Below are 63,239 nucleotides of genomic sequence, written 5' to 3' on the forward strand. Positions count from 1 at the left end.
AGCACCCATATATGTAAAAGAAACATTACTAAAGCTTAATTAAATTGCACATCAAACCTTACACACTAATAGTAGGAGGTTTCAACACCCCACTCTACACTATGAACAGGTCAACCAGACAGAAACTTAACAGAGAAATAAGAGAATTAACAGACTTATTGAGTCATGACTCAAATGGACTTAACAGATACCTATAGAACATTCCACCAAACACAAGAGAATATACCTTCTTTTCAGCAGCTTTTAAAACCTTCTCTAAAATTGACACATACTTGGTAACAAAGAAAACCTCAACAGATACAAAAACTAGGAATAATCCACTGTATTTTATCGGATCACCATGTTTAAAAGTTAGAATTTAACAACAACACCAATTGCAGAAAGCCTACAAACTCATGGAAATTGGACAGCACTCAATGAAACCACCCCTGGGTCAAGGAAGAAATACATAAAGAAATTAAAAATTTCCTAGAATTCAATGAAAATGAAGGCACAACTTACCCAAACCTATGAGGCACTATGAAAGCACTGCTAAGAGGAAAGTTCATAGCACTAAGGGCCTACATTAAGAAAGGGGAGAGATCTCACACTAGCGACATAACAGCACACCTGAAAGCTCTAGAACAAAAAGAAGCAGACTCACCCAGGAGGAGTAGGCAGCAGGAAATTATCAAATTAAGAGCTGAAATCAATAAAATAGAAATAAAGAAACAATACAAAGAATCAATGAAACAAACAGCTGGTTCTTTGAGAAAATCAACAAGATAGAAAAACCCTTATCCAAACTAATCAAACGGCAGAGAAAGAACATCCAAATTAACAAAATCAGAAATGAAAAGGGAGACATAAAACAAACACTGAGGAAATCCCGAGAATCATTAGGTCATACTACAAAAACTGGTACTCCACAAAATTGGAAAATGCAAAAGAAATGGACAATTTTCTTGATAGGTATCACATACCAAAATTAAATTAAGACCAGGTGAACAATTTAAATAGACCTATAACCTGCAAGGAAATAGAAGCACTCATCAAAAGTGTCCCAACCAAAAAGAAACACCAGGGCTGATGGTTTCAGTGCAGAATTCTACCAGAACTTCAAAGAAGAGATACTATCTATACTCCTCAAAGTGTTCCACATAATAGAAACAGAACATTGCCAAACACTTTTTATGAGGCTACAGTTACCCTGATACTGAAACCACACAAAGACTCAACCAAGAAAAAGAATTACAGACCAATCTCACTCATGAACATAGATGCAAAAATACTCAATAAAATACTGGCAAACTAAATCCAAGAACACATAAAAAAAATCATCTACCATGATCAAGTCAGCTTCATCCCGGAGATGCAGGGATAGTTTGACATATGAAAATTTTATCAATATAATCCACCATATAAATAAACTGAAAGAAGAAAGCATATGATCACCTCATTAGATGTTGAAAAAGAATTCAACAAAATTCAACACCCCTTCATGATAAAGGCCTTGGAGAGATCAGGGATATAAGAAACATATCTAAACATAATAAAGGCAATATAAAGCAAGCCAGCAGCCAACATCAAATTAAATGAAGAGAAACTCAAAGTGATTCCACTGAAATTAGGAACAAGACAAGGCTGTGCACTCTCTCCATATCAATTCAACATAGTTCCTGAAGTTCTGGCTAAAGCATAAGACAGCAAAAGGAGACCAAGGGAAACCAAATTGGAAAGGAAGAAGTCAAACTTTCGCTATTTGCTGAAGATATGATGGTTTACGTAAGCGACCCCAAAAAACTATCAGGGAACTCCTACAGCTGATAAATACCTTCAGTAATTTGTCAGGATACGAGACCAACTCAAAAAAATGAGTAGTCCTCCTATATACAAATAATAAAGAAGCTGAGAAAGAAATCAGAGGAACATCACCCTTCACAATAGTCACAAATAATCTAATATCTTGGGGTAACACTAACCAAAGACGTGAAAGACTTGTTCAACAAGAACTTTAAGTCTTTGAAGAAAAAAAATTGAAGAAGATTTGGAAAGATCTCCCATGTTCTTGGATAGGGAGGATCAACATGATAAAAATGGCAATTCTACCAAAAGCAATCTACAGAGTCAACACAATCTACATCAAAATCCCAACACAATTCTTCACAGACCTTGAAAGAACAATAATCAGATTCATATGGAAAAATGAAAAAATCAGAATGGCCAAAACAATCCTGTATAATAAAGAAACTTTCAGAGGCATCACCATCCCTGACATCAAGCTCTATTATAGAGCTACAGTAACGAAAACATCTTGGTATTAGCATAAAACAGATAGGTTGACAAATGGAACCTAATCTAAGACCAAGATATTAATTCACACAACTATGAACACCTGATTTTTGACAAAGAAGCTAAAATTATACAATGAGAAAAAGAAATCATCTTCAAGAATTGGTGCTGGCATAACTGGATGTCAACATGTAGAAGCATACAAATAGATCCTTACTATCCCTATGCACAAAACTCAAGTCCAAATGGATTAAAAAATCTCAATATAAATCCAACCAGACTGAACCTGATACAAGAGAAAGTGTGAAGTAGCCTTCAATGCATGGACACAGGAGACCACTTCCTAAATATAACACCAGTAGCACAGACACTGAGAACAGAAATAAATAAATGGGACTTCTTGAAACTGAGAAGCTTCTGTAAAGCAAAAGACATAGTCAATAAGACAAAATGACAGCCTATAGAATGGGAAAATATCTTCACCAACCCCACATCAGACAGAGGACTGATCTCCAAAATACATAAAGAACTCAAGAAATTAGACATCAAAATTCCAAACAATCCAATTTAAAAATGGGGTACAGAACTAAACAGAGAATGCTCAATAAAAGAATCTCAAATGGCCAAAAGACACTTAAGGAAATGTTCAACATCCTTAACCATCAGGTAATTGCAAATCAAAATGACTCTGAGATACAATCAGATGGGCTAAGATCAAAAACATGAATAATAGCTTATGCTGAAGAGGATGCAGAGTAAGGGGAACACTCCTCAATTGCTGATGGGAATACAAACTTCTACAACCACTCTGCAAATCAGTATGGCGGTTTCTCAGAAAATTGGGAATCAACCTACCTCAGGATCCAGCAACACCACTCTTGGGCATATATCCAAAGGATGCTCAATCATATTACAATGACATTTGTACAACGATGTTCATAGCAGCATTATTTGTAATAGCCAGGAACTGGAAACAACCTACATGCCCCTCAACCAAAGAAAGGATAAAGAAAATGTGGGACATTTACATAATGGAATACTACTCAGCGGTAAAAATCAATGACATCGTCAAATTCATATACAAATGGATGGAACTAGGGAAAAAAAAACCATCCTGAGTGGGGTAACCAGACCCAGAAAGATGAACATGGTATGTACTTTACTAGCTGTAAAGAAAAGGATAACTAACCTGCAGTCCATGACCCTAGAGAAGCTAAGTAACTAGGTGAACCCTAAGAAAAATATATAGAGAGATGCACCTGGGATAACTCATACTCCCATGCCTTCAGACCTTTCTTCAGAATTTTTTTCCACTTGGATCCACAGACTGTGCCGCGAGCAGCAATCTTTTCATTCTCCTGATGCCATAGAACCTACCCGTGTATCTCACTTGGAAAATGCAGGTGCTGGGCCTGTGAGCCACTCCAACACCTTGGCTGCCAGGGTCGGTCTCTGCTCTCTCCCACAACTGCCTGATATGAAGTTTCCATGTGGGGTTCTCCTTCCCACCGTGATCCTGGGCCGTGGGGGAAACTGACGCTCCTGAAGGATTTGAACGCAGGCAGCCGGAGTCAAACAGTCAGATGATGTCACTTCCGTTGTTCAGAATCTTCCCTGCTTTTCATGGCTCTTCTCCATTTCCTTCCCTGTCACTTACTCTTCTGCCCTCCGCTGCTTCCAAGCCTTACCCACTTTGCTGTCCTTCCAGCTAGGTGAGGAACCCCAGCCCTCACCCTCCACAATGACTCTTCCCCTCAGCCACAGAACCTTCTTATCTTCTTCCCAGCCAGCCAGCCAAGGGCATGTTCTGGAGGGTGCAATGGGGACCTCTCTGCCCATATGTACCACCCTGCCATCTCTACATGACTAGGACCTACCACTGAAGGTCTGGGATTTCAAACAATATTCCTGGGCCACACCTGAGAGAACACGTCCTCTATACTCAGAGTCCCCAGATTTACCCAGGTGACTGTACCCAATCCAAGTGGGAAAGTGGGAACAGAAGCAGAGACCTTATTTCCTTCTCATCTGATTTTTTTACTCTCCCTTGACTGGTCATGGTTCTGAGACCATTGCTTAGACCCGCTTCATGGGTAGTGATGAGGCGTCCTGCCCAGCTAGCTCAGTCGATAGAGCATGAGGAGACTCTTAATCTCAGGGTCGTGGGTTGGAGCCCCACATTGGGCACCATTCTGTAGTAATGAGGCAAGCAGGCCTGCTTTTCGTCCCGCCCAGCTCCAATGATGTAGGGGGATCTTCTATCTATCTGTTGCTTTCATTGGTTAATTAATAAAGAAAATTGCTTGGCCTAATAGGTCAGAACATAGGTAGGTGGGGAAGAGAGAACAAAATTGTGGGAGGAAGAAAGCAGAGTCAGGCAGACACCATGCTTCTCCTACCCAAGATGGACGGTGGTTAGAATCTTCCCGGTAAGCCACCACTTCGTGATGGTACACAGATTATTAGAAATGGGTTAATCAAGATGTGAGAGTTAGCCAATAAGAGGCTAGAATGAATGGGCCAGGCAGTGTTTAAATGAATACAGTTTCCATGTAATTATTTCGGGTGTAAACTAGCCGGAGAGCCCAGCATCGGGAAGCGGCTCACCGCTCCTTTTACTACAACACACGATTGTAGTTTGAGTCAGGGTTTCATTCTGTAATCCAGTCTGGCCTAGAAATTACTACATAGACCAAGCTAGCTTTGAACTCAAGATGATCCTCCTGCCTCTAGGCCCCAACCTACTCCCCTTGGCCAAGAAATGTCTGTTTTGTTCTTTTTCTGTTTTGTTTGTTTTTTGGTTTTCCTAAACAGAGTTTCTCTGTGTAGCCCTGGCTATACTAAAACTCTCTCTCTCTCTCTCTCTCTCTCTCTCTCTCTCTCTCTCTCTCTCGTGCATGCGCGCATGCGTGTGTGTGTGTGTGTGTGTGTGTGTGTGTAGACCAGGCTGACTTTGAACTCACAGAAAGTCACCTGCCCCTACTGAGATTAAAGGCATGTGCCACCACCGCCCGGCTCATTTTTATGTAGCCCAGCCTGGATTGAATTTACTATGTAGCACGTCTAGAAGAGCAGATCCTGAGCCTCCAGGCAGGACTGGGCACTGTGAGGCTCCAGCCTTCTGACCCAGTACGTTGACAGTTGCAAGTGAACACCAGGATGAGACTGGAGACAGACTGAGAGACACACGTACTCATAATCTCTACGAAATTGCTGCTCCTTCCCGATCATCTACTTAGAGTGGTTTAGACAGTCTAAATCTTCACTTTTTTAATTAAATACTAAGCTGCATTTGCAGAGTCTCAGAAGGCCCTTCACAGAGTCCCAGTGCTCCTAAAAGTCCAAGGTGGAAGCACCAAACGCAGACAAGGTTCTGAGCAGCAAGGTTTATGTTCTGCATGCCATGCTTGTTTGTCTTCTGCCATCTCTGAAGTGAGCCCTTGTAAATCACCTCATTTTATGTAAGTCAGGGGAGAAAATCAATGTTTGGAGAGGACTTCTGACCCCCGGGTCTCACTGCTGTCTAACACCCACCCCCATGACCTCTGCTCCCGCCAGACCGTGAAGTACTCACTGAAATTTGCAAGAGGGTCAAAGCTCTTTGGAGTGAAGCTCTCCTCTGCCGAGACAGCCTCGTGAAAGGCACATGAGCACACACTTTGTACTCCCGGGCCTCCTGCCTCTGTCTCCCAAGTCCTGGGATTTCTGGCATACTGTCCTCAGCGTAGATGCGGGTATGGAAAGCTGTCTTGACTCCTCTCCAGTTGGGCACAGTGGTGCACACCTGTGTAAGCCTCAGCACTCAGGAGGTGATGAGAAAAAGGTCATCCTGAAGGCTAAATGGTGGAGGATCAGAGTGTGGCAGTAAGCCCTGGTGGGGCAATTCCAGAAAAACAGAAAGAACTTGCCCAGTGAACGTACTAATGCTTTCTTTCCAAAGAGACTGGAAACTTTTACAAAGGGATAAACTCCGTGAAAGAGCACGTGTTTGGTATGCCCAATGTCCTGGGTTCAAGTCTTGGCACTAATTAATTAACTAGGTAATTCAGCAATGGATGGATGGATGGACAGACGGACGGACGGATGGATGGATGGATGGATGGAATTAAAGAAAAGCCCATAGCCATGAGGAAGCCCCATGCATGGGAAAGAGGACACTGACTCATGGCACAGAGTACTAACGGGCACCAAAGGGCTCTCTTCCAGCTGGAAATCATCAAATCAGGCAACAGCTGGTGTCCCCATCCACCACCACCACCCAACCCCCTCTGCCTGCCACCCACCCCCTCTGTGCCTTGTCAGAATCCACTGGACTGTCAGCTTTCAGAGATTGGGCATGTCCTTGTGATTAATAGCACTGCCACTATCACCTGAACTGGCATTGGCCCAGCTTTCTGGATCTAGAGTCTGGCATTTGTATGTATATTTTGTGGAACAGAGTTCAGAAGTGCCTTGAGAGCGAAAGCAGTGTGTCCAACCATGGGAAACATGAAGACAAGCTAGCTGTCTTAGGACCGGGGCCAAGGTTTAGGGTGTAAGATATGCGAGGTCCTTGGTGCAATGCCCAGTAATGCCCGTCGAAATTCAAAGCCTCTCTTGTGACCACCGTTCGGTACACTATACAACTGCTTTAGGACGGGATCAGTTCTTGCTGAGTTCATGAAAGGTTCCTTCCCTGTCATCCTCGCCAACATGGCCTAGCCACACAGTAGAGGCCTGGGCTCCTTTTGACAGCCTAGAACTAAGAGATGGTGCTTAGAGTTACAGGAAGCCTTCCTTGTGTTCAGCCCTCTTCTCTGGCTGCCTTTTCCCAGCTAGTCACACTCTATCCCCCTCAGCCTGGAAGATGGCTCTGGAGTCTTCCTGTCCAGCTCCCCACTTGAAGTGTGAGGCCTGCAAAAATGGTCACCTCACTTTGACCCTCTCCCCCCACACACACCCCAGACCCAGAGATGGCCATTTCCACAGTGTTCTAGAGAGTTCTAGGCTAGGATTTTCCCCGTATGTGAAAATAAATAGGGCTGCCTTCCTGTTTTGCCTCAAGTCCTGAGTCGAAAGTGTTCTGAAACGAAACGTTTTCTGGTGACTTTTGAAGCCTCCATTCACCCCACAGCGTTCACAGCAAGGACAGTCCTGTCCAGGCATGGTGACACCTGGAGGGCATGGCAGCAGAAAGAACACACGCTCTGGGCCAGCCTGAGCTACACAGAAAAAAAAAATGCACCTAAATAATATACAGTGTGTTTACTATGTCACCTTCCTTGCCTTGGGGAACTGTGGGACCTGCAGAGATAACTTAGCTCCCAAAAATGTACACTTGCAGAGGACCCAGGTTCAGTTGCCATCACCCACACGACTGCTCATAACTGCTGCTAACTCCAGTTCCAGAGGATACAACACCCTCCTCTGACCTCCAAGGGTACCTGCACACATTAGTGCACACAAATCATGCAGACAGGCACTCAGTACTTGGTGTGGGACCATGGTCTGTATTCTGTCAATTATATTTTAAATAAACGCTGATTGATCAGTAGCCAGGCAGTAAGTATAGGTAGGACAACCAGACAGGAAGTAGAGGTGGGTCAATGAGAACAGGAGAATTCTGAGAAGAGGACGCAGTCCCGGCCCCGCCACAGAAGGAGCAAGATGTGACTGCCTCACTGAAAAAGGTACTGAGCCATGTGGCTAGCATAGACAAAAATAATGGGTTAATATAAGTTATAAGAGTTAATAAAAAGCCTGAGCTAGTGGGCAATCAGTTTATAACTAATGTAGACCTCTGTGTGATTTCTTTGGGACTTAACGATTGAAGGAACTGGGCAGGACAGAAACCACGACAACAAGTACTTAAATTTTAAAAATATATACTTCCTTTTAAAGCTGTTTTTTAACTATAGTACATTATTAACTTTTAAAAAGGGAAGGTTGTGAGGTTCTTTGGGAGAGAGACAAGGCTCTCTGTTTCTGCAAATATGTTCAGACCCTCTATGCCAGCTCATTTTCCCAGTGATCTCTCATTGATCAAAGAGTTCAACAAAAGTCACCTGCTATGTGTTTGCCTCCCTGCGTCTCCTATAATTCTGACTTTGTAAATTTTGCACTTTGTTATTTATGCACAGATGACCATTTATCCAATTATTGCTCACTGCTTTATAAATGGTCTTCCTTCATCTCTACTTTAGAGAATAATAAAATTGTGATCAGAGCTGGGTGTGTAGTTAAATAGCACAATACATGCTTAGCATATGAGAAATCCTGGCTTCAATTCCCAGCACCAAACAATTTTTTTGACCAAGCATGGTGACTCATGCCTTTAATCCCAACAAGTAAGAGGCAGAGGCAGGCAGTGAGTTCAAGGCTAACCTGCACTACACAGTGAGTTCTAGGCTATCTGGGGCTACATCACAAGACTCTTATCTCAAAAAAAAAACTGGACTTCACCACACACACATACACACACACACACACACACACACACTACACACACGCACGCACACATGCACTCATGCATGCACACAGGCACATACACACATGCATGCTTGCACTCACCCACAAGCAATTTTTTTGAAAACACCTTCTCCTACCTGGTCAATTGCTTGATCCCAGTATAAAGGGAAGTATTACTTAGATACAGTCTGTATATCTGTTTTCTCTTGACAGGTGAGTTAAACCTACATCAACATCTATTGACAGGACAGACACCTTCAACCTATTTTGTCACATTAATATGCTACTCCTTCTGTTTTTGTAACTTTAAAGAAGCTAACACTATGTGGTCTATTATCTTTGCTTCTGTAAGTAATTCTCCATTTTCAGAAGGGTTTTTCTGGTTGCTGTTTTTAGTGGGTTTTGATTGGTTGGTTGGCTGTTTGGTGGTACAAAGTGTCTTTAGTTAGGTTTACTATTACTGTGATGAAAAACCATGACCAAAAATCAAGTTGGAGAGGAAGGGGTTTATTTAACTTACACTTCTACATTGAAAGAAGCCAGGACAGGAACTCAAGCAGAAAAGGAACCCGGAGGAGGAGCTGATGCAAAGGCCATGGAGGACTACTACTTACTGGCTTGCTCCTCGTGGCTTGTTCAGCCTGCTTTCCTGTAGAACCTAGAACTGGGTCCTCCGTTGTCAATCACTAATTAAATGCTTTATGCTGGGTGGTGGTGGCACAAGCCTTTAATCCCAGCATTGGGGAGGCAGAGGAAGGCAATGCTTTAGAGCTAGATCTTATGTCTTATGGAGGCCATTTCCTTATTTAAGCATCCCTCCTTTCTCCTCACTCCAGCTTGTGTCGAGTCCAACACGCGAAGGACAGCACCGGGAGCCTCGTGAACACTGACCAGTATCCTGCTGTTGAACTATGCCCACTCCCAGCTCATGGAGTTCTATTTACTACTTTTGTAATTAAACTACTATCTCTATTTTTCTATGATTAAGCAGTTATCTGTTTACTCCTCACAATGAACAAGGAAAACTTCTGTCTTCTTCTTCTTCTTCTTCTTCTTCTTCTTCTTCTTCTTCTTCTTCTTCTTCTTCTTCTTCTTCTTCTTCTTTTCTTTGCTCTTTTACCCAGTGTTAGTCAATAACACTTCGCCCACAGTTAAAACATGTTTATTCTTGGGGTTGGAGGCATAGCCCAGTGGTGGGGCTCATGGACGAGGCCATGGGTCCAGTTTCCAGAGAATGAGACGTCCAAGACCTAGTATGTTTGGCATTTGGTAAGGGCTGCTCACATGGCGGGGGGTGGGGCCCAAGACAACCCTATAGGGTTCCAGGGTAAGACCACAAATCCTACCCATGAAGGGATGACTTTAAGGCCACCTTTCTGTAACACTGGCGGCTAGATTTCAGCATGCAAATTTTGGGAGGACAGAAACATTTAGAAACTAGCAGCACTAACACGAATACTTACATAACAAGAATTATACCCAAATCAGCTAATACACAATGCATTCATGTATCTGCAGCTACTCTGAAAATGGTTTTTAGATATTTTTTTTTCAATTCAATAACCACTCACAGATTACATCTGATTATGTCTTAATTCCTTTTATTTCAGAAAATGCCTTTCCTTAATTTTGTTATGTTACTTTTTATTTTCAAGAACACATGCTAAGGGCAGGTGAAGTCCGTAGGTAAATGCATTTAATGTGCAAGCTTTGTGGCCTGAGTTTGACCTTTGGAAACCACATAGAGGTGAAAGGAGAGGCCTGGCTCCCCAAAGCTGTCCTCTGGACTCCACACATGTGCCATGTGCACACATACAAATAATAAGTGAATTGATTTTACTTTTTAAAAAAGTACGTGACAACTTTTTGTTTGGTTGGTTGGTTAGTTTGGTTTGAGTTTTTGAGACAGAGCTTCTCTGTATAACTCTTGACTGTCCTGGAACTTGCTCTGTAGACCAGGCTGGCTTCAGACTCACAGAGATCCACCTCTTTCTACCTCCCAAGTATTGAGAATAAAAGCGTGTGTCACCACAGCCCAGCCTCCAATTGGTTTTATTAAATGTCCTAAAGTTGTCTCATAGTTTCTTTACATTTCATCTCTCTCCCTTTTCTAACATTTACCTTTCCAGCTAGGTCTAAAGACTGGTTAGGCTTGGATCCAACATTGTGCCTATAATGACATCTTATATTTTATGTGCTAGGAGTCATGTAACAAGAATCTATCTCAATAGCAGAAATTCCTAATTTGAACCGGTTACTGGTTATGGTAACTACTCAGTGTCTCAATACATGCCTTCCCACTGTAATTGATGACTAATCTGTAGGGTGAGACCCTGTCCCATGTGAACCTTCTAATCACCAACCACATTTCCCCACAGGGGTTTTAGCATCAATTGGCAATGCTCACTTTCATCAATTATTGCATTAAAAGGCTGCAATATGATGACTTTCTTTTCTATTCTTTGATTTGGGTCTAGATCAAAGTGTGATCATTGTTAAAATTCAGTTACATAGTGCTAGGCAGTTCCTCCACTGGCATTATCCTGATGCAGTCTTCAGTCATTAGCATTTGCTAGTCCTTTAACTTCTAAGGACATCAATTGGAAATTTTTTTTATGGCTGGATTTGTGGCTAGGTATTAGTGACATCTAGATTTGTCATGGACTATCTTGTTTTGTCCTTCTATGGTGACTGAAACATTTGCTGGGTATAGGAGTCTGGGCTGGCATACGTGGTTTCTTAATGTCTGCATAATGCTTGACCATGACCTTCTTGTTTTCATCGTCTCCAAAGAGAAGTCAGGTGTAATTCTGATAGGTTTATCTTTATATGCTACTTGGCCTTTTTCCTTTGCAGCTCTTAATATTCTTTCTTTACTCTGTATATTTAGTGTTTTTGATTATTAAAAAAGAAGACTTTTTTATCCAGTATATTTGGTGTTCTGTAAGCTTTTTGTATATTCATAGGCATATCTTTCTTTAGGTTGGGAAAGTTTTCTTCTATGATTTTGTTAAATAAATTTTCTGTGCCTCTGAGTTGAACTTCTTCTATTTCTTCTATACCTATTATTCTAAGATTTGACCTTTTAATGGTGTCCCATATTGCCTGGATATTTTGGTTTAAGCTTTTGTTAGATTTAATGTTTTCTTTAACTCATGAGTCTATTTCCTCTATTGTATCTTCAGCACTAGAGATTCTCTCTTCCAACTCTTGTATTCTGCTGTTCATGCTTACGTTTGTGGTTCCTGATCTTTTTCTCATGATTTCTGTTTCTATAATTCCTTCAACTTGTGTTTTCTTTATTGTTTCTATTTCAATTTTCAAGTCCTGAATAGTTTCTTTTACAGGTTTGATTTCTTTTTCTTGGTTTTGTTTAAGTAATTTGCTGATATCTTCCAATTTTGTGTTTGTCTTTTCCTCAATTTCTTTAAGAAAATTTCTCATTTCATCTTTAAAAATTTCAAACATTCTCTTGAAGGTATTGTTTAGGTCATTTTCTTCTGGTTCATCCATATTTGGTTGTTCATGTCTGGCTGTTGTAGGGTCTTTAGGTTTTACTGGTATTGTGTTGCTCTTTGTGGTGTAGCATGTGGTCTCACTTTTTCTACTTATCTTTTTATCTAATAGGTGTGTTTGGGGCTGTCTGAGATTCAGTAAAATCATCTTCTAGGTGCCAGTGAATCCAAAGCTCAGATGGTTGTTCCTCGTGGTACAGTCAGTGTCACAGTTCTAGTTACCCCATGGTTACTCAGTGTTCCTGGAGATAGCTCAGCGCTCCTATACTTTGCTCTTCTCCCTTGCAGTTTGCTGTCTCAGGCCTACTTTGGCCTAGGTTGCCAGCTTTGCTCTGTTTCTGTAAATCCTGGTCTGGATCCCCTCCTGCAGAAGTCCCTGGCTTGGAGTTGGACCTGTAAAGGTTTCTGACTCTGGTGTACTGCCTTGGAGGTCCCAGGTTCGGGTGTTCCCAGACCCGCAGAGGTCCTGCTTACTCCCTCAGAGGTCCCAGACTCATGCTTGGACCCATAGAGGTTCCAGATTCCTGCCTATCCCCTTTGATGTCCCAGACAAATGACCAGACCCACAGAGGTCCTGGCTCATGCCTACTCCCTCTGAGGACCCAAACTCATGCCTGGCCCTGCTGAGATGTGAGATGTCTTGTTCCTGCCTATTCCCTCGGAAATCCCAGGTTCACTCACGCCCAGACTGTACTGTTTGTATTTTAATAAATAAAGGTTGCCTGAAGATCAGAGTGCAAAGCAGCCACACTAGTCAACTATACAGACCAGGCATTGTTGGCACACACCTTTCATCCCAGCAGTCATACTGGTTAGACATAGGGGCTGGGCAATGGTGGTGCACACCTTTAATCCCAGCACTAGAGAGGAATATAAGATGGGAGGAAGGAAACAAGTCTCAGTCTCGGTCTGAGGATTCATGGAGACAGGATTGCTCATTTCGATCTGAGGTAGAGGTAAGAACCAGTGGCTGGTTGCTTTGCTTTTCTGATCTTCAGCTTGAGCCACAATATCTGTCTCTGGGTTTTTATTATTCGTGCTACACAACATATTTGAACAGCTCTACTTTCCATAATCCCCTTGTCTTTTCTCTGGCTCTACTGCTAATAAACTGGAAGTAGAAATTGAACCTTTACACATGAAGAAAGAGTTTTACAAGTGAATAGATAGTCCTCTTCTAACTAACCTTACAGGGTCCTCTGTGTGAAATGCTGAGTTTTTGCATGACTGCTTTTTTTTTTCAGGAGTGGGGGAGGCAACATCTCCCTGTATAGTCTAGGCTGTCCTCTTGAACTCAGAATCCTCCTGCTTCAGCCTCCTGATGGTAGAGTTATAGGAGTGCGGCCACCACACCTGATCACGTCTCATGCTCATCATATAGATCTTTGCTGGTTTATTTGGGGGGGGGTCCACAAACCTATCTTCCAATATTTAGCCAAGAACTCCTTTCACTAAGACTCTGCTGACCATTAACTGAAGCCTTTCCTAGCCCTGTTGTTAGCTTTCAGTTACTGTGACAAAGTCCTTGAGAAAAGCAACTTAAAAGGAGACAGTGGCTCACCATTCCAGCCCACAGTCATTTGAGCCTGTAGCAAGGAAGGGAAAACATGATGAAACAGAGCTCTTTTCTCCTGGGCATAGCCAGGAAAAAGAGACAGGTGTAAAGTGGAAGGGGAGGAAGGAGGTCATGCTGCTAACAGGCCAAGGAATTTAGACCCTAGGTTCTATTCATACTGTTATGTTCTTTCTTGTTACTTCTTTTCTGTAAATGTAGCTCAATAGGGCATTTACAGTACTACCTCAGCCCTGCTCCAGTGATTACTGAGACTTGGGCCTGGGACCTCTTTCTCTTCCTCTCCCCGACTGTCAGTTCCCAGGAGAGCTTCTCTCTGGCCATCTTCCTTCAAATTAAACACTTTTTTCAAGATTTATTTTTTATTTTATGTGTCTGAGTGTTCTGCCTGCTTGTAGTCTGTACATCACATGCATAAAATTATCTGTAGAGGCCAGAAGAAGGCATTGAATCCCTTGGAATTGGAGTTATAAAGGATTGTGAGATACCCCATGCGCTGCTAGGAAAGGAACCCTGATTTTCTGGAAGATCAGTCATTGCTCTTAACTGCTGAGCCATCTCTCCAGTCCTCTAAACACCTGTTTCTTTGTGCTCATTTGTATCCCAAATGCTAACACATTTTAGTGTGAAACTGTGTTACTTCAGACCTCCAGTGAACACTTAAACACAACGCCATGTGTTAAACCTGAGGCTCCTGTGTTTGATAGTGTAATATTTTCTTGGTAGCTGTTAGCCAGTGATGTGGGAGGGTCCTCTGTTTATGTGTTACTTTCATTGGTTAGTAAAGAAACTGCCTTGGCTTTCTGATAGGGTAGGATTTAGATAGGTGGAGTAGACAGAACAGAATGCTGGGAGTAAGAAGCAGAGACAGGCAGATGCCATAGCTCTCCTCTCCGAGATGGACGCAGGTTAGAATCTTCCCTGTAAGCCACCACCTCGTGGTGCTACACCATATTAATAGAAATGGGTTAATCAATGGGTGAGAATTAGCCAATAAGCAGTGTTTAAAATACAGTTTCTGTGTTATTATTTCCAGGGCTAAGCTAGCCGTGTGGGGGCCCAGTGGGACAAAAAGCAGTCCTGCTTGCCTTATCACTACAAATGGTGCCCCGACGTGGATAACTGAATCCACAGAAAGCCTGAGAAAGCTTGGGAGAGAATAGAGTAAAGCATGTTTTCTTAGTAACAGCAATTTCTCAGGTCTGCTCTGCTTGCTAGAGGCAAGCAAGCCCTCTCATCTAAGAGAGGCTTCCTGACTCAGCTTTAGCTGCAAAACTCTGCAGCTCTTTTAAGAGGTCCTGCCACGAAACACTTAAATGGTGTTGATAAAATGCTGAACGCATACTTTTTGGTTTTCGGCCATAGCAGGAAAAATGCTGTGCCATTTTAAAATGCTGGCTTTCTGGGCCGTCCTGCCTGGGCAAACTCTGTTTCTTTCAGGCAGGCAGTCCGACTGAGTGTGGTCTGTGAGCAGAATGTTGCAGCTTGCTGGCTGTCAGGGACCTTGAAACACCATAGAGTTGTGGCATTAAAAATCGCTCCAGCAGTATCTCCTCCCTGCGGCTGGAAAGCTAAGTAATGGGGATCTAGCCGGCAAAGCCACGGCTTTAATCCTTCAGGGTTCCTGATTCATGAAAGATTCTGCGAGACACTCTGAAGGACACAGCAGATAGTGACTGAACTGTCTTTGGAATTTCCTGCTTCATGGTAATGTTTGCTGAATACTATGGACCTGTAAGCCAAAGATGGATGCCCCAATGGTACAGAGGAACTTTGGGTGACTCTCCAGGCAGCAAGATGTCTCTGTCATTTCTAGAGTTTTAGAAGTTGCTTAGTTCTTGTTTACTTAGGTAATATTATATCCTTCTGGAATCTTTGAGGGAGTTGAAGAATGGTTAGTTATAGTTATAGTTTTCCTTTGTTATGGTAAGAGATAAAATAGATCTAGATATTGTAATTGTAATTCTTGCTTGATAGCTGTTTTGTTATATGTAATTTTACTATGTTAAAGTGAAAGCCTTTCTTTTTTGTTTAAACAGGAAAGGGGCAAATGATGTGGGAGGGTCATCTATCTATGTTACTTTCATTGGTTAATAAAGAAACTGCCTTGGCTTTCTGATAGGGCAGGATTTAGATAGGTGGAGTAGACAGAACAGAATGCTGGAAGAGAGAAGCAGAGACAGGCACATGCCATAGCTCTCCTCTCCGAGATGGACGCAGGTTAGATCTTCCCTGTAAGCCACCACCTCGTGGTGCTACACACATTAATAGAAATGGGTTAATCAAGATGTGAGAATTAGCCAATAAGAGGCTGAAGCTAATGGGCCAAGCAGTGTTTAAAATACAGTTTCCGTGTTATTATTTCCGGGGCTAAGCTAGCCGTGCTGGAGCCAAGCGGGACAAAAAAGCAGGCCTGTTAGCTTCATCACTACAAGCCAGAAACCTCTTTTGTTTAGTCTTTTGAAAACATGCTGGATATTTAAATGTTTGCCGGCCCTTCCCACCTCTAATCCCTTAGAGTCTGGGGGCTGGCTGCATACCCCTACTTTCTATAGCTTCCTACTTGTCTGAAAGGGTTCAAGTATTTGTTCTGTTTACCCCAACACCCTTCCTGGAGTTTTAATTTTGCTTGTTGAGCTGTTATAAAAAAAAAATTTCCTATAATTTATCTCTTTCCTGAAAGATTGGGCACCAGAACAATAAAAGCAGGACATTTAGAAGGGCTTTTGGGTTCTTGTTGGCTTTTGAGGCATGTGTGAGGCCAAGGTGAACCTGAAGCAGAAACTTCAGCTGGATCAGTTCTCTCTAACTTACGTTCCCAGTGCTGCCTGGCTAGAAGGTCACTGAATGCTCACAGTATGTTATGTTAGCTTCCCCTGGAGACACTGCCTTCTGATAGGTCAACCTTTTCCTCTGAGTGTTTACTTTGCTATGTGAAAGTAAACAAAGAATTATCAATATCTGTCATGTACTTGGCATGGGACAAGACAGTTTCAGATATTGCTTTACTCAAAATTTATGGAGCTGAGTGTTCCTGTTGAGAAAGTCTCAGAGGAGACAAGTCATTTAACACGAGGGCCCTACGTATCTGTGGGAGATGATAGAGTTCAGAGACAGCAGCTAGGAGAATGAACTTTTTTCCCCTATAAATCATCTGGCTTTCTGTCCCTCTTAAAAATTAAGTAATATTGCCAAATCAGATGAGTTCATTGTATTCCCAGGGTTAAGAACAAAGCTTGAAATTCCCTCTTTGTGTGAGGAATTTCACAAGAAAAACTGAAGGATAGAATGTCAGCCTCCTGGCCAGGACCATGGCTTCCCAAAGTTGCTGAGTATTTCATCTGCTTTGTGGACTTTGGTTTCCCTGGATGGTCTTCCCTTTCCTGTGAACTTCAGGTTTCACTGAAGGCCTATACTTTATCTTTCCTGTGACCACATTCCCTCTTTGGACTAAAGAACATTTTGCATGTGTACCATTGATACCTCAAAGTGGTTTTCTGACCCTTTATTCTAAAGCTTATTTATTTTCTTGAACCCGGGTCTGTTTTGATGCTGAAGCTGCTGTATTCCAGCTTGCTACCTTGAATGACTTTCATAGATAAACACAAAATAATTTTTAAACCAAGTTTATTTTTGTTATATTGCTGATATAATCTGGTCCATCTTAAATTAGACTGAACTGTTTTTGTTAAGAATCGTAAACATATAGTAAGCTTCTCTTATTGTGAGTCAAGGTCCTTGCTAAGGTTTCTGTTAATCAGTTTAGGTAATCTGGGATACTTTGAATTCTCTCGGTTTAACTTACATTCTCTAGTCTCATTGCATTTGTTTCAAATTGCCCCTCCTCTCCTGATGAATAGAAGCGCCACTTCTCCCAGAGTTGTTCTGAGCCCCCATACAAGCTGCTATTTTTGCTGCTCTATGCTCTCTCTCTTGAAGTAAGAATCCCATTCTTTGGGACATATTAGAATAAGTCTGCATGCGGAGATTTTCTTAGAAGCATAAGGGGAAACTACATGCTGAGTATCTTTGGAAGGAACTGATTGGCCGGAGCACAAGGGAATGTCTGGCTTTTTACTGTACACTTTATTTTTTTTAACTTTAAGCCACATATATGCTGAGATCCTGTCTATATATGGGATTTATAGAGGAAAAAATATGTAACAGAATAGGCATGGCCTTAGAATCCTAGCCTTTCCTCTGAGAGCCTTTTCCAAGCTTGCTGGCCTGTGGGTTCTGCCTGCTCTCAGGAACTGCCCTGAATGTTCAACATTTGGATATTTTGGGTTAAGCTTTTGTTAGATTTAATGTTTTCTTTAACTGATGAGTCTATTTCCTCTATTGTATCTTCAGCACTAGAGATTCTCTCTTCCAACTCTTGTATTCTGCTGTTCATGCTTACGTTTGTGGTTCCTGATCTTTTTCTCATGATTTCTGTTTCTATAATTCCTTCAACTTGTGTTTTCTTTATTGTTTCTATTTCAGTTTTCAAGTCCTGAATAGTTTCTTTTACAGGTTTGATTTTTCTTGGTTTTCTTTAAGAGATTTGCTGATATCTTCCAATTTTGTGTTTGTCTTTTCCTCAATTTCTTTAAGAGAATTTCTCATTTCATCTTTAAAAATTTCAAACATTCTCTTGAAGGTATTGTTTAGGTCATTTTCTTCTGGTTCATCCATATTTGGCTGTTCATGTCTGGCTGTTGTAGGGTCTTTAGGTTTTACTGGTATTGTGTTGCTCTTTGTGGTGTAGCATGTGGTCTCACTTTTTCTACTAATCTTTTTATCTAATAGGTGTGTTTGGGGCTGTCTGAGATTCAGTAAAATCATCTTCTAGGTGCCAGTGAATCCAAAGCTCAGATGGTTGTTCCTCGTGGTACAGTCAGTGTCACAGTTCTAGTTACCCCATGGTTACTCAGTGTTCCTGGAGATAGCTCAGAGCTCATATACTTTGCTCTTCTCCCTTGCAGTTTGCTGTCTCAGGCCTACTTTGGCCTAGGTTGCCAGCTTTGCTCTGTTTCTGTAAATCCTGGTCTGGATCCCCTCCTGCAGAAGTCCCTGGCTTGGAGTTGAAACTGTTCTGGTGGAGATCACTTAATTCTGGATCTGGTCGCTGGCTCAATCCTGATCTGCCAGTGGCCCCGACTGGGTTGGCTTCCAGGACTGGATTTGCTCCTGGCTTCTGTTCCTGGTGGAGCTTGTTTCCCCAGGCCCTCAAAAACTGTGCTTCTAAAAGAGCCACTGTTTCCCACTCCTGGCAGGGATGGAAGGAGTGTGGTACAGTTCAGTCACATCTGCCTCTTTTGCATGCCGATGTTGCATGCCTCAAACCTGGCAGCCTGAGACGCACAGGTTCAATATGCAAAAGTAGAGCCCTCAGGAGCTCAGCAAGAAAAGATTGCTCATTTTCCCTCCTTCCTCACAAGTTTCTCAAGCCACAGGTGCCTCGGGCACAGCTAGCCTCCACAAGAGTTCCTTCTGAGCGGTGCTTTGCATAGAGTCTTCCAAGAATCCGACCGCACTCCAGAAAGTTCTTCCCTCTGGAGGTAAGTAAGCCTTTCAGGGGTTCATTGTGTGCCCCCTCCCGCCCCCGCAGGACACTTTTGGGTACAAAACGAGGTCTCACAGGAGCAAAGCAGTGAACACATCCTCTCCTGCAGGCAGCAACACCACCGGCCCCTCTACTGTCCCACTGCCCGTGGGCCATGCCTATGTGAGGGAACCAAAGGCAGCGTGGTCCCTTTCACTTGGGCACAAATGGTGATTCACTGGGCTTGGGGCAGGCACCTTCCCAGGCAAACAACCTGAGGCATCAGGGACTGGGCTGGAAGCAGGAGCTAAAGAGAAGAGGAAAAAGTAGGCTTGCTTTGTTGTAGGTCCTTGGGTGGGGTCTCAGAGACGCTAGAGAAGCTTGGTCAATTGGGGGCAGAGGAATGAACCAGCCCTGTGCTGGGTGTGAGTGGCACCCAGCAGGCACAGAGGTCAGGAAACTTGAGCAAGGTAGGGAATCCGGGGAGATAAGGCTGTGACTCTCCTCCCCGTGGAGTGGAGCCACAGCCTGAGCCCTGGCTCTGCTGGTTGCGTCATCTTTTATTTGCCCACAGCTACGTTTTGTTCAGAAACTCTGTCCTGAACTAAAGAAAACATCCAGCAAGCACTGGGCAAGGAAGGCCAGCGGCGGAGAACAAGGGTGGTCTCGGCCGTGCCAGAGGATGGAGGTGCACAATGTATCGGTCCCCTTCAATTTCTCTCTGCCGCCTGGCTTTGGCCACCGCGCCACAGACAAGGCACTGAGCATCATCCTGGTGTTCATGCTGCTGTTCATCATGTTCTCCTTGGGCTGCACCATGGAGTTCAGCAAGATCAAGGCTCACTTCTTAAAGCCCAAAGGGGTGATCATTGCCATGTTGTCGCAGTACGGCATCATGCCCCTCGCTGCCTTTGTCCTGGGCAAGGTCTTCCGTCTAAACCCAATCGAGGCATTGGCCATCCTCATCTGTGGCTGCTCGCCTGGAGGGAACCTGTCCAACCTCTTCACCCTGGCCGTGAAGGGAGACATGAACCTCAGGTAGGACTGAGGGTTAGGAGGGAGTGGGGTGGGATGGGGTGAGGCAGAGACATCATCATCTGGGGGAAGTCCGGGCTGGGGACCAGGACAGGGGGAGGTTGGAAGTAGGAGTTGGATTAAGGTTGGCACTGATAGTCAAAGGCTTGTGCTAAATCAGGACAGGCTCTGGAGGCTCTTTGTTTTGAGTACCATGTGAAAGATGTCAAGCTGGTCAAGAGGCACCCCGGAACTCACAGAAGTGTCTCAAGGATTGTTGTAAAGGAGCACAGATTTTAACCAGGGTCCCTGAGAACTGAAGTCACCTAACTATGGCATGGTATTGGCTCTGAAGCTGAAAAACTAGAATGGGCAATATGGGTTCTGAACATTCCAGGGAGACCAGGGTGGTGACTTGGACCAAATGAGCATCTCAAATTCCTGCAGAGAAGAGACTCCAAAGGTTCTCCCCCAGTATATGGGCATCCAAGGTATGCTGAGACCCATCAGCCAGTTGACAGATGTAGTGAGAGCCATCTGAAGACACCTCAGGTAGAGTTGAGGTCCCAGCACTTGCCCCGGTTAGTCTAACAATCAGAGAGCAAGCCAACAGCAGCCTGAGCTCAAAACATCCTGATCAGAAACCAGCAAGGTCCCTCTCCTGAACAGCCTGACTCCTCGGGCTTGGTGGGGTTATCTGTCCTTCACACAAGTGTGACTCTTTTTTTTTTTTTTTTTTTTTTTTTTTGATTTTTCGAGACAGGGTTTCTCTGTGGCTTTGGAGCCTGTCCTGGAACTAGCTCTGTAGACCAGGCTGGTCTCGAACTCACAGAGATCCGCCTGCCTCTGCCTCCCGAGTGCTGGGATTAAAGGCGTGCGCCACCACCGCTACAAGTGTGACTCTTGCCTACAGAGGAGGCCCTCTTGACTGCTTGGTTCATCCATGCAATGGCTGAACTCACTAGCAGAAGCAAAGCTTCAGGCTTAAGCCAGTCTCCTCTAGGTCTGTCCTGAATGGAGATGTTCAGTGACAGGTGAAGCCAGGAACCTAGAGCTATCAGCTTGGGTTCATGTGCATCCTGCCTGTGGCTGAAGTTTACAAAGAAACCCAACCAAGAAGCCTCTCCCACTGAGGCGAGGCAACACTAGTGTAACTAGGGGGAGGGGCAAGGTTTGTCATACCTTATGTGTCCCAAGAACCCCAGGTTAAGTCTCAGCTCCGATGCAGAAGGAATTTGAGTCACACTAGTTAGAGAAGGGACAGTCTGAGGGAACCTGTTATCTGTGGCAGCGGCAGAACACAAATGGGGTTGGGGACCATATGAAGGACAATGGGCGAGCTTTTAAGCGTAACCAAGTGTCCCATTCTCACCACCTGGTGACTGCTAATGAGACCTCTCCAGTATCAGCTGCTCTGAAAGGTGGAAGGCCTCCCATGACCCCCAGCTTGTGGTGAGATCAAGAACAGGGCCCTGTGTGCTGCTGCTTGCCCGGCCTCTGGTTCCAAGTTCCAGACTCTGCCACAGGTGTTTCTGTGGCCACCTTCTGTCAAAGTCCCTTCCTCCCAAGCAAACTGACCTACTTATACACATTAACCATGCCTTGATTCCCACTGGCTGAGTGGGAATATTATTCTCCTGCCCTGCCAGACTTTGAGTCCCAGTTGTCCTGAAAAGTTGCGACACGTGCTGGCAATGACAGTGGGTACTAAACATTCTTTTCAACACGAATTTTAAACTTGTTTTATGCATGTGGGGGTTTGCCTGCATGCATGGCTCCTCTGCACTGCCTGTGTGCCTAGTGCCCAAAGAGGCCAGAAGAGGGCGCTGAATTCTCCTGGAACCTGAGTTACAGATGGTTCTGGGATGCAGTGTGGGTGCCAGGAATCAAACCCAGATCTTCTGGAAGAGCAGCTAGTGTTAACCACTGAGCCTTCTCTCCAGCGCCCCTCCCCCAAAAGTACTATTTTATTCTTTTTTGTTGTTGTTTGCTTTCTTGCTTATGTTTTTTCGAGACAGTGTTTCTCTGTGGTTTTGGAGCCTGTCCTGGAACTAGTTCTTGTAGACCAGGCTGGCCTCGAACTCGCAGATCCTCCTGCTTCTGCCTCCCGAGTGCTGGGATTAAAGGCGTGCGCCACCACCGCCCAGCCTATTTTATTCTCTGAATACCCTGTTGTCCACGGTATACTCCGGCACTGATCCTTGTTTCGGTGGCTGGCACGGACAGGTGCATATAGCAGGGAGTACCATAACTGACCACATTCACAGATGAGGAAACAGTCGTAGGACTTAACACCTTTGGCCGGGCAGGTGCGTCTACTCAGACCTCTTGCGAGCTAGCCTGTTCACTGCAGAGTGAATAGAGGCTGCCTGCCAGGCTCAAAGGCCCTGGTCCCACTGATCAGTCATGCGTATTGTACAGGAGGGGAATCCATAGTCACAGTTTTCTGCTTTTCTTTTTAAAGGACATTTATTTCTATTTTATATGTATGAGTGTTTTCTCTGTGTGTATGTAAGGACACTGTGTACATGTCCTGGATCCCCTGAAACTGAAGCCATAGATGGTTGTGAGTCACTAAGTGGATGCTAAGAGTTGAACCCTGGCTGAACCATCTCTCCAGCCCTAAGTTTTCTACTTCTCAAAAGAAAATTGAACCTCCAACTTTAGGTAAAATCTCCAAAACTTCAAACATCAAAAAGTCATACGAATGTACCTAAAAGGCTGTACAAACCAAGCAGTGTCTAAGGGTCAGATGTGGCTCCAAGGTCTACTTTGAAGCCTCTCTTTAAGCTCACTAAGTCCCACTTAGAGTTAGAAGTAAATGGTGAGACTCCTAGTACTTCCGTTTTACTCACTAGGAATCAGGAGTCAGGAAACCTGCCAACGGTCTCCTAAGAGCTGAGCAAAAGTTGTGTCCAGAACAGGCTAGAGCCCTCTCCCCTGGTTATTCTGTCTTCCAAATGGATTAAGTCTGAGGGGGGACACCAGACAGCCAGACAGGGGAGTTCCTTCCTCAAAGACACAGGAAGAGAAAACACCTATAAGTGAGCTTGTTTGGAACAACCCTGACTACTCTTGCCATCCTCAAACTCCCCTGCTCCCTGTAACCTGCTGGTCCCCAAACACCCCAGAGCCAGTGCCTCGGGGAGACAAAAGGCCTGGATATCACTCCATGATCCCTACAAGTTCCCCACTATGACTTGGGAAGCCATTGGAATTCCTATACCTTTCCCACCTCACCATAGGGACAGGATGGTCACTTCACAGTGGCCTCAGCTTGTACCTCTCATCTTTCTAATCAAGTTTAGAGATTCAAAAAAAAAAAAAAAAAAAAGCAGGGTCTATTCAACATGATTATTCTTAAGCAAGAAGGGGCTGGGTACAGTGGTGCATGTCTGTCAACCCAGCTACCCGGGTGACTGAGGTAGGCGAAAGCTTAAGAGTCCATCTCAAAATAAAAGAACTTGGAAGAAAGCCTGGTATGGTGGCCTGTGACGCCAGCACGAAGGCAAAGACAGAAGGCAGCAGGAGTTCAAGGTCACCCTCCACAGACCCTGTCTGAAAAAGCAAAAACAAAGACCATATATAGGAAGAAAGAATGAAAACATAAACATGCTATCCCACTGTAACCAGAAACAAGGTCCCCAGTGTTGCAACGGTCCCAATCTTAGGAGCTAGAATCTGAGGTCACCTCCCATCCAGGTCCTTTAGGGTAAACTGAGGATCGCAAGTCACAGATGCCGGTAGGTTGGGGCTGTGATACCTCTGACAGCCCCCAGTATCTATGATTGTGGAGGAAAATGCCCGAGGTTCTGGAAACATGGCTCTACACATCTAAGGGGACATAGGCACACAAAGTCCCAGAACACAGTCTAGAACTCCTGACACAAAGCCAAAGTAAGCATGATTTCTCTGGACAGGAGGACAAGCACATGACTTGTAAGTTGGTCTTCTACCAAGAGACCGACAGCTTGCACAGAAGCACCCATACACTTCTCAATCTCATTCCCTCCAGCACACCTCAGAGGGAATACCTCCCAGGATTTGGCTCCAGCAACTCCAAGGACATTTTTTAAAGCATCTATTTATTATGTATACATTGTTTTGTGTTTATGTCTACAGGCCAGAAGAGGGCACCATATCTCATTACAGATGGTTGTGAGCCATCATGTGGTTGCTGGGAATAGAACTCAGGACCTCTGGAAGAACAGCCAGTGCTCGTAACCTCTGAGCCATCTCTCCAGCAACCCCCACCCCCACCAAGGGCATTTTTAAACTTTTGTTTTAGGTTGCTGTTTGTGACAGAATCTAGCATAGCCCAGGCTAGTTTTGAACTCACTGTGTAGTCAAACATGACCTTGAACTTGATTTCCAACCCCCTGCTGACTGCTGTGATTACCAGACGCCATTCCTGGCTTAAATGTGTCTGTGTACCTGTGTGCCCTGGGTATGCATGTATCTGCTGAGGCCAGGAGAGGATGTCAGAACTCCTGGAGTTACAAGGGGCTAAGCCACCCAGTGTGGTACTGGGAAATGAACCTGGGTTCTCTGAAAGAACAGCAAGCACTCTTAAGTGCTAAACCATTTTTTCCAGGCCTTGGTTCTCTCCCTTTATATTTTTTTTTAAGGTTTATGTATTTTATGTACAAGAGTGCTTTGTACTTCAAACACACCAGAAGAGGGCATCAGACCCCATTATAGGTGGTTGCTGGGAATTAAACTCATCGTCTCTGGAAGAGCAATTAGTGTTCTTAACCCTGACCATCTCTCGCGCCCCCCCCCATTCTCTTTAAAAACTATCACTATACATACATACAAGATATTTTCAAACTATTACAGATAATCTACTGTATTTGCATGTTTTCAATTTGGTATCATACAGTTGGATCATATATTTGGCAATTTGCTCTGAGAGCCAGTGCCTTAGCTTCCTGACCAGAAGCAACATGGAAAGGGGTTTATTTTACCTTACAGCTAGTTCATCATCCAGGGAAGTCAGGGCAGGAATTCAAGACAGGAGCTGATGCAGAGCCCACAGAGCATTGCCAGTCACTGGCTTGCTCCTCATGAGATTCCTCAGCCTGCTTTCTGACAGCACCTAGCACCACCAGCCCACAGGTGGCACCACACAGTGAGCTGGGCCCTTCCCCCCCATCCTCAATCAAGACAAATGTCCTACAGGCTTATCAATGAGCCAATTAATTCTATGGAGGCATTTTCTCCAATCAAGATTCCTTCTTCCCAGATGACACTACTTTGTGTCAAGCTGACACAAAAACTAGCCAGCAGTTAGGCTTGTCAGTAGAATACCTACTGTGTGTATTTGAACTGTCGTGTGGTTTGCTGCGCTTACATTTTGGGACACATTCCTGACTCCACGGCCTGCTTCTATAGACAGCCCTGTGCATGGGTCTCTTTTTCCCAGGTCAAAGTATGGATAGGAAAAGCAGGAATTGGAAATCATGGGATTCCCACGTCAGCAAGGAAGCTCCCAGTTGTTCGACTTCACACTTCAACATAGGAATTGTTTTCCGCATCTTTTTATTTGGACTCTCCGGGCTTTGTCAATTTTGGCAACCGGTCAGTTGTAGCAAACCACATTTCCAATGGATGTCATGCAAGGCCTAGCACCTTTTCCGAGTTAACTAGTCACTTGGGTGTCCTCATCTGGAAATGGGATGGACTGTGTTTCTACGGGGTTGTTCTCAAAGAACTTTACTGATTTGCAAAGTGATTTGAATGTTATCTCCTCACAGCGTGGGATTTACACGTATATGTTGAACTCTATACTGCTTTGTCTTGACTAGTCAGAGGTTTAATAAATATGTCCTATATTTTCTTTTTTAGAAAATTACCTTTACACAGCTACTAGGTGGTTATAAAAAAAAGAAATTTACCTTCCAGCCAGGCAATAGCACACAGCTTTAATTCCAGCACTTGGGAGGCTGAAGCAGGCGGATCTCTGTGAGTTCAAGGCCAACCTGGTCTACAAGAGCTAGTTCCAGGGCAGGCTCCAAAGCTATAGTGAAACCATGTCTCGAAAAAAACAACACAACCAAAACAGCCTTTCACATGGAATTGTTTTGTTTTATAACAGCTCTCGCTATCCTGGAACTTGCTAATCTTACATTTCCATGTGAATATTTTTAGAACCATTCATTTTTTTCTCCCAATACTATTTAGTACCACCTCTTATTAGTCAAACATGGTTGGGCTTTTATCCAAACTCTATCGTATTGGCCAATCAATGTGCCTGTCTTTTCTATCAGTCCATTTTCTTAAGCAAAGACCATGGAGGAATGCTGTTTCCTAAGTTATTACTCATGCCTTGCTCATGACCACCTGCCCAGGGATGACATGCACAGTGAGATGGGCCCCCCAACATCAATCACCAATCAAAAAAAAAAAAGTAGTTTTATTTAAATTGAAATGGCATCTTCTTCAATAAAGCACAAGGGGTCTGTCTGCTTTCTATTCTAACAGTTACTATGTACAATTTAAGTCAAAACTCGGAAAAAAAAAAAAAGGCTGCATGTTGCTGGCCAAGAAAATGGGATAAGGTATGCAGCCCAACAGTGTCTGGCATACAGAAGGTACTCAAACATCTAATTGGTTTTTCTTTGTTCTGTTATCTTCCACTCAGCATTGTGATGACCACCTGCTCCTCCTTCACTGCCTTGGGCATGATGCCTCTCCTCTTGTACATCTACACCAAAGGGATCTATGACGGGGATCTTAAGGACAAGGTGCCCTACAAAGGCATTATTATATCGCTGGTCATGGTTCTCATCCCTTGTAGCATAGGAATCTTCCTCAAAACCAAAAAGCCACAATATGTTCCCTACATCGTCAAGGTAAGAAAACTCAGGGCCCTGCTTAAATAAAGCATTATGACTGAGCCATTACCACCATAGGCTACTTAGGAGAGCTCTTTCTTCTTTGACTTGCTCACTAGGGGCTCTGGTTGGATGCTGGGTCACTTGGCAACAGCAGCATCAACTCACAGCATCAACTCATGTCAGACGGGCACTCACATCCCAAGATGAGCAGAGAGGCCCACAGTACTTCCTAGTAGCATCACCCCAAGGATCTGCCTTTAATCAAAAGAGGGGGCTGGAGAGATGGCTCAGTGGTTAAGAGCATTGTCTGCTCTTCCAAAGATCCTGAGTTCGATTCCCAGCAACCACATGGTGGTTCACAACCATCTGTAATGAGGTCTGGTGCCCTCTTCTGGCCTGCAGGCATACACACAGATGGAATATTATATACATAATAAATATTTAAAAAAAAAAGACATGTGGGAGGTGGGTGAAGATCACACACATCAGGTTTTCCTTACACAAGTAAAATAAAGTCTATTCTATAGTTCCTTGTGGGATTGTAATAGGAAACATCAAGAGAAAGTGAACACAGTATACATTAATTATAGTATAATTAAATTTATATTCCCTCTTTGATGCCATACATTGAGGGCTTGCTGTCTTCAGTTTGTCACATTTGAAGGTAAAGTAACGCGCAAAATAAGAGTCCAACAACAGCAAGCAAACAAGCCTTTTTTTGCTTTTAAGACTTTTAAGTCTTTTAAGACTGCTGAAGGCCTGAATGGGGATTGAGCCAGACACACAGCCTGGGATTTACAAAAGCCTGGAGAGAGGCCAACTAGAGAACAGAGGTTAACAGGGCAAACTTGGCTAACTTTAGCTACAAGACTAACAGGGAAACATTTCCAGCATTTCACAGAAAGACAGATGTTCACAAGAAACACTGCACAGCCGGGCGGTGGTGGCACACGCCTTTAATCCCAGCACTTGGGAGGCAGAGGCAGGTGGATCTCTGAGTTCGAGACCAGCCTGGTCTACAGAGCTAGTTCCAGAACAGGCTCCAAAACCACAGAGAAACCCTGTCTCGAAAAACCAAAAAAAAAAAAAAAAACCAACACTGTGCACAGATAGGGCACCCATCATTGCTTGCCCTTAGAAGAATGAGAAACTGGTCAAGTTACCCATACCCTCCAACCTTCTCAGCCTCCTGTACACAACAGTTCTAGGTGGCCAGCTAGGAGCACAAGGCCAAGACCCTGTCTCCAAAGAACAAGTAAACATCACACTCAGGAATAGACACTTAGAGTCAAGCTGAGCATATAGTTGCTAATCAGTAATTTTTTGCTATTTCTTTATTTAAAAGATGAGAAAGGCACAAATTTACACATTTTTGCCATTTTGGAGCATGCTGCAAAAAGCATTGAGGAAAACGTACATCCTTATGTTTCACAATGAAAACCCTGCACAGTCATTTCACCAGAACCTATTAAAGATTCACAGGGGTGTAGAGTCCAGCTCACCCTGAAATAGTGGTTCTCAACTTTCTTGATGCTGTAACCTTTAATACTTCAAGCTGTGGTAAACCACAACCAGTAAATTATTTTTGTTGCTAGTTCATAGCTAGTTTATTTTTAAAAAAGTATAGTTTGTTTTCTAATGGCCTTAGGCAACCCCCCTGAAAGGTCCATTTAAACCCCCCTCCCATACACACACAAGGAGCAACCCATAAGTTGAGAACTGCTACCCTAAAACAATGAAGTCCCTCCCTATAATGTAGACCGAGGAAAGCGCCAAAGTGTTTTTAGGGGGTCTTATGCGAATGTTTACAGACTGGAAATGTCATTTATAAATATCAGCTTCATAGGACCAGGAAATCTCATCCCTTCACAAAAGATCATAAAAATTTCCCAGTAGTCTGGGCTATGTCAAAACCAACTGGCTATGCTTGGCTGATTTTACATTTACATAAGAAACCAAAAAAAAAAAAAGATGGGAGGTAAAGAAAGATTATCTTTCCTGTTATAATAAAAATGACCTCTGGTACCAACTCCCATCTCCCATCCTTCTAAAAGTCTCTTCTTGTCCCCATATCCAGGGAGGGCTGATCATCACTTTCTGCCTCAGTGTGGCTGTCACAGTCCTGTCTGTCATCAATGTGGGCAATAGCATTGTGTACGCCATGACACCACCACTGCTGGCCACCTCTTCCCTGATGCCTTTTGCTGGCTTCCTTCTGGGCTACATCCTCTCTGCTCTCTTCCAGCTCAATCCACGGTAGGTTCCTGAAGCTCCATTTTCCTCAGGGCCTTTAAGGGCTGAGCATTTCCTGGCATATGGTCAAAGGTGCCAACTGAAATACTGGGGGTGGGGGTTGAACAGCAAAGCCTGCTCTCTCACTGTTGAGATAGTGCTTCCTGGAGCTGCCTCGCAATTGATGGCACTGGGGTAGCTTCAATGCCACTAATATTCCTCTCTGCCCACTCTTCTTGCTCTTCTGACAAGAAAGAATACAGGATGGAAGTTATATGCTAAGTGGTACTCCAAAATCCAAAGCTCAGGTCTTTACAGTGCAACCCAACTCACAAATACAGTCATCAACCTGAGGGTCTGTGGGAACACCAGAGGCCCGTTACCCTAAAAACTTTCGTTGAGTTTAAAACAGTGGTTCTTAACCTTCCTAATAATGCTGTGACCCTTTAACACACCACCTATGTGGTGATGACCAATCATAACATTATCTCATTGCTACTTCATAAAATAAGTCTGTTTTCCAATGGTGTTAGGTGACCTCTGTGAAAGAGTCATTTCGACCCCCAAGTTAAGAACCACTGCCTTACAATCCCCCCCCCCTTTTTTTTGGTTTTTCGAGACAAAAGTTTCTCTGTAGCTTTGAAGCCTGTCCTGGAACTAGCTCTTGTAGACTAGGCTAGCCTCAAACTCACAGATATCCACCTGCCTCTGCCTCCTGAGTGCTAGGATTAAAGGTGTGCGCCACCACCCACCAAGGAACTCATTTCTAAACACACACAAAACCCACTATTACAAACTTGTTAGTAAAAACCAAATTACTGTGCATATTCCACACAAGGCAAAAGGCGGCTTCCCTATGACCACATTGCTGCAGTATTACTAGTTCTGGGAGCTCCAGATCACAAAGGTCATCACAATCCCCTCAAAATGCACTAAAGCTAGTAAATTAACACACTTGGAATATGTATTCATTAAATTTAAATATCCACAAAATGAAAGGCAAAATTAGGGAAGAAAAGCTTTCGAAGATACACAGTGGGGCCGACATTTGCTTTTAATGACAAGTTCTGGAGCTAGAGCTATGTAACAATCTCCTGCTGTCTATAGGCAAAAGTGCAACTGTCATCATGTAAGACTAACATAACAAAGTAATGAGTGATCTGGCTCCCAGGTTCACTTATCTGCCAGTCCCTTTCAAGTTTTAACTTAGTTCTATTAAAGAGGACCAAACAGAATTTCCAAGCAATTCAACATCAACAAACCGCCTGTTTCCTCCCACCTTCCTATGCTGGGTGCTTAGGTCTAATGGCTCACAAACAGGAAGGGCAGGCACAGCAGCTGTTAACAGCAGTTGCCTCCTGTTAAGTAACTTTTCCCTCCCTCACAGCTGCAGCCGCACCATCAGCATGGAAACAGGATTCCAAAACGTTCAACTCTGTTCTACCATCCTCAACGTGACCTTTCCCCCTGAAGTCATTGGACCACTTTTCTTCTTTCCTCTTCTGTATATGATTTTCCAACTTGCAGAAGGAATTCTCTTCATTATTATCTTTCGGTGCTATGAGAAATTCAAGCCTCCCGAGGGTGAGTACTGCCACATTGGACCTGAGCTACCAGGGTTCAGCAGGAAACCAGGGTAGCACCGAGAATGCAAGACTTTAAAAGGGTCATTTCCACCAATAGTACTCAGTAGTTGAGAAAAATCACCTGTGGAATATTCCTCAAGGGATTAAGACAGTATGAGGCCCTTATGTCTAAGCAAAAGAACCTTCACTATATGAGACCATTATGTCCAAAAGCAAGAGAACCCCCACTGTAATAGGAAAAACTACTTTGGACCAACGCTATTTCTAGGGTGTTTGTTTGGGAAGCATCAGCAATCTTACAGTATTCAGTTTTCTGTAATGAGGCCAGAACCCTACCACCCCCATAGGGAAAACACAGGATAGCCCTAATACAACAGAATCCAGAGATTCCATTCTGGTTACACAGTAATTTAATCTTCTTAAAATAAAGCTTCTTAAATACATAACTGGTATGGTTTGTACATATTACTAGAGTAGAGCTTTTTTTTTTTTTGAACCGGTTTCTCTGTGTAGCCCTGACTGTCCTAAACTTGCTCTGTAGAGTAGGCTTGTTGGCCTCAAACTCAAGAGATCCACCTGCCTCTTGCATTCTGGGACTAAAGGTGTGTTCGTTCCATTGCCAAGTGGCTTAGAGAACATTCAGAACGTAAGCCTAGATAGATTAGAATTCCTCCCCTTAAAGTGCTTCTGAGTGGTTGGAGGCAGCTGAATAGTCAAGAGCACTTTCAGGGGCTGGAAAGATGGTTCAGCAATTTAAGAACACATGGCTGCTCTTCCACAGGATCCACAAGGCAGCTCACAATCTAGTCTTAGGAGATGCCCTCTTCTGGCCTACACTGATAATGAATGCGGTGCAAAGACATGCATCGAAATAGCCATATACATATAAACAAATCGGTCTTTTAAAGTACTTGTTTACAACATGTTTACATGCACAAAGACCCATGTAGTCAGATGGCTTAGCAGTGATCACCTTTACCTGCTGGGAGTCCTTGCCACCCGAATCCTCTAACAATGTTTTTATGGTACTGTGCACTGGGGTAGTTCATGTGTACAAAGCAAATACCCTCGACCTTTCTGTAGCTCAGGTTAGCCTCAAAATGGAGATTCTCCAAGTGATCATCAAATGAGACATTATGTACCATGTCCAGACTTATCAGTAGTGGAAATCAAACTCAGGACTTGGCATGCTAGGAAAGCATTCCCAAGTCACACCCCCAGACCCCTCATCATCAATCTTTTAAGCAAAAAGCTCAACATACAAACTTTGTGACATTTCCTAACATTTTGCCTAATTACCCAATTTCTTCTGCATCGTATTGCCAGTAAAACCAAGACTGAGATTCTTCCTAGAACCCAGAAGCTGTGGTTTGTACCTCAACACATACAGAAAACTCTGCCTGGAAGTCCCATTACTAAACTAGCAAACACCAAACTTCCCTTCGCAATTAAGATGTAATCCTGGTTATCAAGAAGCCAAAAAGAAAAGCCAAGAGTACACTACAGGACACTAAAACCTTGCTGGGGGAAGAAAAAGCCTAAGTCTGAGTCTCATCTAAACAACTCAGTCATTCACTACCCAGTGGTCACCCTTTCAATATGCAGTACAATGGCGCCCTAGAGCCAACAGATTCCAGGGACGGTTCCAGAAGACCTGTAATAGCCTTCAATGTGACACTCTATGGATTTTCAATTAAGACTTTACTTAAAAAGGCCAATTTTGAAAATCCCAGTACCAAAACTGTGCTAACAGTTGACCCACCACTTCTAAAGTGTGAGAGCAGGGAGGATAGACCCTGCCTTATCTTACTTCTGTCTTCTAAGTTCCTCACCACTCTGCATAGAAGGGAAGAAAAAAAAAGATTGAGGAAGGTAGGGGTTGGCAGTCTGAAACGTCAAGATTCCCCTAAACCTCTTCCTGCTTCCCTTCCTTCAGAACTGAAGTCATTATTATTTACCCACCTTTCCTCTATGACTTTGCGGTATGAGTTGCTAGAGTGATAAATGTACAAAGCATCTGAGGTGCTAACACACCAGGGATGGGAGAAAAGCATACCCTCTGAGGTTCCTTTATTTGTAGCTGAGTAAGTTTTGTGTTTGCCTTAGTTACTTTTCTATTACTACGATACTAGACCAGGCATAGGCAACTTTTATAGAAGTGTTTACAGGAGGTCAGTTTCAAAGAGTTCACGATCATCACATCATGGCAGACAGCATGGCAGCAGGCACTGCACTGGAGCAGAAACTGACACCTTACATCTTGAACCACAAACAGGCAGAGAAAGGCTAACAAGGAATGGTGCCACATTAAGGTTTTTGAAATCACAACAGCCCACCCCCACTGACACACCCCCAACAAGGCCACCCAGTCTGATCTTTCTCAACAGTTCCTCCAATGGAAACCAAGCATCAATTACAGGCCTATAGCAGCCATTCTTATAAACCTCCGCATTATTACTCAGTCTCCATCTTACCTTCACAGATGAAACCAAGGTGACCTACAAGGCTGCTGCCACTCAAGATACTATTCCAGAAGCTCCAGAAAAAGGTACCCACAATGGGAATGTTCCTTCTACACAACCTAACCCTTCCCCCAATGGCCTGGATTCTGGTCAGGTGGCAATTTAAAATGCCTATGTAAAAAAATCAGACGCAGCAAGAAAAGGACCACCATGCTTGCCTGAATGTTTGTATAGCACTTCCAGGAAATCCGTCAGCACAATCATGAAGCCGTAACAATGGGCAACCTACCCAGGAACCCTTACCCATTCAACATGGAATCTGCTATTTGTCCAAAAAATAAACAAGAACTGGGCAAAGTGGTTCATGTTTATAATCCCAATGCTCAGTAACTGAAATGTCGACCTTAAAGTATGAAGACTGTCAAACCAAACATACTCTTCAGTAGCTATGAATGCTTATGAAGGCACTCACCTGCCCTCTACAGCAGTATCTGATTTATACTGGTTTCACTATTTACTTTCCCCTTGGTGGGTATGTTGTTCAAAAGGAAATAAACTACAACACAATGGTTCTAACTTCTGTTATTTCTTTTTTCTGTGGCACATGACTTGCGTTCAAGTTCAAGTACCCACAAAAGTGTCTTGGCAGTGGTGGCACACATCTTTAATCCCAGCACTCAGAAGTTTCAGGCCAGCCTGGTCTATGAAGTGTTCCACCAGGACAGCCAGGGCTGTTACTGAGAAACCCTTTCTCAAAAAACTAAACACATAAAAAGCAAGACAAAACTGCCACCCACCACCACATGAAAGGGCTTCAAATATCAGAAGCAAGATAAATTCCTAAGAAGCCAAGAAACAAGCCAGCACAATGACTTTTAACTACACTATCAGCAGCTTACCTGTCAGTGGCAGCAGGCACTCCAAAAACTTGGGAGACTATTACACAGAAAAATGTTTGCACCCTCATATTTCCTCTATACCTAAACATTTTGCACTTTTTACTTGGATGCCGAAAAGAACTGAAAGATGAACAAACTCCCCATTGCATACAGCTGAACACAGCTGCTTTTGTTTTTCTTAAAACAGTGATCAGGTGCAATCGCAGCCACATTAAGGCACTTAGTCTTGCAGCTTTGTCAGATAACAAGCATTCCTGGGACCAGAACAGGAAAGAACGACTGACCATTTGGGCTGTTATTAATTTAAAAAAAAAAAAAACCATGGTGCCATAGCCCTTTAAAGCTCACATGCCTGCTAAAGTAGTGGGAGGTTTGCCTCAGGTTTAAGGCCAGCCTGGGCTACAAAGTGTTCCAAGCAAGTCCATAGCATACATAGCAATCCCAACTTTCAAACCAAAGAAAGGTTACATACATGTTGGGGCAGTCTAACACCACCAATTTGGAAGAGCACAGAAGAATGACCAACTGAGGCTACATAGTAAAGTGAACGTCAGTCAAGGGTATACGCTAGCATCAACTCTTAACCACAAAATGCTTAACCTTTTTCTTACATTTTGGGTTCATCTGATCAATGATGTCCTAACACTGTGCAAGATGTGTTAACTTATGTAAGAATCTAGCATTTAGGAAAGACTGAACTGGGACTTCACAGTATCCTTAAAAATAAAGGAAAGAACAACAACAACAAAAAAAAACACCAAAAAACTAGTACTAAAACCTCCCTTAGAATTCTAAGACTGTGTGGCACACTGAATCACAGCATTCAAGAGACAGTGAGCAGGTGCATCTGAGTTTAAAGCCAGCACATAGCAAGTCCCAGATCAGCCAGGCCCACAGGCACAGTGAAACCCTGCCTCAAAAGAATCTCACTGATCAAAACTTCTCAAACCTCAGGTCTGTGCTCAATCTAAAACTTCAACCTGATGCAGTTCCCATGAAGGGCAGGCGAGGTGGCCATAAAGAGAGATGGCTGTGTCTGCCAGTGTTACGGCAACAGGTCCCTGAGTAAGCAAGCACAGTGAAATGTTCTAAGAATCAGCTGTACTTCATGGCCACTCTCTTCCTGGACTAGCAAGTCACCAGCCTTCCTAACAAGCACTCCCAAATGACAACTCTCACTCCCAAAGGCCCACTTTGAGGAGGCAAACAAGGTCATTTTTTCTACTTCTAGTCCACAAGGCAGGCATGAGTGTTACCTGGCTATAGACCTGGGATCGTAAGAACCTGAAATCCTGGATCCCTAACCAGCTGCCTTAACTTGTCCTTTGAAAAGCCCCTAAATTTCCTAAGTGGTAATGCAGCTGAGGTTAAGATGTTCTGCTATCGAATACTTACACCAAGATAATACCTGGCAACTAGGCTTTCAAGACAAATATAAATCATTTCCTACACTTCTAGGGTGGCTCTCACTCTCACAGGGATACTTATTAAATGACATGGGAGTAGACCTAAATGAGTACCTATTAAAACTGACCTAGAGAGATGGCTCAGCAATTAAAGACGACTTAATGCTCTCCCAGATCCCACATGATCTGGACTGGAGTTTGATTCCCAGCATCCACACAGCTACTCCTGTATCTAACCATTTCCAAGGAATCCCGCACCACCTGCTGGCTTCCTTGAGCACTAGGAATCCAAGTGGTATACACACATACATGCAGCTAAGACAGTCATCTATACAGTATTTTTCTTATTTCCTCACTAACATAGAATCACGTATTAGCCAGAGCCAGTCAGTGATGGCATGTGCCTTTAATCCCAGTAATCGAAAGCAGAGACCAGCCTGATCTACAAAGAGAGTTCCAGGATAGCCAGGGCTACATAGAGAAACCTGTCTTGAAAAACCTAATGAAAACATGATTATAGTTGCTTATCTCAAAACTAAAACCAAACCAGCACATGAAAATTCCTTAAGATCGACCACTAAGAAATTACAATCACGCCAACTGTTTTTTATCATCAAGAAGCCAAACCAACACCAGCACTGGATTGTATGTGTTACCAAAGCACTGCCCTTTGTGCTCTGAGGGTATGTAACCCATTGACGACACAAGTCAGGTGGCAATAAGACAGCAGGGAGGAATAGAAATAATGTTAACCTGTCATTCCCCTCAGCTGTCAGCTTTCAACAGTTCACTGAATCCTGGGGCCCTCTTTCACTAGCTTCAAATAGCAAAAAAAAAAAAAAAAAAAAAAAAGGCCCACATCACACTACTTCAGGGTTCTACATATGTTGTGTTTTTTAACACAAAATGGAACAGAATAAACATACAGGAAAACACCAAAAGCAGTTGTATAATACTTAATATATTTTATTATCAATAACAAACAGCTGCTTTAATGTCTGTCCTACAGCTGTGTTAACGGGTGAGAAGACACCCACGACCCTAACAAAGAAAACTCATATTAAGCCTTTATATACACGCAAATTTAGAGCTCTTTTAAAGTGTCCAAAGCTATTAGTTTAATTGAGTAATTAAACTAATCTTGAGTTAACATATCTGAACAATGAACTAAAATGTTCAAAAGTTTTTCTAGTACAAAAAATTAAATGCTTTAGTTATAAAAGAGCTCTGTCAATATACACAAACTATATACTTCAGACAGTCACAAAAGTGTGAGCGAAGGCTTATCAAAAGACATTTAATACAATTAGTTTTCAACAACCCCTTGGTGGTCCACATCTACAAAGAAATCCAGCCCAACCCCCTCCAAACCCCTCCCCACAGAAAAGCACATACTTACCAGAATTTTAGCAAGTATGGTTTGGGAATTTGTTTTGTTTTTTAAAAAAGGTCCCCAGGGCAGGTTATTTACAGTTTAATTGCCACTGTCAACTGATCTGGACCTGGACCGGGACCGGGATCTCTGGCGATCCACAGATGCTGGAGACTTAGATCTACTTGAAGAACCACGTTTCTGGCTCTTCTCAGGCACAGGAGACCTACTACCAGAACGGGACTTGCTCCGACTCCGGCTCCTGCTCCTCGAGCGGCTGTAAGACTTGCTCCTACGGGAACGAGATCGGCTGCGGGACCTGGAGGAACTCCTGGTCCGAGATCGTGACCTGCTTCTTGACCTGCTATGAAAAATGGGGAGGAAAGAAAGAAGGGGGGAATTAACCTGTATGATAAAGTTCTAAAAGTTAGTTACATAAAGTTTTTGGTTTAAAAATATTAACAAAGAATACCTGTGACGTTTGCTGCCTTCGATTAATTTGATTTTTCTCCCGTTAATTTCCTTTCCAGAAAGCTTTTCAATAGCATTCTTTAAGTCACCATAAGAGGCAAACTCAACTACCCTGAAAATGGGAGGGAAAGAAATGTCTTTAAAGCTTGTATCTCCAACAGCCATGTAGGTGCGTCTGCAAAGATCAAGACAAGCATTCAGAAGATTCCCTGCTCACTCCATTATTGCTGACATACACAGCATGGCACGGTGCTGAGGCAGACAACTGTTTGCAGGTGTCTTACCATGTACTATCTGTCAGATGTGCAGGATGCCAGATCCCTACTAAATGGCAGTATCAACAATCCCGATAAACTTTCTCCCCAAACTGCCAAATGCAAAACGACCACAATCAAGCACATGCATACTTTAGATCCTGGCAATGTCACCATGAAAGTCCCAGATAACTGAAAGGCTCAACTCCAGTGCATACTCACCCTTCATTTAGTTTAGGTCGATGTGCATCCGCAAAGGTTACTTCCCCAGCTTGTCTCATGAAATCTTTGAGGTCCTTAACACAAGACAATCATGTTAAGGAGAGAAAGGGCAAAGTGACACACAAACAACCACACGGTATAAAAACAAGACTACTGAAAGAGAAGTTGTTAGATAAAGTACAAACATGGCGTATACCACACTTGTATTCTATCAGAGTTCAAAAATTATGCCAGGGCACGAAATAAGCAAATAGCATATTGCTTTTAAGCAAAATGCTAGAGGTAAATTCCAATTTTTAACATTATAGTAGTATTAGTCTAACTGAGCTCAGTACAAGAGGGGGAAAACAAACAAAAAACAAAACAAACAACAAAAAAAAAACAAAAAGGAACAGTACGTTTTAAAGACTAGTTTTATATTAAAAAAAAAACATTTACAAAGACACCAGTTATTTTGTGCCCCATATGTCATTAAAAAAATTTACTTTACCTTTATTAACATTTCCCTAGGCTAGTCAAGCAGCAAACCATTAAGCGGTCGGAGAAACCTTCATGACATAGGCCCGACTGGCTCTTCGCCACCCACTTGAAGGATACTACCCAATCGATGGAAGCCTTTAATCGCACAGCCCTCCCTATTAGCAGACTACTGGCGATGCAGACATGTTTTACTCTTGTGCAGTTACCAAGGACCACTTTACTGCGATCAGGATTCCAACGACCAACTAATTGCGTATCTTTCAACTCTTTCGACCAGGACCTCTTATTCGGAAGCGTTACAGGAAGACAGCTCTCAACTTAGGGATCAGATCACGTTATCAACGTTCTGGGATCGCTGCAACCCGGCACTTCAAGTAAGTGCATCGATTACGTCTAGACCGGCAAACACAGATCTAGAGGTGGCCAACTGATCACTGTAGGAGCTGACTGGCAAAGTCAACCAGGCCCAACCAAGAGTGACCAAGACAACGATTAGGATAACCCACAGGCACTCCTCGTCATAAGGCCAACGACACAGATAGGCTGGCAAATAAAGGGTTTAATATTTGGTTAAAATTGATTTTTAAAAACATGAAAAAAATAACCTCAAAACAATTACAATTGATCACTAATATTAAAATCTGAAACATCCCCCAGTTACATTTAATTAAAGTTTAAAAGTATAGTTCAATTAAATCCATTAATTTAAAACTTTTAATATTAATAAAACATAAACTACCCATTAACACTTTTAAATGCCACATTAAAATAACTCAAAACTGTATTTCAACAAACCTGCCAGCTGACTCTTGAGGATAAATTCTCAACTATAAGGCGATTTTCTGTCCTTACAGGTGGAGCATTTCTGAGGAGGAGAACAAGCACTGTCAGATGGTCTGTGCCAGAACATTCTACTGACACAGTGACTCGGGCAAGCACTCCCACCAAGATTCCGGTTCCCAGGATGTGGACTAAGTAACCAGACTTCAAGCCTCACAACCATTTGCTAATGGTTCCTATGCTTACGACTATTTTGCGCACCACGTACCGTCTATCATTTCGTGGTCTGCGACTACTAAAGCGGTCGGAGTATCGTCCTCTTCCTCGCCCGCCTCGAGACCGAGCCCGAGCATGTTCAATAGTAACCCTATGAAGACATGAAAGAGCCTATGACATGCTTACCCGACACTCCCAACAGTTTGCTCTGTTATCCTGGGGAAGTAGATAGAAACTGATTTTCACTACCTTTCACTGCAAAGTTCTTTTCCATCAAGTTCATACACAGCATCATCTGCATCCCTTGGGTCCTCAAATTCCTAAAATTTACATTACAGTAAGACACTAAACAGCATTTAGACACGTACTCTACAGCCTTTTAAAATCGTGACAAGTTTCAGAATGAGGAATGTCTTCAATACATAAAAAGGGGTGATTGTGAACGAGCCCCATTCCGCCATTATTTTTAATTCTACCTAATGGAATTCACTGTCTCAAGACTGCAACTAACATTTTTTCTGGAATAAACATTACACAAAGACTCAATCCAGGGGGCTGGAGAGATGGCTCCGTGATTAAGAGCATTGCCTGCTCTTCCAAAGGTCCTGAGTTCAATTCCCAGCAACCACATGGTGGCTCACAACCATCTGTAATGAGGTCTGGTGCCCTCTTCTGGCCTGCACAGACTATTGTATACATAATAAATATTTAAATAAAAAAAGACTCAATCCATTTAAAAACCACTGCTCATCACAAAAGTTCTAACTACTTTTTTGTTTTGTTTTTTGAGAGAGGGTTTCTGTGTAGCCCTGGCTATTCTTAAACTCAGAGATCCGCTGTCTCCCCTTCCCAAACTGCCACCACCGCCCTTTTAGCCACTTCTTGACAGTTAACTCAGTTCGCAACACTTACCACAAACCCGAAACCTCTTTTCAGATCAATATCTCTGATCCGTCCATAACCCTTGAAGAATCTTTCCACATCTTTCTCCCTCGCTGCTGGATTTAGTCTCCCGATGAACACCCGACAGCCACTCATGATGCCCGGCTAGTGTTTCCTGTTAGGCAAGTAAATCAATCGAGACCCCATCAATAAGGGCACAGGGGAAGGATCAGTCAATCAGTCAAACATACATACAGAGCCTCAAGACGTTTACCAACGGCTGTGGCAAGAGTCCAGGCCCCTTTCGCATTCAAAATTCAAATTAAAATTCCACTCCCCAAACGACCCCCTCTCCGCCAGGTTCCACACCGCGGCCGACCGCAACGCCCACTTGCCACCTCTCTAGACTGCGCAGCCGCGCTCCGAGGCCGGCTCCCGGCCCCCTCCCATCTGCCGCAGTCCGGAAAGGCCGAGAAATGCAGGCGAAGCCGGCCCCGCCCTCCGCAGGGCCCCGTCCAATCGCAGCTAGCCGCGCACGCGCCGCGGCCTCCCCGAGCGTCACAAGCCGGAATCTCGCGACGCCACAGCCGAGCTTGCGCAGTCGGCGACGGGCGCGTTCGCAGAACAAAATGGCGGCGGCGGGGGTCCGCGGCGGGGGAGGAGCGAGCCGGACGAGCTCCGTCCTCAGCCTCGGACGAGCCGGGCCTCCGAGCGCCGCGCCTGCCGACCGAAAGGGAGCCCTAGCGGCCCTGGGCGAGGCCGGCTCCCGGCGTCCCAGGCCGGAGGAGCACCAAAGGGTGGCGGGGAGAAGCGCCCCGGTTCCCCCCACAAACGCCCTCCCCCGAGCGCCCTCCCTTCCGCCTTGTGGCCCCCTCAAGCACCACCAAGAGGGAGTCGTGCCCCAGCGCCCACCTCAATCAACTGCGCTCTCTAGACGCCGTCCTCCGCACAGAGCGAAGCCCCGGCCGCTCGCGACCCGAGCGGCCATGAAGAAGCCTCGATCCGAGAAGCCTTGCCCTCCAAGAGAGCCACTCACCTACCGGACGGGGTCTTTGGCGGCTGGGACCCGGGGCGGTCCGTAGTCTGCGACGGAGCCGGCTGCCTCCCTACAGACCCGACCTCCTCTTGTCTACGTCTCTCCACAACTGACGCACTTAAGCGGCTCGGGCGGTGCACAAAATGGAAGGAACGTCCTTGCGTCACTTCCGGCGGCGGCACGCCCAGTCGGAGCCGAGAACGGAAGTTACCGCAGAGCCGGAAGTCCCCAGTGGGGCGGGGCTTCCTTACGGTGGCCCCTCCCCCAGTCGACGGCAGCGGGTGGTCTGTCGGTGGTGGGGACAGTGAGTGGCCCCCCAAAAAGTCACCATGACACAGCTCTCTTAGATTTTTTGTTTTTTAACCAGGTAAAAGAAACCGAGGCTTTACAAAAACACCCTTTTTTTAAAAAAAAAAAAAAGTTCATTTAGCCGGGCGGTGGTGGCGCACGCCTTTAATCCCAGCACTCGGGAGGCAGAGGCAGGCGGATCTCTATGAGTTCGAGACCAGCCTGGTCTACAGAGCTAGTTCCAGGACAGGCTCCAAAGCCACAGAGAAACCCTGTCTCGAAAAATAAAAAAAAAAAAAAAAAAAAAAAAGTTCATGGGCTGGGAGAGATGGCTCAGAGGTTAAGGACACTGACTGTTCTTCCTGAGGTCCTGAGTTCAATTCCCAGCAACCACATGGTAGCTCACAACCATCTACAATGAGATATGGTGCCCTCTTCTGACATGGAGGCGGAACACTGTATTGTATATGTCACTGTATTGTATATGTAATAAATAAAATCTTTAAAAAAAAAAGTTCATTTACTGGCTGGGCAGCGGTGGCACACGCCTTTAAATCCCTACACTCGAGAGGCTGAGGCAGGTGGATCTCTGTGAGTTCGAGACCAGCTTGGTCTACAAGAACTAGTTCCAGGACAAGCTCCAAAGCTATAGAGAAACCATGTCTCGAAAACCTAAAAAAAAAAAAAAAATGTATTTACACACACCGTCTCCTTCCGTCTCCTTAAGCAGCCCTGGCTAGCCTTGAACTCACTGAGGTCCATGTGTCTCTGCCTTCAGTGTGCTGGGATTACAAACCTGAACTACCAGGCCTGCAAATTGTTCTTTCCAATGTGCTTCAAGGAGGGAGTGTTCCTTGAGTCTCAAGTGAATTCCTCTTTCAATTTGGGCTTTCTTTCTAAAGCTAAGGAACTGAATTGTTTTTCCGCTAACGAAGGGATTTTACATGATGAGGTAGTGAAGTGACTGTGGATAGTAACGCTCCTGCACCGAACTTAGTACCACTCTTGGATCCGACTTGCTGGAACAGATTTCAAGTTGTTTTCTCAATCCAACTGGCCATTATCCAGTCCTTTCTGTATAACACATAAAATGGAAAATGTGGTTCCAGAGTGAAGCCCTCCACATCCTTAACTCCGTTCTGTCTCCCCCAGTAAGATCAGGAGATCTAGAAACGTTGGCAAAAAAAAAAAAAAAAAAAAAAAAAAAAAAAAAACAAAAAAAAAAAATAAAAAAAACCAAAAACTGCAAAAAAAAAAACAGAAAAAAAAAAAAAAAAAAAAAAAAAAAAAAAAAAAAAAAAAAAAAAAAAAGCCATTGTAGTGAGAAGGCTACTTTTCTTTAGTGTTTTATCTGTAACCCAAAGCATCATCTCGATTTTAAGATGTCCCTAGAATAGGGTCACAGATTGTCGGCTAGGGTTTCAAGGAGATAATTAGTAGTTAGGAAGCTGAAGCGCAGCCCTAGTTCTGACCTCAGAGCACCTGGGACCTTGACTGGTTCACAGGGGATAAGCTTGTCAAGTCAGTTAGGGATGCAAATAAAAACAGCATCAGAGGGTCCATAAAAAATTTATAGCTTATAGTGGTGGTGGCACACACCTTTAATCCCAGCACGCAAGGAGGCAGAGGCAGGCGGATCTCTGTGAATTCAAGGCCAGCCTGGTCTACAGAGTGAGTTCCAGGACAGCCGGAGATACACCGAGAAACTCTGTCTCAAATAACAAAACAAAATTAAAAATAAATAAAACTTACAGTGATCTATGGTGTAAATTTAAAACAAGATATATATTTATCAAATAAAATTTTAAAAGCTTACTAGAGAGAGCTTAGTGGCTAAGAGGGATGCTGTGCAATCAGGACGAGTTCAAATCCTAGCACCTACTTAAATGAAGTGTCAGTACAACATGACAGCTCACCTGCAACCCTGGCATGCTGTCCCTGAAGCAAGCAGGCTAACTGGACTAGCAGAATCAGTGAGTTCAGAGACCAAGTGAAAGACCCTGCCCTAATACATAAGATGGAGAATGATTGAGAAAGACACTTGAGCTTAACCTCTGCCCCATACACATGCATGTACACCACACACTAAAAACATGTACCATTCCAGAAATGCCTGGGGAAGGGGGACAACTCCTTATAGACCCGTATTTGTAGGAACATTCTTCTCCCAGGTCATTCTATTAGGTGCATGGGCACCCTTCCCAACGACATCCAAGCAAATAACTTTCCTGGTAGAGGAAAAAAAGATGCAAAGGTCATGAATTCAGAGCAAGTTTATTGTCTGCACATCACACCTGCTAGCTGCCTCTCTCTTCCCAGAAATCAGGTCACACCCTCCCTGAAGCTGTAGGGAGTTGATAAAGTTTGCAGTAGCTAGGCATGGTGACTAAGCATGCTTTCTTTTTTTCTTTTTCTTTTCTTTTTGTTTGTTTTTTGTTTTGGTTTGGTTTGGGTTTTTTTTTTTTTTTTTTTTTTTTTTTTTTTTTTTGTTTTTTTTTTTTTTTTTTTTTTGAGACAGGGTTTCTCTGTAGCTTTGGAGCCTGACTCCTAGAACTAACTCTTGTAGACCAGGCTGGCCTCAAACTCTCTGAGATCCGCTTGCCTCTGTCTCCTGAGTGCTGGGATTAAAGGTGTGCACCACTACTGCCCTGTGATGCAATAAATTGTTAATACATTTAAAAAGAAAAAAAGATAGATGTAATATTTTTAAATCTTTACTCCTTTCAAAGGAGTAACATTACTAAGCATCTAAGTTTCTTCTGTAAGCACAGTTCTACTTTCAAGATCTGCACCAGCCTTCTGCATGTAATTTTGGTGTGACGAGGGGTTTTTTTTGTAGAATTGTATACATTTCCACTATTTTTGCTTCAATATATCCGTGATCATGTGCAATCAAGTGTCTACTGTTTTTCTTCTTATCTCATACATTCCTGAGGACACTATTCACTCTGACCAGATAGTCTATTTTATTTGTTTTGTTTTTTGACAGTTTCCTCAATATAACCAAACTCTTAAAATTTCTGACAATAAAAAAAAATGTCAAGATGGTTGTGGTGGTGTTGGACTCTAGCGTCCAAACACCGAGAAGGAGTCGCCCCAGAGACCATCTCATACACCATAGCCGATGCAAAAGCATGAGGATTTTATTAATTCTGTCATGACAGGGTCCCCCAGCATTCGGGAAGCTGAGGGACCTTTTAAAGGGGCCACAGAAGCAAGGGGGGTTGTTCTTTGACTATTCTGATTGGCTTATTTGAAAGGGCTAATACCAATAATTGACTGGAGAGCTGTTGCCAGATCAGATGAGGTAAGAGGTCATTTTGACCCCGTTTCCCAGGGGACGGAACCAAAGCATAAGTATATGGGTAATTGTTCAGGAACTGAGTACGTGCGAGTTTAGCTGTTAAGTCCTTGGTTCCCAGGGGAGGAGGGGAAGCACTATGGCACAGAGGCTGAGAGGATTCAGAATTGTCAAAAATGGCTTCAGGATTGTCTTAAAGTCTTACAGTGGTACATGCCCTTAATCCCAGCACTCTGAAGGCAGGCGAATCTCTCTGAGTTGGAAGACACCCTAGTTTACATAACAGGTTCCAGGCCAGCCAGGGCTACATAGTGAGAACCTGTGTCAAAACAAAACAACAAAAAGTTTCATTAACTTTCTTACAGATTTTGTTCCGAAAGTTTTTCTTTATTTCATTATTTTTAATTAAATGTATATGTGTAGGTATGTGCACAGGAGTACAAAGGCACTTGGAGGCCAGTGCCATTAGATCCCCTGAAGCTGCAGTTATAGCAGCTGTGAGCTGCCCAATGGGACAGAGAATCAAACTTGGGTCCTCCGGAAGAGCAATACATGTTTTCAACCACTGAGCCATCCCTCTAGCCCAAATGACTTCTCAAAAAAATAATTATCCTGAAATAATTTCTTTGGGATGTTGAAATCCTGGGTTTTGCCTGTAACCCCCACACCTTGGGAGGCTGAAACAAGAGGATTGGCAAGCATTAGAGTTCAGCCTGGGCTACAAAATGAATGAGACCCTGTGTCAAAAATGAAACGGTGACTGGGTATAGTAGCACACCCCTTTAATCCAGCACTTCTGAGCCCGAGGTGTCAAGTATCTGTGAGTTCAAGGATACCCTGCTCTACATAGTGAGTTCAGAGTTAGCCAGAATTACATAGTGAGACCGTCTGGGGGGGAAAAAAGGAAGGAAGGAGAGAGAGAGAGAAATAAGAATGTCTGTTTCTGACTCAGATTCACCCCTACAAGTCTATCTTTCTCTTGTTAAATTTTTTTTAATTAAAAATACCTACGAGGTACATGCCTTTAATCTCAGCACTCAGGAGGCAGAGGCAGGCGGATCTCTGTGAGTTCGAGGCCAGCCTGGTCTACAGAGCGAGTTCCAGGACAGGCTCCAAAGCTACAGAGAAACTGTCTCAAAAAGCCAAAAAGAAAAAACCTACATAGTATTTAAAATACCCGTAAATATCCATGGCACTAGAGTCATAGAGTACAGACATTTTGTTTCTGTCAACTGTAGACTACAGTATTTGAGGGTGGCCCTTTCTATATGATAAAGTTGTCTCTCTGGGTTGGACATTGCCATCTCGAATAAGAGCAATTGTTGATCACCTACAAGGAGACTCTCAGAGGACCAGGCCTATTTACACTCCTAAGAGGAGGGTAGAGGGTGGCTCACAAGACCCCGCTCCAAGGTTAGATAAGCAGTAAATAATTACCGGGGAGGAGGCTTTCGGGTTGCAGCTGCCTCTGAATCACACAGGTTCTGGTAACTCCAGCAAGCTCATTGGTTCACCAAGCTGGAACTGAGTGAGCTCCTTTCTTTGTCCACTGGATCCCTCTCTCTTAGGTAAACAGATGTTTCTATTTCTTGACCCAGGAAACATCACACAACAGAAGCTGAAAATTCCTATTGCCTAGTGAGGTGTACTAGCCGGAACAGCATCTCCTCCCAAGGCATTCCCCACGCGCTTGTGGCGATGCTGGTGTAAACAAGCCTGCCCTGCAGCCGGTCTTAGCATACACAGTACAGTACAGTATACAGTACTTGATCATGGAAATATAGGGCTAGGTATTTAGTATTGTTGGTTAAGAGTATACCTCAACTTTTTTTGGAGACCGGGTTTCTCTGTGTAGCTTTGGAACCTGTCCTGGAATTTGCTCTATAGCCCAGGCTGGCCTTGAACTCAAGGAGATTCGCCTGCCTCTGCCTCCCCAAATGCTGGGATTAAAGGCGTGCGCCATTACCACCCAGTGACTTATTTTTTTAAAGATATTTTACTATATGCCTTGGTTTGCTTTCTATTAATGTAATAAAACACTACCAGAAACTTGGGAAGTAAGGGTTTATTTCAGCCTACAACCTAACAGTCCATCACGAAAGGAAGTCAGGGCGGGAGCTGAAGCAGAGAAGCAGAGACTGTGGTGGAGTGCTTGCTCTCCAGGCCTTGCTCAGTTGGCTTTCTTTTTCTTTTTTTTTTTTGTTTTTTTTTTTTTTTTGAGACAGGGTTTCTCTGTGGTTTTGGAGCCTGTCCTGGAACTAGGTCTTGTAGACCAGGCTGGCCTCGAACTCACAGAGATCCACCTGCCTCTGCCTCCCAAGTGCTGGGATTAAAGGCGTGCGCCGCCACCACCCAGCCAGTTGGCTTTCTTATACAGCCCAGAACCACCTACCCAGGGGTGGCACTGCCTACAGAGGGCTTAGCCCTCCCATACCAACCATTAAGACGATACCCTGCAGACTTGCCTACAGCCCAATCAGATGGAAGCGTCACCTCAACAGAGGTTTCCTCTTGCCAAATGACTTTAGTTTGTTCAAGGGGACGAAAGCTAACTGGCACACTGTGTACCTGCATACCATGTCACCTGCAGCGGCCCACACACATGTTCGTCCATCTACGTGTGTGTAAGTACATTCTGTGATGTTCACGTTCTCAGATGGTGTCGTCTGTGCTGCGCTTCTAGCATCCTGCTGCCTGGATCCTTACTGGCAGAAATGTTGATTTATATGCTCTGACGAGGAGCACTATTTGCTAGTAAGACTTGGACAAACCGTTACACTCAACTGTGATCTGCCTAAACTTCATCATCTGCTTCTGTCTTGCCGCCTCACTCAGGTTCGCCTGAGGCCTGATTAGGACAATCATAGGGAACCACTGTCATCCTGAAAACACCTTCTTCTACTCAGGATGCTTATGTACTTCTCTCCAGCCCTCCAGACACCGACAGCTGACGTCTCAGGAGCCATTAGGCAGAAGTCACCATGTGAAAGACATTCCAAACTGTCTCCGCACCTCCTGTCTCCCACAGAGGTGCTCTAACATATGACAGGAGAAAACGATCTTTCTGCCCTACAATCTCTCTATTCCTGACTTCCCTTCCTAGTACCTGGTCACAAAAGCAGCTACAGGACCGGCACATGATCTCTTCCTGTGCACTAAAGGGATCTCAAGCAGTGCAGACAAATTTTCAGTGTCCCTATCACCAAGGCTGGAGAAGTCTGGATGGCGGCAAGAAATAAAACAAGCAGAAGATCGCTAAAGGCGTGAGACTGAAGGAGAAACACAGAGAGACACAGACGCATATGGGTGTAAACTACAGAGTTTAACATTAGGGAGCCTGAAAGTACCTTCGTAGTTTAGCGTGGCAGTGGCATGAGCCTTTAATCCCTGCATTTGGGAGGTAGAGGCAGGCGGATCTCTGTGGGTTTGAGGCCAGCTTGGTCTACAGAGCAAATTTTAGGACAGCCAGGACTGTTTCACAGAGAAACCCTGTCTCAAAAACAAACAAACAAAAACAACACAAAACAGACCCAAAAAAGAAAGTATCTTCTTTTTTTTTTTTTAAGAAAATATCTTCTTAAGCAGGGATAGAAAGCAACAATTCCCACTAATTCAGAAATTGTTGACAATACTTAAAAAATCTTGGCAGAGCCGTGCATAGTGCTGGTGTCAATTTTTGATATGAATCTACACCAATTGACTGATTGATTTGAGGAACGGGATCTCCTGTCCCTCATGTCCCGGCTGGCCTGGCACTCCGTAATTCAAAGATGACCTTGAATTTCTTGACATTTTGGTTATGAATCTAGTCTTTAAAGATGGAACCAGCTCTCTAGTCTGTTCTTGAATTTATAATTCTCCTGCCACCTCTACTCCAGAGCACTGGGATTACAGGCATTTGTCGGTTTTATTCTTGGTTTATTTGGTGCTAGGGCTCAGACCCAGAGCTTCCTGCGTGCTAGGCAAATACTCAAGCAAATGGGCCACACTTCTAAGCCAACACCAACTCCAGCTCTTGCCTTAGCTTCTCCTTCTTTTCCACTCTTTACTCTCATTTAAAAGACTCGTTTGGACACATGCCAGATGCAGATTACCTTCCCCAGGGAACCAGACTCAGGAGTCCTAGCTCTCAGGTCTGCAAAAATTAATTGTCACCCGATTAGGGCTCTCGTGACTTCAGTTTGCCTTGTCTGGTCCACTCCTGTGTTACATCTCATCAGCTGTTCTACCGTGTCCCTCCTCTGCCTAGGAATCAGGAAGTCAGAAGTGACTCCGGGGTTCTGGCTTGAAGTGGTCTCATCCAGCTTTTCATCTAGAATGAAACCGCTCCTTTAGAATATTCCTGCACCTCCCCTCGGTTCCTTGCTGGTCATTCACTCACAGCCAGTCAATTCTCTTCCTTGTGGGGCCCTGCTGTAAGTTGCCTGAGTGTCTCCACTCTGTGGTGGCTGGCTGTCCCCGGAGGGAGCATTCTAAGAGATAGCGCATCTGAGATGGGAGCTACAGTCACCATATTCGAATTCCAGAAACAGCGCCTTCATGCACTATAACGTGGCATATTCCTTTTTCTAGGGCACCAGCACTGTGAATTCAAACAACAGAGATTTAGTATTTTGCAGTTTTGGGAGACTTCACGTCAAAACTCAGAGAGTCCAGAGGGTCTTTCCCCTTTGACAGCTCTAGGGAGGGCCTTCCCTTGCCTCTTCCTAGCTTCTGGCATTTGTTGGCAAGCCTTAGTGTTCCAGGTTTTTAGATGTAAGCATTCCAAGCAAATGGCTTGCTCTTTCCTAAATGCTATCATGTTGTTTTCCTTCTGTGCATGTCTGTCTTTGTGTTTCAAGTCCTCTCCCCTTTAAAAAAGATACCAGTTTTATTGGACCAGAGTTCACCCTTATGACTTCATTTTAACTCAGCAGTCTCTGTAATGACCCTATTTCTATATAAGGTCTCATTCGGTCTCATTCTGAGGCACTAGAGGGGAGGATTTGAGCATACACTTTTTGTAAGAACACAATACAGTTCATAAGACATAGTTTTTCTCATATGCCATTCACACAGCTCAGCCCTGGTCCAACATGGGAGGGTAAAACAAGAAGTGGGGTGGGGCTGGAGAGATGGCTCAGTGGTTAAGAGCATTGTCTGCTCTTCCAAAGGTCCTGAGTTCAATTCCCGGCAACCACATGGTAGCTCACAACCATCTGTAAAGAGGCCTGGTGCCCTATTCCGACCTGCAAGCATACATACAGACAGAATATTGTATACATAATAAATAAATAAAATAAATATTTAAAAAAAAGAAAAAAAAAAAGAAGTGGGGTGGTCAGAGGACCTGTTGGAAAGTATTCAAATGCTTGTGTCTTGCTGCTGCTCAGCTGCCTTAAAGAGCTTAATATCTTCCCCAGGTGCGAGGGGGTTTTGTTTGCTTTTTATTTTGTTTTTCGTTTATAGAAAGAATTCCCCAAACTAGCCTCAAGTTCACAGTCCTCCCAGTCCAGCCTCTCAAAGGCTGGAATTACAGGTGTCTACTACCAAGCCCAGCTCTAAAGGCTTCTATTCTACTTTATTTTATTGTTATTTTTAAAATAATTGTGCGTGCATGTACACAAGCATGCGGATGCCATAGCACACGCGTGGAGCTCAGAGGACAGCTTTCAGAGCTGCTTCTCCTCCGCTGTGGGTTCAAGCTTCCAGCTCACTCGTCAGGCGTGCACGGCAAGCCTTTTTACATGCTGAGTCATCTCCCCAGCCTGGGATTTGAAACAGGCTCTCACGGAGCCCAGGCACCCTTCACTCTCACCCCACAACCCAGGATCACCTAGATTTCCTCCTTCTGCTTCCCAGGGGCTGGGACTTGCAGGCCTGCACCGCCAGGCCTGGCTGAGGCTTTGATTTTTGACACACACCTGCCCGTTTCGATCTTCCAAGTCCCACTCTGTCCACAACCATTTTAATCTGACCTTTCAAATACGCATAGTTTTCATTCTAAAGCTTGACGTCAAAAAAACTCCTCTTTCCCGTGTATCAGAGCGGTTTGTGGGGTCTTTACTCTCCGGAGTGCCACTCTCTCAGGCTCCCTTTCCCCTCCTGCTGCTTCCTCCCCTCCTTCCCACTGAAACTGGTCTCTAAGTTCACCTTCCACCTAATTGCGAAATTCAGCGGCATCTTGATAAGCATCATCCTATTTCATAAATGCTGCCATTCATCTTACTATGGGATGGCACAGGGCTTGACGTGCTAGGTTAATTAGCCTACTTGGCCCTTGCACAACTCCCATTAATAATCTCCCCTTAAAGAAACGCTGAACCCAAAGCTCGGAGTCACACAGCCGGCAAGTGGTGGAGCCTTGAAGTGAAGCCAAGCCTGTGGGTCTGAAAGAAGTTGCTCAAGGAGTTGTTCCAAGGGGAATCAAACCCCTTACAGCAGGGGCTGGAGACACACTGGCTCAGTGATTAAGAGCAAAGGCTGCGCTTCCAAAGGACTTAAGACCCAGGGTCCATAGTTGAATCCCAGCATCCACATGGGGTTTAGAGTTGTCTGTAACTCCCCCTTGGGCACCACATGAACGTGGGACATGAAGGGAGCAGACAAAAGCTCCTTGGCCTAAGTACTGCCATTTTGACTTCAGAATCCATTTTACCTGAGGGGTGAAATCAGTTCAGGTGCCCAACCCTAGGGGAGCTGGGAACTTTCCAGTAGCTGACCAACCTCCTCCTCAGGCAATAGAAATAGTCTGCTATGCTCCTAAGTTCTTTAAAACACTGTGGCTGCTCCTAACAACAGAAAGAACAAGCATCTGATTGGTTGCACTGAAAAGCTTCATTTTGTGTCTGTTGACAATGATGGAACACACAAGAAAAGTCCCTAATCTTTGACTTCTGATGGGTGAGAATTGTAACTGTAACCTAGCAACAAATTTGTGATGCTTATGCTTATAAAGCCCCTGTTCAGGGCTGCCAGGAGAAACGAGGTTCCCAAGTCCTTGCCCTGCAGTCCTGATCGATCCACTAGTGTGGTGAACTATTAAAACCTTCGGGACCCGTAAATGTTGTCTCGCTCCTTCCCCGTGGTGAGCAACAGACTGGGTGTAACAGAACACAGATATGCATTCAGGTAAAACACCCGTACACACAACATTTAAAAATCTATTTTTTTTTTTTGTCCCTCTGCATGCACCCCCACCCTGCCTCCGCTCTCCAGACTAGGCTGGTCTCGAACTCAGAGATCTGCCTGCCTCTACCATCAGAGTAAATTTAAAATCTTAAAAACAAACAAACAAACAAAAAACTTGGAAGTAGCTGGACATGATGGAGCTGGAGAGATGACTCAGAGGCTAAGAGCACTTCCTGCTTTTCTGCCCTCCACCACACACACACACACACACACACACACACACACACACACACGGTCACAGAAAAACAAATATATATATTTTTAAAACTTTGCAGCACTTTCTTTTTTTTAAATATTTATTTATTTATTATGTATACAATATTCCGTCTACATGTATGCCTGCAGGCCAGAAGAGGGCACCAGACCTCATTACAGATGGTTGTGAGCCACCATGTGGTTGCTGGGAATTGAACTCAGGACCTTTGGAAGAGCAGGCAATGCTCTTAACCACTGAGCCATCTCTCTAGCCCCTGCAGCACTTTCAAGAGGAGAACAATTCATGTCGCTGGCGAGATTACACACGTCCTCGTCTGTTTGTTCTAACAGTGTGGCCTGTTGGGCACAAACAGATTCAGCATCAGCCATCACAATAAGGCCAAAGCGTAGTAAGTTGTAACACGGAGTGTCACAGATGCCACCCCTAGGCCAATACACACTAGCGACGCAACTGAACCAGACAGCCAAGAGGAGGACAAGGACTCAGACGTGTGTGCCGGTGTTCCAGGTCCAACCCTTGCTTGCTACTGTAAGCTCTGACAACATTAAAGAGTAGATCTAAGATTTGAGGCAAGTTCTGGACTGACCTTCCTAAGTATCAGTTTCCTTGTGTGGAAAGTGGGCCAATACAGCCGCACTTTAGAGGGTTGTTATGTAACAGACCCATCACACGCAACACATTGCAGCCGCAACAATTCACATGGGCAGTGCAGCAGGAAGGGCAAAAGTCAGTGGTGGCTAAGCTGTCGTAACCAAGAGATACACAGCAGTGGCTAAGAGAACCCCGACACGTCTTTCTAGACTCCAACTAATCTGTAGGTAAAATATAAAAAACTGAGACTTTTTAAAAGCAAAACCATGCAGGGGACTTAAAAATTACAAGCAAAACAAACAAACAAATAAATAAACAAACCAGAAACAGAAACAAGACCCAGAAAGAAGAGACAAAGACTGAGACACACAGAGGGAAAAAAGGAACCAGACAAGAAGCTAGCGAGGCGGCTCACTTCTGCCCTCTGAGTGTTTGGGAAATACAGCAGGAAGATTGGGAGTTCAACGTCATTCTCAGCTACTTAGCAGGTTCAAGGCCCGCCTGGACACAGGGACTCTCTCTCTTTTTTTTTTTTAAGATTTAATTTATTTATTATATATATAGTGTTCTGCCTGCATGTCTGACTGCGGGCCAGCAGAGCAGAAGAGGGCACAAGATAACATTACAGATGGTTGTGAGTCACCATGTGGGTGCTGGGAATTGAATTCAGGACCTCTGGAAGAGCAGCCAGTACTCGTAACCACTGACCCATCTCTCCAGCCCGGGACTCTGTCTTTTTTTGTTTGTTTGTTTTTAGAGACAGGGTTTCTCTGTGTCTTTGGAGCCTGTCCTGGAACTAGCTCTTGTAGACCAGGCTGGCCTCGAATTCACAGAGATCCGCCTGCCTCTGCTTCCCGACTGCTGGGATTAAAGGCGTGCGCCACCATCGCCCAGCAGGACTCTGTCTTATAATAAAAACAGAACAAAATAAAACTCTCAAAATATTCCCTAGCTCAGAAGTGATTTGGTGGGCTGGGGATTGATTGCTCAGCAATTAAGAACATGGACTTCTCTTCCAGAGGGCCTGAGTTCAATTCCCAGCATGCACATGGCGTTCACAACTGTCTTTACAGACAGTAACTTCAGTTCCGGGCGATCTGACACCCTCACACATGCAGGCAAAATGCCAATGCACGTAAGATAAAAATAAATAAAGCTGAGAGAGAGAAAGAGAGAGAGAGAGAGAGAGAGAGAGAGAGAGCGCGAGAGAAGTTTTCTTCAGGGATGCAGTTCCTGAAGTGGCTCACACGCTCCTGTGGACAGCCTCACACACACATACAGGCACATGCAGACCGCACTAAGTGGACATAATGGGGAGGGGGGAGGGAGAGAAGGAGAGGGCAATATATAGATCATGTATGCACATATATGTGTCTGTATATATGGTATGTGTATGTATGTGTATATATATATATATATATATACAGATACAGAGATAGAGTTCATATGAAGAAAAGTGGCAGGATGTTGAAGGAATTGGAGATGAAAGGGGAAGGAACTGGGGGTGAATTTGATCCGAACATTTAAGCACGCACGAAATTCTCGATATGAATTGATACATTTTATTGTGTGTAAATGGTTCCTCATTGAAACCAAGTTTTAAGTGGATGTCTAATACAAATATCAAATAACACATTTAAATCTAGCCCCATTTTCCTGTGCTGCAGACAGTACTGTAGCTGCTGCCCCATTGCACGCCCCTCTGCAATGTACTCAATGAACTGTTCTTTTTATCCAAAGAGCCGTCCTCCAGAGCTGCCCTCTAACCTCCTCCGCTCGCCTTGCTAATCAACACTGGGACTGATCAGCTGCTGAATTAATGCCATCTTTGGCTATCAAGAAGGAAGCTTCGGATAGCAGTGCCTGATCTAGCGCCCAGTGTGACCATTGCAGACCTGCCAGCCCGGGCCCAGTTCTCAATCCTTCTTTCCTTGACAGGGTTTCCAGGATCAGCGACAAATGACTGAGGTGCCTATTTAACTAGCAAAGAGGATCTGGCCACCAGGTTCTCCCGGCATTCCTCAGTCCCTACCTGTTACAGTGTATGGATGTCATACCCCACCCTCTACCCTGAACTCTCCAGCCCAGGGGCTGGGCTGTCCTTTTCCCAGAGACTCTTCCCTAAAGAATCCAGACATTTTGGTTACCTGCCCCTTTTGCACCCTTGGGCACCTAACTGCCGTACCTGGTCCCCTCCCTCTCCTCTCCCCCACCCTGTGGCACAGTTCAGTCTGGGCATGTCCACTCTAGACTCTCCCAGATGTCCCCACCTCTGACTATGCTCTCCCGCCTATCTACGATAAACTCTCTCTTCCACCATATCTAGGAGCGGCCGTGTCCTTTCCTTTCCTTTTTATTTTATTTTATTTTTTCATTCATTCACCGTATAATGTGAATATAATGTAATAAATCAGAATATCCACTCATGAGCTACATTTACTCCAGAAGAAATGGCTTACTAAAGCTGGGCAGGCAGGCTGGAGCATGTCTGTAATCCCAGTACTCGTGAAAAGACCAGAAGATTGGTGCAGGCTCAAAGCCAGCCTTGGCAACATAGAATGTACCGAATCAGCCTGGGCTACGTAGTGAGACTGTCTCAAAAACAAAGTAAGGGCCTAGAGAGCTGGCTCAGTGGTTAAAAGCTTTTGCTGCTTTTACAGAGGGCCAGGGTTCAAGTCTCAGCACCTACATGGTGGCTCACAATTGTCTATAATTCTAGTTCCAAGGGATCTGCCTCCCCCACCTGGCCACTACGGGTACTGCATGTATATGACGCACACAGTACATGCAGACAAAACACCCATAACAGCCAGAGGCCTGGATCTCATTAGCAGATAAAACTGGTCCAACCTCTGCACCTAGGTCTTAGGTGTCTAGGCTATCCTGATGAGGTTGAGTATGGTCATCTCGCTCGTGGCTTCTACTGTTTTATGGGTAACTAAACCTCACAAACTCACTGTCAATGTCCCTCTTGGGCAGGGTGTAAGTTTGAGAGATTTGTTTGGGTTTGTTAGTTTGTTTTTTTGTTTTTGTTTTTGTTTTCGAGACAGGGTTTCTTTATAGCTTTGGAGCCTGTCCTGGAACTAGCTTTTGTAGACCAGATTGGCCTAAAACTCACAGAGATTCACCTGCCTCTGCCTCCTGAGTGCTGGGATTAAAGGCGTGCGCCACCACCGCCTGGCTGTTAGTATGTTTTTTAAGATGGGTCTCACTACACAGCCCTGACTGACCTGGAACCTACAGAGATTTGCCTCCCTATGCCTCCCAACCGCTGTGGTTAAAGGTGTGCACCACCACACTGGGCAAGGTATAGGAGGTATAATAAGCTCAAAACCAGAAACAAGGTAAAAAGCAATGGGAGGCAGAGATTACTGTGACTCTAATTAGGGCATGCTACAGACCCTGGGCTCTGCCAAAGGGAGGTTAATAGAAGCCGCAAGATGTTGTGTAAGAAAATAACATGATCCGGTTTATGTGTTAGGTGGAAACACAGCTCAGTGATAGTGTTTGGCAGAATGCATAAGGCACTTGGCTCACTTCAGTCCTGCGTAGAAAAAAAAGGAGGTTTATTTACTGGCTAATATAAGTGAATGTTTTACAGACAGGCTTAGCTGCCTTGGGTTAATTAGATTACTTTGCTGTAGGCTTAGATTAGTTTAGAGTCTATGTATCTCCAGCTTTGGCCTCTGCTTCCCACAGGAATCACCTTCATCTGGGGTCGGCTTGCTTCATCAGCCCCTTCTCCTCCTCTTCCTCCTGACCTCATTATCCTCCTGCCTCAGCCTTCGATGTTCTGAAATCCCAGGTGTATACCACCCACTCCTGCGTTCCACTGAAGTTTCTTTTTTCCCCAATTTGTTTGCTTATTTATGTGTATGTATCTGTGCAAGAGTGTATAAACACGTGCTTGCTCTTGTGTGAGCCTGTGTGCACGCGAGGAAACCAGAAGAGGGTGTCAAGAGCCCTCCTCTATCAGATCCGTATATTCCTTTGAGGTAGGGCCTCTCTCTCCCTGAACCTGAGGATTGGGTTATCTCAACTAGGCTGGCAGCCAGAAAGCTCCAGTGACCCTCATCTCTATCACTGGTGGAGCTAGGGTGGCAGGTGTGTGTGGGCCACATGGCTTGTTACATGGTTGTAACATGGCTGTTACATGGGTGCTGGGATCCAAACTTATGCCTGCACAGCAAGCGCCTACCATTGTTGATGAGCCCTCTCTCCAGTCCCTTCCATTGACCCCCCCCCTTCTCTGATACTTTCTAGAAGCGCCATCAAATATTTCCTAGTGTCTCTGTGTTTTCAGTTTAATTATTATTAATTATTCCTTGACTCTACCGCTAAGGCTGTCCAGCCAGACAACTTGCAAATAGGGACATGGAGAGTTCTTATTAATTATAAACGTTCAGCCTAAAGCTTAGACGTGTTCCCAACTACCTCTTATGGCTTAAATGAACTCATTTCTGTTCTTCTATATCCTGCCGCAAGCCTCGTGGCTGTTACCTCTCGGCCTGGTGACTCTGCCTTTTCTTCTTCCCAGAGTTCTCTCTCTCTCTCTCTCTCTCTCTCTCTCTCTGTCTCTCTGACCAGAAGCCCCAACCACACCTCCTGCCTAGCTATTGACCATTCAGCTTTTTATTACACCAATCACAGCAATACATCTTCCCACAGTGTACAAACATCCCACAACACCGGACTGACTGTTGCGTTACTGAGATTTATCATTCTCTTAGTCAGCTCCGACAAAATATATGAGGTGAACAACTTAAAACAAAGACCTTTTCATCACGCCTGTAATCCCAGCACTGGGGAGGGAGGCAGAGGCAGAGGGGATCTCTGAGTTCATGGCCAGCCTGATCTACAGAGCAAGTTCCAGGTAACAGAGAAACCATGTCTCAAAAACAACAACAACAAAAAGACCTCCCCCTCTCTCTTTTTTCATGTGTGTGCACGCGCATGCACACACACACACACACGCACACACACACACGCACGCGCACACACATCGTGATTGGGGAGAATCCACCTGCCATAAGGTAATTTATGGTAAAACTGACTGAAGCCTGCAGCCAATAGCCAGCAAGAAGAATGCACAGGCTTGGAGGCAGACTCTGAGAACGACTGTTGTCCTCACTGATGGCGCAACCACAACACTGAAAGCAGTCTGAGTCTGAGCCACCCAGCTAAGAAGCTCAGCAGACACCTACAGAAACAACTGAAATACGTGTTTATTGTCTTTTAAATGGTTACATTCATCAATAAGGCGATGAAACGGCAGCAGGGTATTAAGCCGGCCGAGGTGTGATGGTTAGTTTGGGGTGCAGGCTTGCCTGGGTTGATGAGTGCCGGGTGTGTCTGCGAGAGTGTTTCCAGAGACCAGTGTGTAGATTACCTCAGTGAGGACAAGCACCACCCAACTGCCAGGACCAAGCAGAACAGGAAAGGAAAAGGGGAAACTCTGGCACTGCCATCTGGAATGACCTGTGACACTTCCAGATTCCAGCTTCTCAACCATGGGCTTTAGGCTTGGGGGTGCACTGCTGGCTGCTGGTTCTGCAGCCCCTGGCCTTGGACTGAGTCATGCTCCTGGCTTCTCTGATTCTCCCGCCTGCAAACAGCCTATTACCAGACCTTCAGCCCCTATGATCATGAGGCCTAATTCCCTTTAAAAACAAACAAACAAACAAACAAAAAACTCCTATTCTAAATTAAAAAAAAAAAAACTTTTTTATTTTTTTCTTTTCTTTTCTTTTTTTTTTTTTTTTTTTTTTTTTTTTTTTTTTTTTTTTTCTTTTTTTTTTTTTTTTTTTTTTTTTTTTTTTTTTTTTTTTTTTTTTTTTGAGACAAGCTTTCTCTGTAGCTTTGGAGCCTGTCCTGGAACTAGCTCCTGTAGACCAGGCTGGCCTCGAACTCACAGAAATCCACCTGCCTCTGCCTCCCGAGTGCTGGGATTAAAGGCATGTGCCACCACTGCCGGCTTGTTTCTTTCTTTTTTTTTTTTAATAAACATTGACTAATACACATGAGATGGACGTCGGATGTTGGATGGAAGGGGTGACTTGGAGAAACGTTGATGAGGCCAGTTATAACAACATGGCAATCACTGGACAGAGTAAACAGAGATAAGAGTCAAATCTCACGTCAACAACAGGACCAAGCTGAGATGAAGCTCTGGGAACAGTCAGGAGTCTCTTCCAGTTGGTCCCTTGATACATGCACCAGGTGGCCAGATGGCAGGTCAGGGGGCCTGACTGCCATTGCTGGACTAGGTTCCACCTCTTTATGGGGGCCAGGGAAGGGAGTGATCTTTCTTAAGGCTGATGTGTCTGACAAATGCCCTAGCAGGCTTGGTTTTCCTGAGATGCTTTTAATCTTGAGATACTTATGCACCCCTAAAGTCCCAATTCACCCCAATGAATGTTTTTAATATCCTTATTTATTTATTTATTTATTTTTATTTTATGTGCATTCGTGTTTTGCCAGCATGTATAAGTGAGGATGTCAGATCTTGGAGTTATAGACAGTTGTGAGCTACCATGTGGCTGCTGAGACTTGAACCTGGGTCCTCTGCAAGAGCAGTCAGTGTGCTCTTACCCGCTAAGCCCCACCCCAATACATTTCTAAGGTGGCACCCTCTCCACTTCCAAGAATAATCATCTATCAGTCTGTACCACTGGGGGATGCCATTCAGGCTCATAGTTATCATCTGTCTTAAGTTTCTTTTCTTTTTGTTGGGATAAAAATCATTTGACCAAACAGCTTAAGGGAGAAAGATTTTGTTCAGTCTCAGGATTCAAGGATTACAGCCCACGAGGGCAGCGAAGGCAACAGGAGATGGAAGCAGCTGCTAGTCGCATCTCATCTATAATCAGAGGCAGAGTGATGAACGACCACATGACGGCTCCCTTTCTCCTCTTAGACAGCCCAGGACCCCAGCCAGGAAGTGGTGACCCCCACAATGGGCAGGGCTTCTGGCCTCAATGAATGTTATCACTATAATCCCCCTTGCTGGGCAGTGGCGGCACACACCTTTAATCCCAGCACAAGGGAGGCAGAGGCAGGCGGATCTCAGTGAGTTCAAGGCCAGCCAGGACTGTTACACAGAGAAACCCTGTTATGGAAAAAAAAAAGATATCCCCCCCCATAGGCATGTCCAGAGGCCCACAGCTCCAGCTGGTTCTAGACCCTGTCAAGTTGACAACCAATGTTATTCATTTCATTCTCCATCCTCAAAATGTAGTCAAAAATTGATAAAGTAGACGGTCTGACAAAACACTGCTTTACACATCATGAAGTAACCCAGGACAGGGTGGCCTGACCTCAACACCGGCATCCCAGATGCTGAATAACCATGAAACTCAACTTCAACTGGCCTGGGTTGGTATAGTTCACAACTTGTAACAACCCATTGACCTTCCCGCAGAGCAGTGCAAAGCATCCTCCCTCCCGGCAAGAGGCTCTGCCTTGGCAGACGCATGAACCTGCTTCACCTGCTGAGTCAAGCCCATTTCCTTCACTATCGCTATTGTAGGAAGCCAGCTTAATAATTACCTATGTACCGTGGACGTTCAGGAGTAACTGGAGGTCTGTTGTACGCCAAATGCTGTCCAGTTCAGTTCACTGGTTTATCCCATCTGATCCTCTCAAGGGCCCTAAGATGGCAGTTGTTGGTCTTGGTTGGTGGAAAAGGAAGTATGGTTCCAAGAGGTTTATTTCCCAAATTCAGCGCTATTTGCCACTGCGGGGGATTCAAACCCCAATCTGTCTGCACCGAAAGCCCATTTTCTTTTTCCTCTGAGCCAAGGTCGGCTATAGAACAGACTGGAGAGGCTGGGAGGGTGGAATCCTGTACCTTGTTTTCATAGTACTGCTTTTGTCCTCCGGACACAACGCTGTTTTGCTGCTGAGATTACCATGGCAAGTAGTCATGGCAACTACTTGAGCAGTACAAATACAGCGATATCTTAGTCTAACAGAGCCACTGACACGTTCCTATTAGAAGCAAAGAAGGGAGAGTCACGGGACGCTCATCTGCGACGCCAGCCATCACTGCCTCCCCCTCCAGCTGCAAGTGATTGGGCGCGGCAAGAGTATAGAGGACGGCAAGATGAACCGGAAGTGAGACTCTATGCTATGCAGTTTTGTTTTTTTCAAAGATTTAAAATTTTTGTTTTAGGGATGTGTTTGCCTGAATGTATGTCTATGGACCACATGAGTGTCCAGTGCCCTGGAAGGCCAGAAGAAGACATCCGAGTCTCTGGAACTGGAGTGACAAACGGTTGTAAGCCACCATGTGGGCTCTGGGACTTGAACCTGGGTCTCCTGGAAGAGCAGTAGCCCCATATCTGTAATTCTCTAGATTGATGATTTAAAGTTCTAAATGTTAACCTAAAGTGCCAGAAAAGGTATGTTATTTTTCATCCCCCCACCCCACCCCAGATTCTCTTAAAGGACAAGTAAACAGCAAGCATAGAGGTCCACCCAATGGGTCACTGAGCTAAACTCATTAACACAAGGAAGTGGGCTGAAGCGATGAGAGTTCCCAGAGTCCCCAGGGAGTATGCTGGGCCCTGGCCTCACACCAAGCCTGAACCTGACCCTGCTTCCCCAGTGGCATTCCCTAAGCACATGGCTCAAAGGGCTTTTTAGAGTCCTTTCTGGGCACATCTCTGCCTCCTGTCACCAAGGTTAAAAGCCTAAGCAAGCATTTTTTTTTCCTCTTCCTTTTTAAAAAATATTTATTTCTTTATGATGTATAGTGTTCTGCCTGCACGTATCTCTACATGCCAGAAGAGGGCACCAGATCTCATTACAGATGGTTGTGAGCCACCCTATGGTTCCTGGGACATGAACTCAGAACCTCAAATGCTCTTAACTGCTGAGCCATCTCTCCAGCCCTGATCCCCTGCCCCTTTTTGTTCCTTTTTTGAGACAGAATCTTGTGTAACCCAAGAAGTTTGGGCTTTTGTTTTGTTTTGTTTTTCTGGTTTTTCGAGACAAGGTTTTTCTGTGTAACTGATCTGATTGTCCTGGAACTTACTTTCTAGACCAAGCTGGCCTTGAATTTACAGAGATCCCCCACCCCTGCCTCTGCCTCCTGCTGGGATTAAAAAGCACACACCATTAACATCCAGCCCAAGCTGGTTTCAAACTGACAACAGGGTCAAGGATGACTTTGAACTTCTGATCCTTCTGCCCCCACTTCCCAAGAGCTCACTCATATCAGGCTCAACTGCAAGGGACTTTTAGGGCAATGCTTCTGCATCTCAGAGAAGCAGCAGGTCAAGCCCCAGTGGGAAGTATGATTAAAAATGCATATCTCTGGGCCTTCCTTAACCAATGGCAACAGATTTACCAGAGACTGTCCCAAATCCCAACCAGAGTGGAACTCTGGTCTGAATGGGACCCTCGTCTTCTAGTGAAAGGTTTGAGCAATTTTCTGCTAGACTGGTTTTGTTGTTTTGTTTTGAAACAGGGTCTCAAAACGTAGCACAGGATAGCCTTGAATTTGCGATCCTCCTGTCTCTGGCATTACAGGTATGTAATACTATGGCTAGATTTTAACAGGCATTGACAGGCTGAAGAAGCCTTTATGGGGATGCTCCCTTGGCCAACTGTGGTACTGGGAGAAGTCCAAGGACCTTTGACCAGGCGTAGGAAGCTTTGGGTAACCTTTAACTAGACATCCCTTGGCTACTTTTTATTTATTTTTTTAAATATTTATTTATTTATTTATATATTATGTATACAATGTTCCGTCTGTGTGTATGCCTGCAGGCCAGAAGAGGGCACCAGACCTCATTACAGATGGTTGTGAGCCACCATGTGGTTGCTGGGAATTGAACTCAGGACCTCTGGAAGAGCAGGCAATGCTCTTAACCGCTGAGCCATCTCTCCAGCCCCCCCTTGACTACTTTTTAAAAGTGTCTCTAGCCCACAGTGATTCTCTAACCAGCACTGTCCAGTAGACATAGTAACACGAGCCACAGATATAGGCGCTCTATATCTGTGAGTGGCCCTCTTCTTTTGTCTTTTATTTTTATTTTTTCAGGACATGGTTTCTCTGTGTAACCTTACCTGTTCTGGAACTCCCTCTGTAGACCAAGCTGGTCTCGAACTCACAGAAATCCACCTGTAGTGGCTCTACACTTGAAAGATAAAATTTAAACAGTTGTAATTGGAAGGCCCAGG

General features: G+C 44.4%; 2 protein-coding genes across 6 annotated transcripts; one reads left to right on the forward strand and one right to left on the reverse strand.

The window, feature by feature from the left end:
- The first annotated feature begins 19,904 nt into the window (after positions 1-19,904).
- Slc10a1 (solute carrier family 10 member 1) lies at positions 19,905-34,042 on the forward strand. Its single transcript, XM_050158505.1, has 5 exons — positions 19,905-20,371; positions 26,991-27,201; positions 29,264-29,442; positions 30,806-31,002; positions 33,487-34,042. The coding sequence occupies exons 1-5, from the start codon at positions 20,016-20,018 to the stop codon at positions 33,630-33,632; spliced, it is 1,089 nt and encodes a 362-aa protein (XP_050014462.1). The 5' UTR covers positions 19,905-20,015; the 3' UTR covers positions 33,633-34,042.
- Positions 34,043-36,716: 2,674 nt separating this feature from the next.
- Positions 36,717-60,623, reverse strand: Srsf5 (serine and arginine rich splicing factor 5). 5 transcript variants are annotated; one of them, XM_050158509.1, is made up of 8 exons: positions 60,600-60,623; positions 40,479-40,623; positions 39,816-39,886; positions 39,619-39,717; positions 39,366-39,435; positions 38,091-38,164; positions 37,616-37,726; positions 36,717-37,507 (listed from the first exon to the last, which is right to left on the reverse strand). In XM_050158509.1, the coding sequence occupies exons 2-8, from the start codon at positions 40,602-40,604 to the stop codon at positions 37,246-37,248; spliced, it is 813 nt and encodes a 270-aa protein (XP_050014466.1). In that variant the 5' UTR covers positions 40,605-40,623; positions 60,600-60,623; the 3' UTR covers positions 36,717-37,245. The 5 variants fall into 5 exon arrangements, with proteins under 5 accessions (XP_050014466.1, XP_050014463.1, XP_050014467.1 ...); XM_050158506.1 differs by lacking the exon at positions 60,600-60,623 and adding an exon at positions 41,485-41,650; XM_050158510.1 differs by lacking the exon at positions 60,600-60,623 and adding an exon at positions 41,485-41,649 and having other exon boundaries at positions 36,717-37,504.
- Between the last annotated feature and the right edge of the window lie 2,616 nt (positions 60,624-63,239).

The sequence above is a fragment of the Alexandromys fortis genome, unplaced genomic scaffold (genome assembly GCF_014885135.2).
Source record: "Alexandromys fortis isolate MF-2015 unplaced genomic scaffold, M_Fortis_MF-2015_v1.1 scaffold_99, whole genome shotgun sequence".
Taxonomy (NCBI): Eukaryota; Metazoa; Chordata; class Mammalia; order Rodentia; family Cricetidae; genus Alexandromys; species Alexandromys fortis.

What these genes read in the sequence shown, in the direction of transcription:
- Slc10a1 (XM_050158505.1), top strand. Translation starts at nt 20,016, where the DNA reads ATGGAGGTGCACAATGTATCGGTCCCCTTCAATTTCTCTCTGCCGCCT. An exon ending in CTCTTCCAGCTCAATCCACG is followed by an intron (nt 29,443 to 30,805) that starts GTAGGTTCCTGA and finishes CCTCCCTCACAG; the next exon opens with CTGCAGCCGCACCATCAGCA. An exon ending in GAAATTCAAGCCTCCCGAGG is followed by an intron (nt 31,003 to 33,486) that starts GTGAGTACTGCC and finishes TTACCTTCACAG; the next exon opens with ATGAAACCAAGGTGACCTAC.
- Srsf5 (XM_050158509.1), bottom strand. Translation starts at nt 40,604, where the DNA reads ATGAGTGGCTGTCGGGTGTTCATCGGGAGACTAAATCCAGCAGCGAGG. An exon ending in AAAGAACTTTGCAGTGAAAG is followed by an intron (nt 39,718 to 39,815) that starts GTAGTGAAAATC and finishes ATGTCTTCATAG; the next exon opens with GGTTACTATTGAACATGCTC. An exon ending in CGACCTAAACTAAATGAAGG is followed by an intron (nt 37,727 to 38,090) that starts GTGAGTATGCAC and finishes TCCCATTTTCAG; the next exon opens with GGTAGTTGAGTTTGCCTCTT.